This window comes from Apodemus sylvaticus, chromosome 5 (assembly GCF_947179515.1).
Source record: "Apodemus sylvaticus chromosome 5, mApoSyl1.1, whole genome shotgun sequence".
Taxonomy (NCBI): domain Eukaryota; kingdom Metazoa; phylum Chordata; class Mammalia; order Rodentia; family Muridae; genus Apodemus; species Apodemus sylvaticus.
Window position 1 is genome coordinate 70,234,204 of NC_067476.1, and position 72,089 is coordinate 70,306,292.

A 72,089-nucleotide genomic window follows, 5' to 3' on the forward strand; every position below is an offset into this window, starting at 1 on the left:
TTGAAAACTTAGTTGTAATAGATTGAATGAGATGAGCCCTATAAAGGTTGGGAATTTGAAAACATGGTTTTCACTAGTGGCAGATTGCAGAGAATTAGGAGATGTGGATTTGCTGGCTGATGTCACAGGAATATTTTTTTAGATTTCAGAAAACTAATACGCTTTCTAATTAATTAATTAAATTTTAATTAATTAAATAATTAATTTTGGTTTTTCAAAACAGTGCTTCTCTATGTAGCCCTGGCTGTCCTGGAATTCACACTGTAGACCAGCTTGGCCACAAATTCAAAAATCCACCTACCTCTCCATCCAAAAATGCTGGGATTAAAGGCATATACCACCGCTACCCAACAAATTAAGTTTTTAACTGGAATTCACACTGTAGACCAGCTTGGCCACAAATTCAAAAATCCACCTACCTCTGCATCCCAAAATGCTGGGATTAAAGACATATACCACCGCTACCCAACTAATTAAGTTTTTAACACTCCAAATTTTATTCTTCACCCCCGTCCACCCTCTGACTCTTCCATATCTCATACCTCTTCCCCATACCCTGTCTGAACATGCATGTCCCCACTCTGCCCCACCCCTCCTGATCTCTAAACTCCCTGGGGCCTCCAATCTCTTGAGGTTTAGATACATCCTTTTTGAATGAACCCAGACCAGGCAGTCCTCTACTGTATGTGTGTTGGGGGCCTCATATCAACTCATGTGAGCTGCCTGTTTGGTAATCCAGTTTTTGAGAGATCCTGGAGGTTCAGATTAATTGAGACTGCTGGCCCATCTACAGGGCAGCCCTCTTCCTCAGCTTCTTTCAGCCTTTACCTAATTCAACAACAAGGGGTCAGATATTTCTGTCCATTGCTTGGGTGCAAATATCTGCATTTGACTCTCTCAGCTGCTTGTTGGGTTTTCTGAAGTATGGTCATGCTAGGTCCCTTTTTGTGAGTGCTCCATAACCTCAGTAATAGTGTCAGGTCTGAGGTAACTCAGATCCAAAAGGACCTGAATTACAGGGATGAAATTGATAGGAGGGTGAAGAAAAGAAGGTCGAGTGACAGGCCCAAAGTGGATTCCAGCTCAAAGGGAGGTTCCCAAGGCTGACAGTATTACTGAGAAAAGTTTTTAATTTTGAATTATCTCTCTTTTTCATCTTTGCAGTTTAAGATATGTTTCCTCTGCTATCACAGCTATCTGTGGTTTGCTACCTCTTCACACTAACTACTATCGTTGACACTAACTCTCTCCTAACATGTGTCTTCTGCCCCAGTTCTCTTTCTTCTATAAGTTGCATTGGTCACGTTGTTTTATAAAAGCAATAGAGAGTAATGAATATTGTCAAACAAAATCTACATTAATTAATTTTATCCTCTTGTAATCAAAATAAAATGTTGCAAGCAAGTTACCTTTTGGAATATGTGCATGGAGCAATACTATTTTCTAAATTTTGTTGAATTTAAAATGTGTCTTAGGGCCCCAGGGAGTGGGGATGCCTGGTGGGGTAGAGGGGAGTGAGGATATCCTCTGGAAGATGGGGAGGGAGGAGGAGTGTGGGATGTAGAACAATCACAGGGTGGACCAGAAATAGGATAAAGTCTGGACTGTTTTAAAAATATAAAGAATAAAAAAAAAGTTGATGGGGAAACTCAAAAAATGTGTTCAAATTAGAAAAATAAATACACCATAATCATGCCAGGTGAAAATGTGCATGTGACTGACCCATATCCAAATACTTTTTAAACAGATATATGTATGCACAATATAAACATAAATAAAATTTAAGAAGAAAATGTAAAGTACAGGGACACTAATCAGGACAAATAGAAAATCCTATGTATAATGTGTTTGAGGGCCTTAGCAGAATAGTTTTTGTTTTATATTAGAAAAACGCACTTTAAATCATCTAAGAAAAAATTAAAAAGGTATCTTCTTAACCAAAGATCATAAAAATAAAGTTTGAATTATAGATATCTTTACAAAGTCAAAATATAAATTTGTAGACAAAATTAAGTTGTCATGACTCTGCTTTCTGAATTCTGAGATTAACTGGGAAACAAGTATAGAAAAATCAAATATTTTGAGTCAGAATCCAATGTCTTTAAACACATGAAAATTTCTCTGTAGTGTCTACTCCATATGCCTTAGAAAGTATCATAACTAAATACCAAGGTGGGACAGAAAGGAACGCAGAAGCCATAGGCAGATGAAACAGATTGCCATTTTTAAGTTCATATGTAGTGTTTAGGAATCTGTCACTCAGATCCATCTTAGATTGTACTAAAATAAGAGATGTGAATTGGTACTTTGGTATAAAGTCTGGTCTTTGATCTGATTTAAGTGAGGTAGTCATATGACCCAACAGAAACCTAACCATAGGGAAGCTTGCCTAATCACATTTTATCTATAAACAATGTTAATAAATAATTCAGATTGTTTAAAAAGTAGTAATAAACTGAATTTGAATAAAAATAAAACATAACAAAGTTTATGCTGTATTGTTTATCTCTGCAGTCTCTGATGTCTCACAATGCTGCACAGGAGTTTCATCTCACAAGGAATAGTTTCACATATTTTTATCAAGTATTTTTTCAATGAAGATTTTATGAAATATAGTGTGAATGGAAAGCATTCTAATATATTAAAACTCTTACAACACTTCATTAGACTAAAAAAAATGATAATATTGAATTGACTCTATTAGGATCTGAGAATTGCTGAAGGAAGACCCTAGATTCAAATAATATACAAAGAAAAAGACCATATATTCTACAGAAACAGCATGTGGAGGTCAACTATCCATCAGAAATGGGGACCCTAGGAGGCATTCACAGGCCCTTTTTTAAGAAGGGCTAGGGGATTTTACAGAAGGATTAAGTAATCTTTAATGTAAATAGTAGGGACCAAAGCAGTGACAGTATAATTTTGAATGGCTACTATATTAATTCTTTTATATTTGGTGAGACCTTAGATACTAGATTAGATAATCTAAAATTACATTTGTAGGTCCTGAGGAAACTACATGGTTAGATTCTGGTTAGATTGTGCCATGTGATCTGTGGTCTGTATTCCTATGCCAAAAACAGTTAACCACAGAATTATATACCAAAACTGCATAGGGTTGCCCAGCAGAGAAGGCCCATCCTGACAGTAGGATGCAATGGTTGCAGAACTGTTGACTTATGGCCTAGTTCCTGAGGCTGATAACTTTCTTTCTGAAGTTAGAAGAGGGCCTGACTCACTGATAAGTGTATATTAGCCTAGAAACTTTGAATACCCAAGACATAATCAATATATTAAATGATGTCCAAAAAGAATGGAGGAGTGGCCCCTGGTTCTGGAAAGACTCAGTGGAAGAGTATAGGGGAATTCCAGTACAGGGAAGCAGTGGGAAGAGGTAGATGGAGGAACAGGGGGAGGGAAGAGGGCTTATGGGACTTGCGGGGAGTGGGGGACCCAGAAAGGGGGAAATCATTTGAAATGTAAATAAAAAATATATCAATAAAATTAAAAAAGAAGAAGAGGGCCTGAAATGGACTTTATGTTGATCTCTCAACTTATAGAACAATACATTTTGGATGCATATTTAAAATACTAAAACATACCTGGGCTCTAGGTTCTCCTGGCATACCCTGCCCTCTTTCCTGAACTTTCCAGCACAGGGAGTGGAATTCTCCTCCAGAGGCTCTTTCCTATACAATCCAGAAATTTTGTTCTCTAGTCTCCATCTTCCTCCACCCCCTTCTCCTCCATTCTCTCCCTCCCTCTCTCTCTCTCTCCCTACCCCCTCTCTCTCCCCACATACTCTATATTTCTCTCCCCCCTCTTCACTTTCTCTCTCTCCAGGGTATTTTCCCTGGTCTTGTTCCTAAGGACCAGTGAACTTACACAAAACTGGTTACACAATAAACCTACCTCTCTATATACTCCAATCCAGCTTGAATTGGTTAATTTCTGGGGGAGAAATTACATCAATACTGAGTACACAGCAAAAAGCAAATGTGATTTCCAAGTCAAAGATAATAGAGTCAACAATGCATCATTTAATCTATCCCTGGGATATCCATTAACCTCCTTCTGTTCTATAAGATCTTCTTTAAATTTTTATTAGATATATATGAGTGTGTGTGTGTGTGTGTGTGTGTGTGTGTGTGTGTGTATTTCCTTATCAGCCCCAATCTGCAAAGGCATCTCTAAGACAGTCATCATCTCTAACAAATGTGAAATCTCAAAATCATCTTATTCATAATTTGAGTCACAACCCCATTGGAATTCTGTATATGTATCAAAAGCATGATCTGGAACTATTTGATGTTGTTGTAAGTTCCATTTAGGGTTTTCTTGAAGGTTTCCTATTCTGAGTAAAAGAATCCTCTAATCTCTGTTCTATGGTCTCAAATCTAGAATCTAAAATTTTAGTCCTTTTTCAGGTCTGTTTTATTTTGATCTCTTTTATAAAGGATATATAAAATATATAAAATTGTAACTACTATTGACAAAATATTTTTATATTTTATGTTGGTAAATGTAGCAAAATTATATGTACGCCAGATGTCTTGTGACATTGTGCCTCCTTTTTTATTTAAACATATATATACATATATAAATATATTCATCATATATATATGATGAAATTTTATACCCAGTTTAAAAGTTGGGGCTTTTAAGTCTTACTGCAGCTTTGGAAAGAGGTTCCTTATGACTGTAAGCATCTCAGACCAACATATGTAATGGCAGCTAACTCTGCTCCCATAACTGGAGCCATGGTTTGCCCTCTGACACTCCCAACTTTGGGCTTCTACAGTATGGACCCAAATGGGCTATGGCTTAAGAAGGCTATATATGTCTGATATGCCCCTAAGCCACATTTTCCTATTTTCCAAAATTTCCAAACTTTGACACTTCCTTAATAGAACTTTTCACTTTTTTATTCCCCAAAGTATAAATCATAACAATATATTAAGTGTAAACTTAACAATCATGTCAGGATATTGGAAAATAAAAAAGTTTGTTTTTGTTATTGTTGTTTTGTTTGCTTTTTTAATGTCAAACTCTCTTCTACATATTTGTAGTGAGCCACCCTTTGTTCTTCTCTGTTATAAGATGGCACTGGCCACATGTTGTTCTCTGGTAGTAAATCACTGGAACACATGTGCAGTGTGTTGTATTTCTTATCTCACTTACATGCTAATGAAGAACTCACTGAGTTCACCTATGAGAATAAGGCTGGTTATCTCCCTGGGCAAATGAGGCTAGCAAGGGTACTTAAGGTGAGGCTGGAGAGAGCCCGGGGTCGCCAATACAAGAATAAACTTAAGTCAAGGTTTCCCGAATAAACCATTACAGGAAGAAACTCCTTGTGTCGCGTAATCTTTGCTGGCGAAGGTAGACGTGACATAATTGGTGGCCCGTATGGGGAGTCTTCAGAACCTGTTAATGGTCGGGGTTAAAGTTCAGCGCGCTGAACTCCCTGAAGAAAAAGAAGATAAGAAGTTAACTCTTAAACAAGAGAAAAAGCAGGTTTCTAAAAAACAGTTTTTCCATACACAAGACATGGTATTAAAAAAAAGTATAATAATAATAATAATAATAATAATAATTATAATTATAATGGTTAAAAGATAATTTCAAAACTCTCCAAGAAAGAGAAGAAAATGGGAGACGTCCTATCTTCTCTCTGAATCCTAATAGAGATATTCTTAGTTCTGGTTAAAGTATTTAGATCTTTTGGGGACATTAAGTTCCATTTCTGTCTGTTGCCTATTTTTGGTGCACCAAACTTGTCTATATGTGTGTCAATTCATGTTGTCTATTGTTTGAGTGGCTGAATGATTTTTATGTTTATGTTATGTGTTTAAAAGAAAAAATAAAATGGTAAAAAAAGGATGTAATTTGCTGGCAATCCTGCCAGTATACAATTTACACAGAAGAAGATGATTAAAGATGCTTCACATTCTTAACTATGAGTTAAACATAGCTAGAGAAAAAAGCTACTTTTAAGAGGCCAATAGTCTCAAACTTAATGGTTAATTCTCCTGAAAAAATTTCTACCATGGTGATAGTTGGGTTCAAGGTGTTTTATTCCCCTGAAATTACAGCTAGAAAAATATATATATGTGGTTTAAACTAATGAGATTTGTATAATCGCTTTATTTTTATTTCTAATTGGTCTTAAAGGTATAAATGTTTTAAATGCCTTGATTATAGAGTATTGACTCATAAGTTATTAGACATGATTTAAAAGAAAATATAATGGTAACAAAAGGTAAGTTTAAAACTGATAATTTAGGGTTAAAGCTATCTTAAGCAACATGTCGCATGACAGAAGCCAAGAAATACAGGTTTCTAAGATATTTCTAAATTGATATAATGTTTTATGTGATTCTTATCCTAGAATTCAGACTTATAAAAAATAAGATTTAAAATAATGTCTCTTCGATAAGTTACACTGTCGTACAATCAAACACACAAGTTGATAGACAAACTTTACAATATGAAAATAATGTGTTTGCTATTATTTTAAGGAGAAAAGATTATTTAAAACTGGGTTTTGCTTTTAAAAATTATAGTTATGCTTTAATATTACAAGTTCCTTTTGTTATTTGACCTTCATACAATGGAGTCTAGTTACAGGCTATTCCTTACAAGATTGATGGGTGTAGGTCTGGCCTTATCTTACAGGCTTCACATAGATAGTTTTGGCCAAAAGAATATTTTAACAGATTCACACAGATGTGGTTCAAAATAAAGTTTCAAACTTAGATCCATAAAACATTAATAAGGCTATATAGAAATTATAAAGGCATTAAAATTTGGCCTTAGATTCATCCCAAATATTAACACAAGAGGCTAGAGTAGCCTTCAAAAAAATAGAACAAGGGTTACAAGACACAATATTTTTTCACTACAAAGAAAGAGAGAAAATTGCTTTATACATTTTGTCTACATTTTTGCAGCCTACAGGCCTGCTTTGGCAAGAAGGTCCCCTGTTGTGGGTACATCCTAGAGCTTCACCAACAAAATCTATTGATCATTACTCTACTGCAATTGCTCAAGCACTTGAGGCTATTAATCAAGGCGCCTCCCCAGAGATCTGGGTATCCATGTTATAATAATCTTACAAGCATTGGACTGCTTGGCTCTTGCACCCCTAAGGACGGCATAGAATTTGCCCTCTTCTGGTGTGTCTGAAGACAGCTACAATATACTTATCTATAATTTAATCTTTAAAAAGGTGCCTGGACAGGACCCTTTGGGACAAGACACATAAAGTGTGTATCCCAAAGAGGATATATAAAAACATCCAGACATACAAGCACGTTTATTATTCATATCATCAAAAGGTTAATGGCTTAAAAAACAATTTTACATTTTTGTATACATCAAATTATAAAGATTTGTTCTTGATGTACCGCATTATGATGTTGATTCTAAAGGACTTAATTAGCTTTTGCAGATGGTTGATACTCATATTTCTAATTTAAAAAATCAATATATGTACATATAACTATGATTCATCTTAGAACATCATTTTCATAAATGGCTTTTCTGAAGGAAGAGCTAGATATCTTGTTTATAATCAACAGGTGGCTATAAAAACATATGGGCTCAGCTTAGTTAACAGTGCTATATTGTCTAGAATCCAATGACATCCAAGGACGGGCAACTTCTCGACACTTAGATCAACCTAAGACATGGGGCCCGGTGGGCGATAGGGTAACCCTTTGTCGGGTCAGACTACGTGTGACAGAGATGACCCAAGTCAGGGGTCATTGGTCAACAGGATGCCAGTGACCTGATTAGCCCTGACATGGGACGGCTTCTATTAAAACAAAAAAGGGTGATATGTAGTGAGCCACTCTTTGTTCTTCTCTGTTACAAGATGGCGCTGGCCACATGCTGCTCCCTGGTAGTAAATCACTGGAACACATGCGCAGTGTGCTGCATTCCTTATCTCACTTACATGCTAATGAAGAACTCACTGAGTTCACCTATGAGAATACGGCTGGTTATCTCCCTGGGCAAATGAGGCTAGCAAGGGTACTTAAGGTGAGGCTGGAGAGAGCCCGGGGTCGCCAATACAAGAATAAACTTAAGTCAAGGTTTCCTGAATAAACCATTACAGGAAGAAACTCCTTGTGTCGTGTAATCTTTGCTGGTGAAGGTAGACGTGACACATATTCCTGTCTATAACCACAGATTGGTACTGTTGCCAATTGAAGCTTTTTATTGCAAAGGGAGAATGTCAATGGTGTGAGAGGTAACTACTTAATATGCTAAGACCAATGACTTTGGGTGTTCAACAACAGATGGAACACATAGGACAACGCCCCTTAACAAGGCTCAAGGAGTTTCATAGAAAATAATAGAAAACTATAGCATCCAGAGTTAGGGAGTGCTATGAAAGGAGCACTTTGTACATGGCATGGATGCTACACACAAGAACTCAAAAGTGTCTTCGATTACCTATACATGCCTTCATATGAGGAAGAGTGTTACATTTTTCAGCATGGAGAATAGAGGGACTCCCAATGTTCCATCTTTGGCAAGAGTAGTCTAAAGATAGTTGATGGTTATTAAGGAAGAAAAGTCACTTTTGTTGGGGGTGGTGATATTTTCATACATTAAGTGTTAATGATATTATTTCCTATCATTTAGCTCTTTTCAGATATCATACCCCATCTACTTTCATGTACTTTCTTCCAAAAATAAGAAAAAACACTTATTGATAGTTTTAATAAGAAATGTGTCTCTTCCCCCACAACATTAAGCTGGCTGGCAACCCCCACTCTTCCAATGGGTTACCTCCGGCCTTTGTTCCTTGGAACAATAAGGGGCCTTCACCTTAACAACCAACATTGCCTCAAGGCGGTTTCCCCTGAGACCCAGCAGAGACCTCGCCAGACTGGAAGCAGGCGACCCGCTGAGATCTGGAGCCCATGACTTCTCTGCCTGCCCTTTGATGTGACCAGCTTCTGGGAGGGGTTGGGTTATTCCCCTAAGACTATAAATCTTGACATAGAAATATTAAAGTTAGTCTTGACCGGCACTGTCGCCTTGACTCAGTCTCTCCTTTCGCCCCCTTCCCATCACCCTCAGAATTCTCTTCCAGGTAACCCGGTTCCTATGTGGCCGATGGCGGCCTACAGAAATGTACCCTATATTCTCAGGCATTTAAACATTTGGTCCGTGGTTGATAGTGCTGTATATAAAGGTTGTGAAGCCTTATTCAAGAAAGTGTATCATCAGGGGTGTTTGTTGTTTGGAAGTTGGTAGCTTCATGATACGTCACTACTTTGTGCTTATGATTGATGTGTTTATATCTTTTAGTGTCTTTCTCCTGTCATCATGGCTGTCTTTAGCTGCCACACCTCTCTCTCTTGCAAGAAGGAATTTTCGCCCTGTAGGACTTTAAGCAAAATAAACTATGTTTATCCATAAGTACTGGTCCTGATTTTTTGTTCTTTTATCACAGCAAAAGAAAAATAACAAACACTGGAGTGTGTCTATTTATATGTTCACAATATCCAAGCTGCCAAGGAAGAAAACTAATCTATAGTTTTGACCAGTTTTAAAGCATTTAAACCACAAGGACCACATCAGTAACATGTCCCCAGTGGTGTAATCTGGCACTTATATATTGATGTAACTAACATGTCTTTTGTACTTAATGTTTATTCAATATGAGGAAATTCATGCTTGGTACTCTAAACCTAGCAAACTACCTTTTTTTGCAGAGGTCATTGTTCCTAGAAGAGAACCTACTACTATTATTTGCCTAAATCAGCATCGTTTTAAACTATATTTGAAAAGCTGATCTAAATATCTATAAATAAGAATAGCTACCATCATTCAATGATGAAGCTTTTTTTTTGCAGCACAGAAATATATAATAGTTCAAAGGGAAGAGACTGTGGAGTGACCATTTCCATTTGATATGTCATTTACAACAGTGTTATACACTTACATGTTGGGAAAATTGGAAAGAGGGATGGGCAAATTAAAAGATCAGAGGGCCAGGAGAACAAATAGAAATAAATAGTGATGGGGGAAGGGAACTTGGGGAACTACTAGAAATCTCATATTCCAGGGATGCAAGAGGCTTCCAGGAGCCAATAGGGATGGCATAAGCCGAAATACCCAACAGCAGGGAGATAGATCCTGAAGAGCCCACCTCTAGTAGACAGACATGGACCCCAGTGGAGAGATGGGGCCACCAACTGTCTAAAACTTTTTAAGCCAGAATTGTCCCGGTCTAAAGGAAATTCAGGGGAAAAAATGGAGCAGAGACAGAAGAAAAGGCCATCCAAAGATTGCCCTATGTTGAAATCAATTCCAACCACAGACACTAAACCAGGACACTATTGCTGATGCCAAGATGTGCTTGCAGCACAGGACAGGTATGACTGTCCTCTGAGAGGTTTTACCAGCCACTGACTAAGACAGATGCAGATACTCATATCCAACCATTGGACTGAGCCCAGGGACCCTAGTGGAAGAGCTGGGGGAAGGACTGAAGGAGCTGAAGTAGATTGCAAGCTGAAGGAGATTCCTATGCGGATACGATGAACAATATCAATTAACCAAACACCTCTGAGCTCTCTGAGACCAAACTACCAACCAAAGAGTATACACAGGCAGGTCCATGGCTCCTGCTACATATGTAGGAAAGGACTGCCTCACATGGCATCAATGGAAAGGGAGGCCCTTGGTAGTGTAGAAGGTTGATGCCCCAGAGAAAGGGGATGATAGAGAGGTGAGATGGGAGTAGATGGTCGGTAAGGGAGTACCCTCTTAGAGGAAAAGGAGAGAAATTGGAAAGGGGAGTTCATAGAGCAGAGACCGTGAAAGGGGTAGCATTTGAAATATAAACAAATTAAATGATTAATAAACAAAAAACAACAAATGAGAAAGAAAATATTTTTCCCTGCTTTAAAAATGTACATCACATAGGGGACTGGAGAGATGACTCAGTGGTTAAGAGCACAGACTGCTCTTCTGAAGGTCCTGAGTTCAAATCCCAGCAACCACATGGTGGCTCACAACCATCTGTAACAAGATCTTCTGGAGTTTCTGAAGATAGCTACAGTGTACTTACATATAATAAAAAAATAAATCTTAAAAAAAAAAAAAGGCGTGGTGGCGCACGCCTGTAAACCCAGCACTCTGGGAGGCAGAGACAGGCGGATTTCTGAGTTCGAGGCCAGCCTGGTCTACAAAGTAAGTTCCATGACAGCCAGGGCTCTACAGAGAAACCCTGTCTCGAAAAAAACAAATCCAAAAATCCAAAAAAAAAATGTACCTCACAGATATTAACATGTGTCTCGTAACTGGGAGAGAAAAAGAAAAGTAACTCTCCTTGCCCCATGTACCATCAACAGCCAATAGTTTCTCAGATCAATATGAGGTTTCAAGAACCTACCCTCCTAGACCCCAACAGAATATTTCCTCGGTTTGATCTTGTGCACATCTTATATAAGTGAGCAGAGCCACCATGAGTTCATATATGTAATAGGAATGTTGTTTCCGGAAGAGAGCATTTCACAACACCTCTATTGTCTGGTTTTATACTTTTTCTCTTCAATGGTCTTTTATAATTATCTGGATGTATTTTTCACTTGAACACACAAAATTATGAAAATTTAAATTAACAAAAAATAAAATTTTTTAGTCTTTTGAAAACTATTGTTAAATATAGTTTATCTGATTTCCATTCCCTGTGTAAAAGGTGAGAATTGTGTGCTTACTTTGTCTTAGGACCATTGCTTCCAGAAAAGTAATATTCAATATTTTGGTTGAGCTTCAATAGTAGAAGGCAATAGGTATTTCTCTGTGAAATAGGTTACAGAATCCACTGGAATCAGATATCCACAGGAGAAACTCAATCATACTCCAGTTTGTCAAACCACATTTTAAATATTAAGAAATTGAAAAGTAATTAAAACTGCATACAAATGTTAATGGAAGAACTTATTACTAAATTCAAATGATACAAGACACCTATATTCCAGATTCTGTTTATTTCCCTTCTTTGCAATTCTAGGTTCTGACGATCACAATGGCAAGATATTTTCAGTATTTTTTATTTCTATTTTGAAACACTCATATTTTTCAACAAATATTTTGTTAAAGCAGAGATTGAATGGCAAGCATCCTCATAGCTAAATTTCTTCTATTTTATTTGTTTTGTTTTTAGATTTATGTAGTACTAAATTTGAACTGGCTTAATTTTTCATGGACAAGACTTAGAAATCAATTTATAGTGAAAGTATAATCAGTTTTCAACCCTCATTGTTAATACATTTTCTTTTTTTAAATTTTATTTTATTTTATTTGGTATATTTTTTGTTTACATTTCAAATTTGTCCCCTTTCCTGGTTCCCCCTGCCCTGAAAATCCCATAAACCTTATGCAATCAACCCTCCCCCACTTCCCTGTCCTGGTATTCCTCTACAAAACAGCACCAAGTCTTTCCAGGACCAAGGGCCTCTCCTTCCTTTGTTGTCAAACAAGACCGTCTTCTGCTGCTGATGTGTCTGGAGTCATGGGTAACTCTATGTGTACTCCTTTATTGGTGGTTTTGTCCCTGAAAGCTCTGAGAGTACTGCATATCTTATACTGTTTGTCCTGTGGCCGTGCAAACCCCTTCAACTCCTTGGTTCCTTTCTCTAGCTCCCCCATTGGGGACCCTGTGCTCACTTCAATGGCTGTCTGAGAGTGTCCCCCTATGTATTTGTCATGCACTAGGAGAGCCTCCCAGGTGATAGCTATATCTGGCTCCAGTCAGCCAGCACTTGTGGGCATTCACAATAGAGTCTGGGTTTTGTAACTGTATATAGGATATATCCCTGGGTGGGATAGTCTCTGGATGGTCTTTCCCTCAGACTCTGCTCAACCCTTTGTATCCCCTTCTGTGGGTATTTTTGTCCCTTCCTACAAAGGACCCAGGGATCCATACTTTGGTCGTCCTACTTCTTGGGGATCATTTGATATGTAAATTGTGTCTTGGGTATTCCAAGCTTCTAGACATTTTCTATAGAATGGTGCTATCTCCTTCAAAAGAATGAATACATTTTAAAGTAATTAACATAGGGAATATTCACTTCTTTGTTCTTATATATTAACTTGCTCAAAGGTAATTATGCAATTGCCCCATGTGTGTGTGTGTGTGTGTGTGTGTGTGTGCCAGTATGTGTGTGTGTCCACGCATGTGTGTGTCTGTGTGTGCTTGTTTGTATGTGCAGTGGTAGAAGAGAGTGTACATATCCCTGAGCATATGTCCAGAGTCCAAAACAGTGAAATAATCATCTATAAATATTCTCTACTACATTATTTCCTTGATATAAAGTTCTATCTGAACATTCAGAATTTTTTAAAAAATAAAGTCCAGTGAGCCCCTGGAAACTGACTGTGTCCACGTTACCAGTACTATGTTTCAGTTGTGATAACATGTCTGGCTTTTGAATGATGCTAGGAATCTAAAATCAGTTCCTCGTGTTCACACAGGAAGTACCCTTACCCACTGAACCATCTACCAAGTGTAATGGTTTAGTTTTTTAAGATATATCATAATCCAGTATCAACCTCTTCCACATTTTCCTTATGGCACTCTTCATTTCCTTATTCCTGAAAGTGTAGATCATAGGATTGAGCAATGGTGTCAGGATGGTAGCAAATAAAAACATGTTTTTTTCAGAGTAGAAGGCAGATGTAGGTCTTGCATATATTATTATACATGGCACAAAGAACAAAACTACCACCGTAATGTGGGACCCACAGGTTGAGAGAGCTTTATGTCTCCCTTCAGAACTGTGGGTTCTCAAAGTGAACAAGATGACACCATAGGAAATAAGCAACAAAGAAAAAATAATAATGCAGAAAGACCCACTGTTAGCAAACACCAAAATGACAAAAATATGTGTGTCAGTGCAGGCAAGCTTCAGTAAAGGGAACAAGTCACACAAGAAGTGATCGATGACATTGGGGCCACAAAACGGCAGATGCATAATGAATATAATTTGTATGGTAGAATGCAAGAAGCCCCCTGTCCAGGCCATTCCTACCAGAATTCCACAGAGCCTCCTGTTCATGATAGATGAGTAATACAAGGGCTTACAAATGGCCACATAGCGGTCATAGGCCATGGATATCAAGACAATCACCTCTACACCAGTAAAGAAGTGGACAGCAAAAACTTGTGCCATGCAACCTTCAAAAGAAATGGTTCTCCTCTCATAAAGCAAGTCCACAGTTACCTTTGGTGTGATGACAGAGGAAATGCAAGCATCCAGAAAGGACAAGCATGCCAAGAAAAAGTACATGGGGGAGCCCAGAAGTACACGACTACATACAATGGTAACCACAATTATCATGTTGCCCCCAACTGTTGCAATGTAGACAAACAAAAATGCAACAAATACTATTTTCTGAACCTTTGGATTCTGTGAAAGTCCCAAGAGTAAGAACTCAGTGACAAAACTCTGGTTTTTCATGATTCTCAAAAATATTGTCAAAGGAAAATGTGCTCATCTACATCTGTAATTATGAAAAAAAATATACTATAAACACGATTATACTATTACCACTAACCAGCTGGTACATACTTAAATAAAATTCTCCATTTACTTTTTTATCATTAACACAGAATATTAGAAATATTTTAAGGGTAGTGTTTATTATTACATAAAATTGAGGACAAATTTTTGAATACTTGAAAAGCCACATTTTTTAATATTGGAAAAGGAACACATTGAATAGGGTTATAGAATAAAAATCATTCATCACAAAATTGTCAAACTATAATGAATTCTAAAAATAAAATATTGAAAGTCATTTTGATACCATACCCTAATTATAAACCAAAGACCACAATTTATTCTTCTTGCCTTCCTTCTCTATAGAAAGAAGATCAGATGGAAAGTACAAAGCAACTGATCCTAGCCTCCCTTTTTACCAATAGAAGGAAAGGTAAAATGTGTTTTAGGATATATTTGGAAATCCTAGCAACATAGAAACTCTATTTCAAAGTATGAAGTAGACTAGAACTTCAGAAGAATGACTATTTTTTCATAAAACAGAAAAGACTATCGCACTAAATGTGACATATCAGTTTAAGAAGTTGAAATTTCACTTTTAGTACATCATTTTAAAATGTGACCTGAACTTCAGAAATATTATGCTGTTGTCATGACAACTATTTGAAAGAATATATAAAAACTGACTACTCAGAATTCAATCCCCTAGTCAAGAGTTTCAGAAGTTAATGTTGCTATTTTATAGGTATTGGTAAAGGTCATAAGTTTAAAGAAACAACTGAAGCATAATTGGGATTTTAAGAGAGACTGGAACTCTTCTAAGTATCAACATGGACAAGAAAAACATTTTTCTCAAAAAGGACATATTATTAGGGATAACCTTGCAACAGGGTCCCTTTATCTATTATGGTACCACATTATATTACTTTGTCCATATGCTAATGTCACATCCTGATTAAAGTAATTGAGTAAATGATGGAGAATCAGAAGAGACTGAAGTCACCACCAACATACAATTGTAGAAAACCACATAACTGAAGAAAAGAAATAATTCACTGATTATAATTTATAGCCTTGAGACTTATTTATTAGATATTTATACAATCCCACCTCATTTGAATACATTTAAATTGATAAAGTATATGGTTTGAAATCATACATATCTACTAAAACTTACCTGATAATTTTTAAGGATTACAAAGAAGGTCAAATGTCACAAAGTTCTTCATGGTAGCATTTCATTTTAGTAGTAGGCATAATTAAGTCATTTGAAAGTACAGCTGCATTACAAACAGAAGGAGCTTTCATGAATCATTTAGATAAATATTAGTCTTGGATTGTCGCAGGCATCTTCTGTAGACACAATCAAAATGTATCAATAAAATGTAATTTTATATATGAATATGTACACATATACATGTATAGTTATATAAGTGAATATTTACATTGCTTATTAAATTCTGTGAATTGGGGTTGGGAATTTAGCTCAGTGGTAGAGAGCTTGCCTAGCAAGCACAAGGCCCTGGGTTCGGTCCTTAGCTCTGGAAAAATAAAATAAAATAAAATCTGTGAGTAAAACACTTAAAGGCATTTACACAGATATAAGTACAGGGCAGATTTATTGTTTTCTAAATAAAATGAACAGAATTCTACATCTTAAATTTTATCACAAGAATATGCATGGGTTTATTGTAAAAGAGCATTTTACCCCCAATGGTCTGATCTCCTTAAGTCCCAAAGCTGCTTGCTGTTCCCCTCACATGGGCCCTGACACATCAGTAACTCAGAAGTTCAGTGTGTTTTTTTTTGTTGTTGTTGTTGTTGTTTTGTAAAATAGCATTTATCTTGATATTCTTAAGCCATTTCTTTCATCAGCATGTGAATTCCTTAACAGCACACAAACGAAAGACAAGTATAATGAATAGCATCCTCAACAAACAGCAGTATAAAATGGACCATGTAGGGTCACTAAACAATCATCATTTACAACACACTAAGAAGAAGATCACTATATAATTATATAAAACTATATAATATAATTCTCCAGTTGTTATTCAAAGCTAAATCAGGATAGATCAAGAACTTCCATAAGGAGATAACATCAACCATGAATAAACTGTCAAATTGAAACTAAGCATTTCTCACAATGACTCTAGTTTAATAGAATTCTATAAGGTCTTAGGTGGTAGGACTGAATGGAATGCAGGGAGGGAAAACTGTTATCAACATGTGTTATAAGGGAGAATAAATTTTTAAAAGATAGGATGATTTCTATGTACAATAATTTTTAATGTTTATAATATATGAGAATAATAAATATAAGGTTTCCCATATAAAAATAATAATCACTGGTATAGTATGAAGTCTCTCATTTACATTGTCAGGTTCTCATAAATCAGATGGTTTGTGTACAAAGAAAACCAAACTGAACAGGATTTTCCAAGGAAAATAGACCTTACGTTAATTTTAAAAATTAAGTAACTCTTAGCTTCATTGTCTTGTTCTACTTAGCATGGCCATTAATGCTAAACAAAATGGCAGTATTATTCTCCCAATAAAGCTATTTCTGAATTTACAGTGAGACATCCATAGTGAAAAGGGTACAATGTAGTTACTGTTTATGATCACATAGTTATGGTGTTAATTAGATATAATTAGATGTTAATTGATATAACACAAACTGTAGTATAAACATAATCACAATTGTTAATGCAGTATGTGGATGTGATTTTAAAAGTTAATATCTAGTCAAAATGTAGAAAACAACTCACTGTCACATATTCAATTCAGCCTGGTAATATGTACAATATAATAAGCTGTAATATAAAATAATACAACTCATAGACCCAAGACTCAGTGAACACTGCAGAGAGTGGAGCAGAAAATTTGTATTAGCCAGAGGTCAAGGACATCTATTAGGAGGAATTACATTCTGAATAGTTGAAAGCTCAGACAAATTGAATAGAATTTGTTATGTAGCTAAAATTAACATATCTATAGTGAATTAATAATCCTTACTAATGCACGCATAGTAAAGCAGCAGACAATATTAAGAAACTATATGTGAAAAGCCCTACAACTTCCTATAATGTCTTAAGTGTGTGAATTTAAATGTAGACCAAATACATTGTGAAACAATCACCTTCAACTTCTTAGTGAATCTAGATCTAGTATGAGGGTGAGACCAACAGGAAGATATGACCAGAATATATTGTATACATACATGAAAATCTCTAACTGGTATATACTTAATAAAAGTTAGCAAAACAGCTTTATGTATAATAGGAATAGGAGCAAAATGTTATACATGAAGCTTGTTGGTCCATTTAAGACGAGATGTTAGGTGACTATTCTGGTGAGGGATTGACAACATCTGTTATAGCTCCACCTAGACTCAAACTCTTCAAGTAACCTAGAATGACTGTGAACTGCAAATCTTACTCTTCACCTCCAAGTGCTGGGATTCCAAACTTATGCTACCACAACTAATCAAATCCCCATTTTTATAAACATATTAAACAAATTCTAAATAAAAAGTAATGAGTATTAATGTCAGTGCATTTTTTAAAACAGTGTTTGCATACACAAACTAAGATGAAAATTTGAATCATTTAAAAGATTTTTCTTTTTAAAAGAAAAATCTTAAAATCATACACTAAGATGTCACTTTTAATGAGACTTACAAATTTTATCAATTTAATAAAAGGCTTGATTCAATACATTTAATATATGTGTAAACCTTTTTTTCTTTATTTTTCAAATTCTTAAGTCAATATCTTAAATATATAAACAATTATAGATATATAAACTCCAGTCATAAATTTTGAATTAATTAAAATAAATTTTAGAATTAAAATGTAATTGAGGAAATAAAATCATATAAGAAAGTTTACCTTAAAATATGTCAAAAACATTAAAAATCTAGCTTGAATATTTTTCTTAAGGAGTAAGAGCACTTTTTCCTCTTCTAGAGGACCTGGGTTTGTCTCCTAGGACCTTTATAGTGACTAAGGATGATATCTAACTCCAATTCCTGGAGTCCTCTCATTATCTTCTTGAGTACCAGACATGGACCTGGTACACATATGTGTCCCATGCACTCAAATAAAATAAAAATAAACCAATCCTTAAAGGTACTAGAAACTTAGAAATATCTAAAATATTAACAATGAGCATGATTATGTAAAACTATTATAAATTACTTTCAGATGATACTGTATTAAAACACTGGAAATATGAAAACAGCAAAGAAGGTATTTTAATATTATATTTATTAAGAAGAAAATTAAGCATTCATTTATACATATTTTAAACACATTTTATAATTTAGAAAGGAACATATGAAATAATAGGCACTTAAGAATGTATTTTGGCTAAAAGAGACCACATTAGCACAGGCACCAGTAAAGGGATGGGGCCACATATGCATTCCAAAAATTTTAATCCAGAAATGTTCCTGTCCAAAGGAAAGATAGGGACAAACATGGAACTGAACTCAAGGGAAGAACATCCAGAGGCTACCGACCTAGGAATTCATCACATCTGTAGACACCAAACCCTCACTCTTGCTGATGTCAAGAAGTGCTTGTTGAGAGGAGCCTGATATGGCTGTTCCCTGAGAGGTTCTACCAGCCCCAGACCAATACAGATGCAGATACTTACAGCAATCCATTGTACTGATCCCTGCGACCCTAATGGAAGAACTAGGAAAAGGACTGATGGAGCTAAAGGAGATTGCAACCAAAGAAGAAGAACAATATCAACTAACTGGACCACCCAGAACTCCAAGGGACTAAACCACCAACCAAACAGTGTAAATGGAGGGATCCGGGACACCAAAACACATGCACCAGAGAATAGCCTTATCTGACATCATGAGGAGGAGAGGGAGGCTTGATGCCCCAGCATAAGGGGATGCTAGAGGGATGAGGTGGGAGTGAGTGAATGGGTGGAGAAACACCTCATAGAAGGCAAAGGAGGGGGGGAAGGAGGGCTGGGTTGATGGTTGGTGGAGGGGTAACCAGGAAGGGGGATATCATTTAAAGTATAAACGAATAAATGGATTAATAAAAAAATAGATTGACTCTAAGCATATAAATCTACTGAGGTAAGAAATTTGAGCAAAAGAGTTTATATGACTTTTTGAGGTGGGAAGATGAGATGAGGGGTTTGCGGAGGGGCTGCATCTAAAATGCAAATAAATAAATTAACCAATAAATTGTAAAATAGAAAAAAAACACATTTGTAAAGCAAATGATTTATAGTTTCCTGACCATGACATCCAAATGTTGTCACTTTATTACAATTTAAAATCATCTATGAAGGTGAAAATTATACCTTCTATGCTTTCCCATGGATCAGTTGTATGAAAACTTTGATGAGAGCCATCTTCTAATCTCGTTTGCAGAATGCATATTCAGTGGTGACCAAAACTTCTCTGCTGGCAGTCTACTTCTTAGAGAATTAAGAACAGGGCTAGCAATGAGAATAGGCAATACTATGTCTGCTGCACAAGGAGTGAATTCATCATGATTTCCAAGTAATAGAAAAATTAATATATCAAAGTTCCTCCTTCACTCCTACAGGAATATAAAGATGCTTCCATAAGATATCATGACTTTATGAGATTGTTTATGAATATCCCGAGGGTTTGAAAATTTTCTACCCCCATGAGATTCCAAGTTATATTTCTATATACCTTTCACTTCTTTCACTAGTTAATTATACTTATAAGCACCTCCAAAGTTAGGTTGTACTTTTAAATTTTTTCTATGAATTCTATTTAATAATATTTGGCTCAGGAAAAAAATCCTGCTTGATAACATATGAAATATGGTGTTTATGTGCAGATTTTAAGCAAATTTTCTTCTGTCACAAGGAATTTTTCAATAAATCTACAAGTTAAGCATGTATTATTTTGGGAAAATCTAGAAAGGACATTTTCTGTTTAAATATATAAAGAGATATATTAATAGGGACATTATGTATTTCCTATGAGAATTCCTTGTTTTTATATACTTTTAGACAAGTTCACATATGTACTCATAAAATTATTACACTATTGACCACTAATACCTCTCTCTTATACACCTCCCACTAGTGCTGACCCTATTTCTCTTCCAATTTTTCAAAGAACCACACCCATAACTTTAAAAATGAGCTTTTAATTGGAGTTACTTGACTGGAAATGAAGAGGAAGTTATTTATTGGAGTAAGGGAAACTTACTGGTAAAAACAATGGCACTCTTTTACCAGCAATAAATACCTATGTATATCATTCCAACAAGAGGTGGGTCCTCACAAGTGCCTCCACAAGCTAAGATGGAATGTTGAATGGCCCAGACTTATACAGGTATACACAGGTAATGTCTTCATTTTGTCAATAGTTTACACATATTCAGAACAAAATATATCATAGCACTCCTGCCTACCATGCAGGTCCTATAATTTTATCTATCTATGATATTCACAAGCCTTAGGGGTGGTCATATAAATCTGCTCCATTTAGTGATAAGCATCAAACAATCTTCTCAATCTTTTCAAGAGTTGCATATCTCTGCAATAACACCTCTTTACTGCAAAAAGAAGCTTCTCTATCCAAGATTAAGAGGTGTAGTATTTAATATGCATAAATAGAAATATTAGGTGGCAGTTTGATGCCTTGTCTATTTAGCAAAACAGTTGCAGCATATTCCTACCAAGGCCTGTGACTTCACAAGCCATAGGCTTTCAGCATGCTTACATCACCAATATGTATTCCCTCCTATGCAACACGCCTCAGTTCCATTCTAAAGATTGTTTGTTACCTCGTATTCAATCAGCCATGCCATTATATTACATCAGTGGGTAAATTTTATAATTTGTTTCATTTTTCTAGAATGCAAATCTGATATCTAAACAACAGCTTTGAGGATTTTTTTTCAAAGGCCTGTAAGGCATTCTGAGTTATAAACAGTAGCCATTAGAGAAGAGTGTTCTCAGGAACTCATAATGTGAGTTCTCATAAAATAAAAAAAAAAGATGTTACATATTTTGCAAATACAAGGCACAAAATTAGCATTACCATTCTAAAATGAAGGGTTGGTGTGATAGTCAGGAATAAGAAGAATGAAGCAAAGCCCAAACTGAACAAGGCAAATAGTGACATGGTTTGCTTTTTTGAACATAATTGTAGTCATTTTGTATTTAATCTCCATTTCACTCATTAAGTGAGATGAAGTTCTTCTACTTCCCACAATTAATCATTGTAGCTGACACTAAAAGGTTCTGCTAGTATGCCAAAATATTTTAGTTGTATTACGCATCCTCTGCTTTTTTGATATTCTGGAAATTTACTGTCCACAACTCCATTTATCTTTTTCAGCACCAAACAGCTTGTAAGTTAGTTGATAATACTTCATATAGTTTGTCAAATGTAATACTGCTTCCCTTCTTGCCTTTTGAACTCTTGACCCATAAAAAGCCTGCTCTAAGAACAGAGGAACACCACAGTCTGGCTACAAAGTCTACTTTGTGGTCCTGTCCAATTGGCCTGTATTAAGTTGATCAGTTCATCAATAAACTGTCATCATATCTGAGATTGGTGGTCAGTGCAAGGCTATTCGTAAATCACAACAATAATAAACTTACAGTTTCTTGTTTTCTGTCATGTGATGACTCATCAGAGATCTAAAACAGAGATAGTGGCCCCCACCATCCATCTCTGCTACCAACAGAACAAGGAGACTCTCTTTACCCAGCTATACTCCCTGCCTGCTAGTGTCATCAGTGTGTCCCAGGTTGTTGCCATCTTCTACCACCCTGGGGTTTCCACTAAAGCTTGGGCTTCACTTTCACAGATTCAAGAAAATAGCCCTACAGAATCTTTTTCAGTGATCCTGGTACTTGTATTGTGTGGCCTTGGCTTCTCTCAAAAACCATGAAACAGGAGCTATAGAGATGGCTCAGCAGTTAAGAGCACTGACCACTCTTCCAGAGATCCTGATTTCAACTCCCAGCAACAACATGGTGGCTCACAACCATCTGTAATAGGATCTGATGCCCTCTCTGGTGTGTCTGAAGACAGCTATAGTATACTCATATACAGAAAATAAATAAATAAACCTTAAAAAAACCAACATGAAACAACACTACATAACCCTTAATGTCTTATAACTTTCATGCCTAGAAAACCATTATCATGTACATAATGTTGCCTAGGTTTCCTGAAGCTTGAGATGAGGCCTGTCACCCTAAGGACTACAAATACATCAATTTCTGTGAGATCTTGCACTTAGGGAAGATATTGTATTAGTCCAGTTCAGACCTGGACATTTTTCTTTAAAACTTCTAGTCTTGCTAACATGCCACTTGAAGCAAATTTTAAGCTTCCAGAGATCCTTCTTCTAAGATCTCTATTATTTTTTATATCTTTTTTTGGCCCATTTGCTTTTTTAATGTAGAAATAGATAAATTATAAAAAATATATTGATAGTGCTGGAGAAATGTCTCAGTGATGAATAGCACTCACTATATTTGCAGAAGACTGGTGTCTACTTTTCAGCAACTACTTTGAGGCTCACAAGTATATTAGTCAGGGGACTCTAGACAAATGATACACACACACACACACACGCACACACACACACACACACACACACAAACTGGAATTGATTAGAGTTTGTGTTCAAGCGAGTCCAACAATGGCTGTCAACTAAAAGAAAATCCAAGCATCCAGTAGTTAGTTCTTCAGTTGAAGAGGCTGAATGTCTCAGCAGGTCTTCAGTATAAGTTGGTACACCACCCCATATAGATTCTATAGATTGTATGGATTCCAATGAAAAAACTAATTTGTCAGAGAGTAAAAGTAAACAGACAAAGAACAAGTATTTCCTTCTTTCATTTCATGATTTTTATAGAAGTGTCTACCAGAAAGTGTAGCCCAAACTAAAATCAGATCTTCCTACCTTAGAACATATGGATTAATGGTGGGCCTTTTCACTTAAAATGATTTAATTAACAAAGTCTGTCGCCCACATGTGTCCTCAGCCACTTGTGATTTAGTTAATTCCAGATGCAGTCAAGTTGAAGAAAAACAATAACCATCACATAGCCATTTGTAACCCCAGTTTCAAGGTCCTTAACACCTGACCTCAGTGAGCACTAAACACATAGCATCCATACACACAAGCAGAATAAACAGTAATACACATAATGTAATTACATGTAAAAGGTTTTAATGTATTCATGTCACTGACTGAATCTCTCCTATCCTGAAAGTTTCTCCATCTAGTGAATTATTCTATTATGTTTGAGTACTAATTATTATTGTTCTCAGAACATGATTATGATACCTATTCTTAGTTGTCAAATTGACTATATATAGAATTAAGTAAAGCTCAAGAAGGTGGGTATACCTTTGAGTGATTTTCCTTAATTAAATCACTTGATGTGGGAAGACCCACCTTAATTCTGGGCCACACCTAATAACTAATGCAAAGGTAAATATACAAAATAATGCTGAAAAGCCAGTGTGCAAATGGTCCCTATTATAGTTCTTGACAGAATCTTTCTAAACCTATGAAACTTCATAACAACTGTTACCTAATTAAGGAAATGCTTCAAGTGCTTCATAGTTCAGTGATACAGTTCTTCAGAGTGGGAGGTCATGACAATAGGTAGGAGATAATATTGAATCCATAATCCAGAAGCAAAATTTTATATATATATATATATATATATATATATATATATATATATATATATATGTATGTGTGTGTGTGTGTGTGTGTGTGTGTGTGTGTTTGATATTCAAACTCAGAGAGTAGGATTACCCACTTTTCAAGTGACTCTTACATGTCAAAAATCAAGATAAATCTGTAGCTATTTTTTTGCTACTTTGTGGGTTTTTCTTTTTCTCACTCCCAATTTCACCCACAATCACCAGATAGGAGAAAAAGAAGAGAGGGGAGAGAGAGAGAGAGAGAGAGAGAGAGAGAGAGAGAGAGAGAGAGAGAGAGAGAGAGAGAGAGAGAGAGAGAGAGAGATTCCTGGATCTAACTTTGTTCCTTTTGCTTTTTTTTTTCTTTGACCAAGACTACTTATAAACCACAACCTCCTTAAAAAGTTCCCAGACTCACCTCACTTCCAGAAGATCCTGCTATACCACTCCTGGGCATATACCCAGAAGACTCCCCACCATGTAATAAGGATACATGTTCTACTATGTTCATAGCAGCCCTATTTATAATTGCCAGATGCTGGAAAGAACCCAGGTATCCCTCAACAGAAGAGTGGATGCAAAAAATGTGGTATATCTACACAATGGAGTACTATTCAGCCATTAGAAACAACGAATTCATGAAATTCTTAGGCAAATGGATGGAGCTAGAGAATATCATACTCAGTGAGGTAACCCAGACTCAAAAGGTGAATCATGGTATGCACTCACTAATAAGTGGATATTAACCTAGAAAACTGGAATACCCAAAACATAATCCACACATCAAATGAGGTATAAGAAGAAAGGAGGAGTGGCCCCTGGTTCTGGAAAGACTCAGTGAAACAGTATTCAGCAAAACCAGAACGGGGAAGTGGGAAGGGGTGGATGGGAGGACAGGGGAAGAGAAGGGGGCATACGGGACTTTCGGGGAGTGGGGGGGCTAGAAAAGGGGAAATCATTTGAAATGTAAATAAATTATATCGAATAAAAAATAATTAAAAAAAAAACAAACTCAGGAGACAGCAAGTGTTGGCAAGGATGTGAAGAAAGAAAAAAAAAACAGTTCCCAGAATTCCAAATGTCACATAATTACAGGAATATCTACAGCTAACAAAACCACACATCTGCTAGAACACAGCACAAATCATAGCTTAGCTGCTGACAATAGTATAGAAGCAGGCCCACATCCCCACACTTGAGTTTAAAACAAAAGCACATTCTTATATGTCTGTGGTGGTTTTTTTTCTCTTCATGTAGAATTTTTTTTAATATTTTTATTTTCTATATTCTTTGTTTACATTCCAAATGATTTCCCCTTTCCCAGATCCCCCCTCCCCATATGTCCCATAAATCTTCTTCTCTCCCCCTTTCTCCAATCACCTCTCTCCTTTTTCTCTGTCCTTATATTCCCCTCCAACACTAGATCAATCCTTTCTGGGATCAGGACCCTCTCCATACTTCTTCACGGGAGTCATTTGTTATGTGATTTGTGCCTTCGGTATTCAGACCTTCTGAGCTAATTAATATCCACTTATCAGAGATTGCATTCCATGTGTATTCTTTTGTGACTGGGTTACCTCACTTATGATGATATTTTCCAGATCAAACCATTTGCCTAAAAATTTTGTGAATTCATTGTTTCTAATTGCTGAGTAGTATTCTATTGTATAAATATACCACCTTTTCTGTATCCATTCCTCCTTTAAGGGACATCTGGGTTTTTTCCAGCTTCTGGCTATTATAGATAAGGCTGCTATGAACATAATGGAGCATGTGTCTTTATTGCATGTCTGGGAATCCTTTGGGTATATGTCCAGGAAAGGTACAGCAGGGTCCTCTGGAAGTGTCATGACAAGTTTTTTGAGGAACTGCCAGACTGATTTCCAAAGTGGTTGTACCATATTACAGCCCCACCAGCAGTGGAGGAGTGTTCCTCTTTCTCCACATCCTCGCCAACACCTGCTATCTCCTGAGTTTTTGACCTTAGCCATTCTGACTGGTATAAGATGAAATCTCAGGGTTGTTTTGATTTGCATTTCCCTAATGACTAATGATGTTGAGCATTTCTTAAGGTGCCTCTCGGCCATCTGAATTTCTTGAGGTGAAAATTCTTTGTTTAGATCTGTACCCCATATTTTAATAGGGTTATTTGGTTCCCTGGCATCTAACTTCTTGAGTTCTTTGTATATATTGGATATTAGCCCTCTATCAGATGTAGGGGTGGTGAATATCCTTTCCCAATTTGTTGTTTGCCATTTTGTACTTTTAACAGTGTCCTTTGCCTTACAGAAACTTTTATGAGGTCCCATTTGTCAATTCTCGATCTTAGAGCATAAGCTATTGGTGTTCTGTTCAGGAACTTTTCCCTTGTGCCCATGTCCTCAAGGATTTTCCCCAGTTTCTTTTCTATTAGTTTCAGTGTGTCTGGTTTTACATGGCAGTCCTTGATCCACTTGGAGTGGAGTTTAGTACATTGTGTTTTTTTTAATTAATCATTTCACTTGTTTACATTTCAAATGATATCCTCCTTCCTAGTTTCCCATCCAAAACCCTCCATAACATCTCTCCATCCCTTCTCCCCTTTGTTTCTATAAGGTTGTTCTTCAACCCATTTACCCACTCCAGCCTCACTGCTATAGCAACCCCCTATGCTCACCCATCAAGCCTTCACAGGACCAAGGAGCTCCCCCCTCCCATTAATGCAAGATGAGGCCATCCTCTGCTACATGTATGTATCTGAATACATGGATTGCTTTGTGTATACTCTTTGGTTAGTGGTTTAGTCCCTGGGAGATCTGGTTGGTCCAGTCAGTTGATATTGTCTTTCTATGGGTTTATAATCTCCTTCAGCTCCTTCAATCATTCCTCTAGCTATGCCATTAGGATGCCCAGGCTCAGACCGATGGTTGGCTGTGAGCATCCATATCTCTTTTGGTCAGGCTCTAGCAGAGCCTCTCAGAGAGCGGCCATACCAGGCTCCTGTCAGCAAGTGTTTCTTGGCATCAGCAATAAATTCTCAAAACTTGTCACTACATAAACCTAATAGAGGTAAATCCTCACATGCATGCTGAAAGCTTAAACTAATAAAAAATTCCCTTACATGTGTATCTGGATGCTTATCAACTTGCTGGTTCCATGTTCTGTCACTAACTGTCCATACAATATTTCTTTATTTCCTTGAGTTACCTTACTATATTAAATAGCAATAGAGAGAATAGGAATGCTTGTCTTTTTCCTGAATTTAATTGCAATACTGGGAGCTTTTCTCCCTTTATAGGTCTTGTTCTGAAGAATACATAGCTCTAGTCAGGTGGTGGTGGCACATGCCTTTAATCCCAGCACTCAGGAGGCAGAGGCAGGTGGATTTCTGAGTTCAAGGCCTGTCTGGTCTACAGAGTGAGTTCCAGAACACCCAGAGTTACACAGAAAAACCTTGTCTTGGAAAAACCAAACGAGAGAGAGAGAGAGAGAGAGAGAGAGAGAGAGAGAGAGAGAGAGAGAGAGAGAGAGAGAGAGAGAGAGAGAGAGAGAGAGAGAGAGAATGAGAAAGAATACATAACTCTCTTGATTTTTAAGAAATTCCCCACTCTTTAGACATGCTAGCCTGGTACTTGAATCAATTTCAATCATCTAATATTCTCAATAGTGGAATTAAATAACAAGGGAGTGCACCAAGCTTGAGTCAAAAGTTTTAAAACTGAAAATAAAGTCTAAAGAGTGAAAGAAATTTTCTTTCTATGTATTGGATAGATGATATTAAAGAATATTCAATATGAGAGGACAGAGCATTGAGGTGACAACTTAAGATAAATCTTGAACTTTCACAGTTTGGTACATTTAATAGATTTAAAGCATGGTTTATGTATTTTTAATTGATTAACCTAACTCAGTAAATGCATAACTTAAATGATTCATAAAATAAACAGAAACAGCAGCAAAAAAAATCTTACAAATACTAACTCTTGAGAATGAATGTGTTCAAGACACACGGATTATTTTCTGTTAATTTAAATTTTATTCCAGTGTTGTAATGCAAAATAATTATATAACATGAATTATATAAAGTATCTGGTAATATTTACTATGTAATGGTAAGCAATCAAACACTAACATTTCTGTATCTGTGATTATAATTTTAAACAAATTTTAGCATTTTCATGCCCACTTTACTAAGTTATTTATTGAATATTTCTAATAGAAACAATATTGAATAGCAAGTTAACAACAATTGGTGAAAATGCAGAGGAAAGAGAGTATAACATGCAGTTTTAAATAGTTTTAAAAGTAGTGAGGTGAATATAGTTGGGTCTATATAGCCAGCTAGGGATATAGAGTGAGCTTCTATATGAAAAAGAAATCTTGTCTTCACATATTAATTTTAACAATTAATATAATGTTTGCAATTATTTTTCTTTTTCTGAAATTCTAGTTTACATTTTGCAATGTTACTAAAAATCTATATTGCTTGGAAATATGGGAAATAATGGAAATATGATAACATAATTTCAGTTTCTTTCTTCTTCCAATTTCAAGACACGGTTATTTCATCAACCAATTTCAATACACATTCTAATATCTAAATTTCTTTCAAAATTATTGGATTTATGAGAGTATATTCCTCACTTGCCTTTACCCTTTTATTTTCTTTAAAACTTTATTGTAAAAATATTTGCAAATAAAAGTATTCCACTCCAAATTTAATTAGACTCCAAAATCTATACAACTAATGAGTTTTACAAAAGGATATATAGTTCTGTACATTTTTACTTCTAATTATGTTACAGAATTTTTTATTTTACTGTTGTATAAGTGTATAACAAATATATGATAGTGAAACTATAAAATTTAATGTGAACCTTCACAGCATCTTTCCCAAAGCCAGTTCAAATTGTATATATGTTCATTGAAATGGACTTTAAGTTTTATATGACAATTTGACTATTTAATCATATTGTGTAAGTGTAATCTCATGAATGAATTTCTCACATACAGTGTTAATGCATTATCTATAGAATTGTTTCATGTACTTCTTTATAAGGTGTAATCATGGAGGACTTTTACAAAGTAAATATGATTTTACTTTGTTGATTAAATTAAGTTGTATACATTAAGTATGCACTAGTATTAATTATTTGATTTGTGTGTGTGTGTGTGTGTGTGTGTGTATGTGAACATGAAGGAAATGATGGAACTTATGCATGTGCCAGAAGAATATGAGGAGGCATTGAATAACCTTGTCTATCTTTCTCTACGTCATTTCCTTGAGAAAAGATCTGTGACTGACTGAGTCTTGAGCTAGCTGAGCTATTCAGGGATTAGTTGTCCAATTTAAACCTGGACCTGCCTGGTTCTGTTTCACCCACAGTCAGTTAAAAATGATCAGCCATAATTGGCTTTGGATATTAGTGGTAAGGATCCAAATAATCCTCATTCCTAAACAGCAAGTACATGTGTCCATTTCAGTTTTAATATTTATCCGTTACCATTATCAATCTCTTCCACATTTTCCTGATGGCATTTATCATTTCCTTATTTCTGAAAGTGTAAACCATAGGATTGAGCAGGGGTGTCAAGACATCTGTAAACACAAAAACATTTTTCTCAAAAGAAAATGCAGATGTAGGTCGTGCATATATTAGTATACAGGGAACAAAGAAAAAAACTACAACAGTAATATGAGATCCACAGGTAGAGAGAGCCTTAAGACGACCTTCAGAGCTGTGGGCTCTCAGAGAGAACAATATAACACCATAAGAAACAAGCAAAAAGGAGAATATAATTATGCAGATAGACCCACTGTTGGCAAACACCAAAATCGTAAAAATGTGTATGTCAGTGCAGGCAAGTTTCAACAATGGAAACAAGTCACATATGAAATGATCAATGACATTGGGTCCACAGAATGGCAATTGCAAAGTAAAGGCAATTTGTATGATAGAATGCAAGAATCCTCCAGCCCAAGCTACCCCCACCAGAATGCCACAGAGCCTCCGATTCATGATGAAAGAGTAGTGCAAGGGCTTACAAATGGCCACATAGCGGTCATAGGCCATGGCTGCAAGAACAATGACCTCCACAGCAGTAAGAAAGTGCACAGCAAAGACCTGTGTCATGCAACATTCAAAAGAGATGATCTTCCTCTCATAAACCATGTCCATGATCATCTTTGGTGTGACAACAGAGGAGACACAAGCATCCAGGAAGGACAGAAATGCCAAAAAGAAGTACATAGGGGAGCCCAGTAGTGCAGGACTGTAGACAATGGTCACCACAATCATCATGTTGCCCACAAGAGTTGCAAGATAGACCAATAAAAATATAACAAATGATATTTTCTCAGTTTGGGGGTTTTGTGAAAGCCCCAGGAGTATGAACTCATTGACAAAGCTCTGGTTATGCATGATTCTCCAAAAGACTTTAAAAGAATAGGGTATTTATGAAACTCTGCAATTATAAGAAAAACATGCATCATACAAATCTAGAGTATCAGCATTAATAATATGGTGCATCTTTATGCAAAATATATCATAATTGATTTTATTACTATTCCAAATGGAGTATTTTTGAAATATGTGGTTAGATGTCACACATAATTGAGATAGAAAATATTATATAATTTAAAATAGCCACAATTTTTAATATATGGCTTGTGTTAGAAAAAGAATCATGTTTTAAATTTCAGCTTTCCTCATTCTCTAAATGTTTTCTGTAGTAACTATTGAAAGGCATTAGAAACCATACCTGAATAATAAACCGAAGGCTACACTTTATTAAGCATGTCTACCATTTTCATGGGACTAGGCAGGGCTGAGTTGTTTACAGTAATGAACTGAAGCTTCATCTACCAAAATAAAAAGAGATAAAATGGACTTTGAAAACCTTGACATTTTAAATTTTCTTTCAAAGCATGATGTGCATTAGAATTCAAATCAAGTAATTAGTCCTTCATAACATAGAAAGTTCAGTACAGCAATACCTACCATTAACATAATGGTAATGAAGAAAAATTCTGAAAATTTACTTTACTTCATCAATTTATATTGTGGTCAGATCTCTGTAAAAATAATGCTGTTGTCAGGAAATGCAACCACATAGGATTCAGCTTCTTTATCAACAATATATGACAAGTGAAAACTGTTAACAAAAATTTTAAGTTCAAAGAAACAAGATGGTTAAACTTGGATTCAAGATCTTCTAGCTCCACCATCCGTTACCTCTCCTGACCATCAGCAAGGCAGAGTGAGATTTTAAAAAAAATGGGACTATCATAGTAGAGGCTGCCTTTGTGCAGGCTCCATCTGTCTATAAAGGAACTACATGTTATTGCATTGTTCATGTGTGATTGGGTATCTCCATAAAAACAACAAGGTAAAGAAAGAATGGAGAATCAAGACATGATGACCAACCAACTCTATGAAAATTGGTAAAAAAAATACATAGCTGAAGAAGAAAACTAATCAATGAATATCATTAAGAATTCTGAGATTTAATTATTTGCCAGATATTTATACAATAAGATTTTGTTTATAAAAATATGACTTTGCAAAACTATTGTTTAAATATTTAATATAAAAGCATGTTCCTAAACAGATTACTTCTGTATCTCCAAGGACTATTGGAATAAATTTGAAAATGTTAAAATATTACTTATTGCATTGCCCTTACACTCACTTGTAAATCCAGGTACTTCATGTGGATTATTTAGTCAAATATAGCAGCTCTGGAACTAAATTTCACACACAAAAAAATGATAGAGTGAAATGTATTTCTATCTTCTGGGTATATGTGAAATGTTTTATTAAGCATATTTTGGTGTAAGTATCTTTATTAATGAATACACATGAATTTGTGTGTGTATATATGTGTGTGCATGTGTGTGTGTGTATATATATATATGTGTGTGTGTGTGTATGTGTGTGTGTGTATGTATGTGTGTGTGTATGTGTGTGTGTATGTGTGTGTGTATGTGTGTGTGTGTGTGCTATTACAGATCTTTGAGTAAAGTTCTAATGTATTTTTCCACAGTAGAGAAAGGTAGTGATTTTAATGACTGGCTTTTACATAGAGCATATATACAATTTCAGTTGAAGATGGCAGATGAAGAAGAAAAGGAAGGAGGAAGAAGAGATGCATACATTTCAACAACCACTTCCATGATGTTCCTAGGGCAATTGTTCAATACTTTCTATAATCTAATCACTATTTACAATGACATATAAAACAACAACACACTACATAATAATCAATGGGCCACTAGATCTGGCAGTAAGCATTTAAGATAGATTATGTGTTCACCACATAATTTAACAGTTATTCTGTGCTAAGTCAGGATGAACAAAAATGAGCACTGAGTAAGACCATAGGGCATGGTGTTCATGCATGACATATTTTAATGAAAACTAACATTTCTTTCTTTCTTTTTTTTTTTTTTTTTTTTTTTTTTTTTTTTTTTTTTTTTTGAGACAGGGTTTTTCTGTGTAGCCCTGGCTGTCCTGGAACTCACTCTCTAGACCAGACTGGCCTTGAACTAAGAAATCCCCCTGCCTCTGCCTCCCAAGTGCTGGGATTAAAGGTGTGTACCACCACTGCCCAGCTGAAAATTAACATTTCTTACAATGACAAAATATGGGAATAAAAAAGAAACTGCTTCGGATTCTTGAGAGTTATTTCTCAGATCTCGTCTTTTACCATTTTTAATAGAATAGATGTGGAACTAGATGTTCCCAAAATTTAAAAATCCTGGGGACATTCAAAGTTTGTTTCTTTAAATCTTATCTAAATAATGATGGGAGCAGAAATATTGGAGGAGATATTGAATGTTAAGGAAAAAGTGATCTGAGACAATGATTCAAAGCAGAAAAGAATATTGTATATTAAATTTTTGCTTTTACCATAGCCAAAGTTGTTAGTGTTTTTATGTATGTATTTTTACAAGGTAAAATGCTTGATTTTATGGGCTATTGTAAAACATGATAATTTCAATGCATAGCATGGTCTAACAGTCTTAATCAGTGGTGAAATGGGGAAGCATCTGTCCTCACTCACAGATATTCAGGTTTTAATAGTCAGCTTTTAGGGCAAACAAACAAAAAATCAGGCAGTCAAAGTGAGTGAAAGTGTCTAAGGGAAACAAAACCTAATGTTAACTTAAAATTAAGTAAATGTTAGCTGAATTTTCTATGTTTACTTAAGATTCTCATTAGTGTTGATTTAAACTGACAATGTTATTTGCCAGAAAACAGTTTTCTAAATTATGTATGAAGTCAATAATGGCCAGTATAGCATAGTCACTAAGGTTTGTGATCATGAGTTATGATTTTTTATAATTTATGAGATGATAAGCCTAAACAGTAGTTGTAGCCTAGATATAGTTCTTTAAAATAAAACTATTAATAGTTGAAAAGTAAGCTAAATATACATAAAACCTCTTATTTAGTTAAAACTAACATATTTTTGTTTATTTTACAATCACAGAAAATAAACTCTTATTAAAGCACTGGGGCAATATCAAGTAAAACTCATTAAGTTGTAGCTCAAAACCTTCTGTTCTGTCTTTTCTTTTAACAACATAAATTTAAAATGTATTGGAAAAGTGAAAGAACCCAGGGTAGTTGGAACATTTTTTTCTAAGAAGCAAAACATTGGGAATTAAGTTCCAGAGTTAATTTAAAGCAGAGATAATGTAGACATCAAAATGTAGAGTATATCATAAATTTTTAAGCTGGGTAGAAGTAGACAGAAACATACTTACGTGGAGTCAAAAGGTCTTTGCTCTTCAAAGGAGAATGAAAAAGACATGAAAACCAGTTAGATCAAATATAAAACAACTGCCTTTCATATATTGTTTCTGAGCCTAATCATTGGTCCTAATGTCTACATAGGACTGTTTAATAGTCTTGTAAAATTACAATTACTAACATTATCACCCTATAATACTACTCCTAATGTCTTTACTACTCAAAGGAAAAAATGGCTACACATTTATGACAAAACTTGCAGTAAATACATTCATTCATACATGCAAAGAGGAAAATCAGCTATTGCTTCAGCCATAATTTTCTACCCATTGGAATACTTCCTGGGGAATGATTGCACTCATTCCTTGGTATTTCCAGATTTCCAATGTTTTCTTAAAAGCACCTCCCTCCTTCCCAAGCCATCACCATAGACAATGGGCTGTTCTCCACATTTCCCCTCAGAACTTTATTTTTATGTCATCTATTACTTAATAATTTATCTCAGGTATTTCTTGTTATACCTGACATTCAGGGAAACAGTCATTTTTACCTTTTAATTTTTCACTGAGATATTTTATTATTTTCTTTGCAAAATAGTTAACAGAACAGCTTTATTTGTAAATAGTCATATGATAGAACAAACTACAAAATCTCAGGTTTTGTGGCCCAGTTGGATACTACTTTACCCTGTCTTGGCATGACTTAGGTCCTGAGACTCCAGCTTCCTTCTGGGGTCATAGTGTTACAATTTTGTGCCACTACACCCAGCCAAATTCACTGTTTTTAAGTGTCATATAAAAATAACTTGTCAATTTTGATGTCACCATTATTTTAAGCAGTGCCTACCTAGCCACACTGTGCTGAAATTTCGAATCAGTCAAAAGAAAAATACTTTTCTTTTGATCACATTATGAAGTGTTATTTTTATTAAGAAAGAAACAGTAAATATTATACACTTCATTGATAACAATTACTTTAATACTATCAAATTACTTAAAATGAAACACCAATTAAAGGCCCACAAAGAGTTATATTTTAATTTTAAATAATAGATCAATACCATAACCTAGACTCATTTCTGAAAAATGAAGATGTTCCCTCTGAGTCTTACCATATGTCAGTTCTACAAAAGCTATGTAGGTATATGTCTCCTATTCTCTATGATACGGTGACCATCAGTGTTGGCCAAGACTCTTCACTTGTTTCCAGGACTTTCTTCCACTTCTAAGAGGCAGCAGGAGAGTAGCTCTGGCAGTGAGGGTAGAGGATGCAATATCTGCTTTTAAAGTGCTGTATTTATATGGTTATTACAGTAAAATAATGAGGAATCCAAAATTCCTCCTTCACTCTAACCAGACATCGTGAATGTGAGAATGATTGTCTGACCCCTTGGGCTTTTAAAAAATGCCTGTCCTCATGAGATTCTAAGACAAACTTTACTGCATGTTTGTAAGTATAAAAGTATTGATGCTTTTTGACCATCCAAACTTACGTTATGAGTTTAAAAAAATTACATTAGGGTTGTTTGCTAACACTCTCGTGTACTGTCTCTTTCAAATAACAAACACAATTCTATGATGGATGGAGTTCAATGTCTCTGTGCAGTATTTGACAAAATTTCTTTTTCTCACAAGGAATTTTTAAAATCAATATCAGAAAAATATTCATCATTTTGGGAAATATTATCAAAGATTTTTCTTTAAAGAAAAAAGTCTAATATATCTATATATGTATATATAGGTATATATATACATATATATGTGTGTATATATATATATTACTAATAGAAATACTTTTATTTCTTGTAAGAATTTGGCTTTTTTTACTAACTTTGAATATTCATATATGTACACGATTTATTATGATCATATCGACTATATAATTGTCAGTTCCTATTGTCATATAGAGGTACTTTTCAAGTACCTCTTTTTATATTTACATCTTTTTATTGACCAGTGAGCTTAATTATATTTGTTCATATGAACATGGATAGAAAGTTATGACTGAACCACTGAAAACTTACTGGTAGCTACACTCCAACAACCATTAAATTCAAGATTGGTAGAAGCTCCTCAGTGCTTCCCCTATTCATAACAGAATATTGAAAAAAATCTTATTCCAGTGTTGGGTGGGTATCCACAACCTGATGCTGCTTGCTCATGATTAAAATGGCCATATCACAAAAGCAGACACTGTATCAGAGTATATCTACCAAACCCATAGAGCTTATATTCTATATTTCTCTATTTTGAGCAATTTCTCTCTGAAAGGTTTATATAGGTGTCCCATTTAGTTAGGAGCATTTAACATTTACTCATTCCCAACATGTAACTAAAAATTTATGCATTAATGCCCACACACTGCAAAGAGAACCAAATAGTTGAGAAATATAAATATAGATATTTAAAAGGTATTATTCATTTTGGAGAATAGTAGTAGGTTCTCCATAAAGACCTATGATGTCACAATTCATAGGCATTTGACCAACTTTATGGTACCAACTATGTATTACCTCCTGTAGCACACGATTTAAATATAATCTGGCAGTGAATAATTACCCTTCAAGCAGATATAACATTATTGAACCAATAGGTATAGCATTCCTGAAACCTTGATGTTCTAGACCATAAACTCCACAGCTAAGAATGACATTTGATGTCTCTGCTCCTACATAGCACATTCTGCCAGGATTATTAACCAAGAAAAATGACTTTTCTCAGGAGCTCTCAAATGTGAGTTCCTTTAAAATACACACACACTACAAATACAAAGTCAGAGGATAAAGAGTAAATATAATAATACCCTAAACAATAGCCAGCAAGGAAGAAACACTCAGGAGAACAGAGGGAGAACAATCAGACTGTGAGGATGAGTTAAGATCCTATCCATGGTAGAAATAAGAATTAGGAGATAGAAGAGTGTTGAGTAGAGATGAGAGTGGCCAGTTTTCATTATGTATATGTGTGAAATTTTCAAACAAATAGACAAGGCTGCTCCCATCTCTCCATATCTTTTCAATATAGTTCTTGAAGTTCTAGCTAGAGCAATTAGACAACATAAGGAGGTGAAAGGGATACAAATTGGAAAGGAAGAAGTCAAACTATCACTATTTGCAGATGATATGATAGTATACTTAAGTGACCCCACAAACTCTACCAGAGAACTCCTACAGCTGATAAACAACTTCATCAAAGTGACTGGTTACAAAATCAACTCAAGCAAATCAGTAGCCGTTCTATACTCAAAGGATAAGCAGACTGAGAAAGAAATTAGGGAAATGACACTCTTCACAATATCCACAAAGAGCATAAAGTATCTTGGGGTGACTCTAACCAAACAAGTGAAAGACCTGTACGACAAGAACTTCAGATCTCTGAAGAAGGAAATCAAAGAAGACCTCAGAAAATGGAAAAATCTTCCATGCTTATGGATTGGCAGGATTAATATAGTTAAAGTGGCCATCTTGCCAAAAGCAATCTACAGATTCAATGCAATCCCCATCAAAATCCCAACTCAGTTTTTCATAGAGCTAGAAAGAGCAATTCTCAAATTCATCTGGAATAACAAAAAACCCAGGATAGATAAAACTATTCTCAACAGTAAAAGAACTTCTGGGGGAATCAGTATCCCAGACCTCAAACATTACTACAGAACAATCGTGATAAAAACTGCATGGTATTGGTACAATGTCAGGCACATGGATAAATAGAATAGGATTGAAGACCCACAAATGAACCCACACACCTATGGTCACTTGATCTTCGACAAAGGAGCTGAAAACATCCAGTGGAAAAAAGATAGCCTTTTCAACATATGGTGCTGGTTCAATTGGAGGTCAGCATGCAGTAGAATGTGAATTGATACATTCTTATCTTCTTGTACTAAGCTCAACTCCAAATGGATCAAGGACCTCCACATAAAAACACTGAAACTAATAGAAAAGAAACTGGGGAAGACCCTTGAGGACATGGGCACAGGGGAAAAGTTCCTGAACAGAACACCAATAGCTTATGTTCTAAGATCAAGAATTGACAAATGGGACCTCATAAAATTACAAAGTTTCTGTAAGGCAAAGGACACTGTTAAAAGGACAAAATATCAACCAACAGATCGGGAAAGGATCTTCACCAATCCAAAATCTGACAGAGGGCTAATATCTAATATATACAAAGAACTCAAGAAGGTAGACCCCATAGAACCAAATAACCCTATTAAAAAGTGGGGTATGGAGCTAAACAAAGAATTTTCACATGAAGAACTTCGGATGGCTGAGAAGCACCTTAAGAAATGTCCAACATCATTAGTCATTAGGGAAATTCAAATCAAAATAACCCTGAGATTTCACCTCACACCAGTCAGAATGGCTAAGGTTAAAAACTCAGGAGACAGGAGGTGTTGGTGATGATGTGGAGAAAGGGGAACACTCCTCTACTGTTGTTGGAATTGAAAGATGGTACAACCACGTTGGAAATCAGTCTGGCGGTTCCTCAGAAATCTGGGCATGTTGCTTCCAGAGGATCCTGCTACACCTCTCTTGGCATATACCCAGAGGATTACCTGGCATGCAATAAGGACACATGCTTTACTATGTTCATAGCAGCCATGTTTGTAATAGCCAGAAGCTGGAAAGAACCCAGGTGTCCCTCAATGGAGGAATAGATACAAAAAATGTGGTATATTTACACAATGGCATACTATTCAGCCATTTGAAACTATGAATTCATGAAATTCTTAGACAAATGGATGGAGCTGGAGAACATCATACTAAGTGAAGCAACCCAGTCTCGAAAGGTCAATCATGGTATGCACTCACTGATAAGTGGATATTAGCCTAGAAACGTGGAATACACAAGATATAATCCACATATTAAATGATGTCCAAGAGGAATGGAGGAGTTGCCCCTGGTTCTGGAAAGACTCAGTGCGGCAGTATAGGGGAATACCAGAACAGGGAAGTGGGAAGGGGTTGATGGAGGAATATGGGAATGGAAGAGGGCTTATGGGAGTTTCAGGGAGTGGGGAGCCAGATAAGGGAAAATCATTTGAAATGTAAATAAAAAATATATTGTATAAAAAATATATAATAAAAAAAGAAAAAGAAAATGACAAAATGATTTTTGAGCAAATGAGTATTTTAATCTGATGTAGATCTCAGTATTTTTGAATCATTTCATTTCTTTTGTTGTTTTTGTTGAAGTGTAAGCTTGATTTTATACTATTTGATAATTTTATACATGCATATTATTTGATAAAATATGTGCCCTTTCATTTCTACTTTATCTCCCACCACCTGCATCTTTCATATGCCTTCATATGTTCTTGTTATCAACACAGTGAGTACATTTAGTGTTGTAGATGTGTGCATGTGTATGACTATCTTCTGAGGACATACTTAGCATTTGAGAAGCCACATCCCCAAAGAAAGCCGACTCCCTCACAAACAGATATGACATTATTGAACCAATAGGCATAGCCTATTATATTCAATTGTAGTTTTTGTCAATAGCAGCCCAGTTAAACTTGGAAACTCATGAACATCTCCTTTAGCATGCTTGGAGACTGAGTGACTGGCTTGAATATGTGTGTAACCATAGCTTTGAGTTTATGTTTGCAACAGCTCTGTTATACCTTATACATAATTTCACCACAAATATTCAGTATAAGGTAACTCCACTTAAATCCTTTTATAAGTATGTTTTAAAAATCTTCTACAGAGTTAGAATTCTCTATTTTCTTCAAAGGTTTGAAGTGTTAGTTATCTTTTCTAATATGCCTTCCTTTTTTGGTTTATTTGTTTGCTTGTTTGTTTGTTTTTGATAGTATGTATCTTGATAGTATTTATTGTGACATATTTGCTGTGGTTATCCTTCTCTTTTGATTAAAGTATTCCTTTCAACATTCTGTACTTAGAGATCATAACTTTTGATCTATTTTATCATGAAATGTCTTGATTTTTACCTCAGTTTTAGTAGATAGTTTTTCTAAATAGGGTGCTCCATATTGACAGCTGTGATCTTTTAGAACTTCAAATGAATCCTTCACACCCTGATAACTTTGCAGGTTTCTGTTGAATTGTCAAGTTTTATCAAGAGTACATTAACAATATGAATTTTATCTCTTGCAACTTTTAATCCTCTTGCATAAGAGAGTGTCTTTAATTTTTGGCTATAATGTGTTATGCAGCGTTTCAATACTGTTCCTATTTGGTGTTTTGTAGGCCCTTTATACCTGGATGGGCATCTCTTTATGTTTGAGAAACAGTTTTCTATAAATTCATTGAAAATATTCTATATGCCTTCACAATGGTATTCCTTTACTGTCATAAATTGAAGTTAGTACATCTCATTATTTCTAGACATTTTCTTCATTCTTCTATAGTTTACTTATATTTTTGCTTACTTCTAATCTATTTATTATTGACATTTACTTAGTGATTCAAATCTATTATTCTATCTTCAAGCTCTGCAGCTGTTTTTCACCTGAACTAAAGATTCTTGAAACATATATATAGGGATTTAAATGGAGTTACCCTATACCAAGAATCTGTGGTAAGAGTATGTATAAAGAGAATATGTATTAGTGAAGTTTCACGCTAAAGCTTTTTTTTGGCATTTGAGTTTTTATTTTTCAGCATCAAATTAGTTTTTCTTCGGTACTTCTATCTATTGAACTATATTTTCATATTTTGGATTGTCTTTTGCTTTTTGACCAACTTTTTGTTTTTGTTCTCTTGAACTATATTCATACTCTCATTAAGTAGTTTTAATATAGTTAAAATCATGCTTGTAATTCATTTTCTGCATGATTTTCCAGATCATTCTCTTTATGGCTAATTAGTATAGGGTTAGTAACTTTGGAAAAGTTGAGATTTGCTGTCTTGTAATTTTTTTGCACATCTTTTCTGTCCTGAGACTTGTACTTCTGAAGGGTTTATAGTTGGCAACTGACATTGAGGGCTTCAAGACATATCCCTACTATTTGGGTTGGGGGAACTTTATTTTGTTTTACAATTCTAGATTATGGTTCATCACTGCAAGGAAGTCACAGTGGTGGAAGATTGAGACATTTGGTCACACGACATCCACTACCAGGGAGAGGATTAATGCAGGCATGCTACTTGCCTGTATGCTTACGTCCATATCAATTTCTCTATACTTAGAAAGTTTAGGATCCTCTGCCTAAAGAATGGTGCTACTCACAATGGGCTGGGTCTTCCTACATCAATTAATTTGACAAGCCCACAAGCCAACACAAAAGAGATAATACCTCTTTGAGAGTTTCTTCCTGATGAGTCTAGAATTTGACAAGATGACAATTAAAACTTTTACTTGTCTTTTAAAGTTTTTAAATTTTTCTTTTAAAATTTTCCTTCTGTCAGTGTGTACAGACACTATCCAAGAAAGAACATATGGCTTGTAGGAATTCTGTGTTGCTGGGATGGTTCCCAAAATCTGGCTTCTCTATCTTGAGTAAGGTTTATTTGATAGGTCATTGGGAACCAGAGTCCTTGAGAAGCAGAGTATAGAACTGCTTATGAATTCTGGGGTCAGGTTTCAATTTGGGGCAGTAAGACATGTGTTCCTAGAGAAACAGATGGCACATACATTTTAGAAGGATATACCTAATTTAAGGACTGGAGAGAGAGAATTCTAGCAGCACTAGGATGTACTGTAGCTGAGGAGGCCTATGAACTAAGTTGTAATGTTTGCACAGTTAATTAGAGAAGTGAAATGTGTTACATATGGGGAAAGAAGAACAGAGCCTACTGATATTCTGAAAATAGAGACCGTAGAAAAGATGAATATACTTAGCTTGTAGTATTTACAATGAGTCTTAAAAGAGCATAGTGAGCCTTTTCATTCTTTAAAGTAAATGCCAATTTTGCCTCCTATAAGATACCTAGACTCAGAGCAATTCCCATCTTTCCCTAATGATGCTTCTAAAAGTTCATTTTTCAATTATTCTTTTAAGAATCTTATTCAAAGAGTTTTGAATATATCTATCTTCATTTTTTTCTACACTTCCAGTCTCCATTCCACTTTCCACACAATTTTTTATTTCTCCCCAATCCTTCTAAAACAATTTCTGCTACACACATATTTTTGGATATATAACTATCTACTAGAACATGGTCAGCTCATAAGCTGCTCAACTTTAAAAAAATAAATACTAACCCTTCCTTCCCTAGCAATCAAAGTTTGCTAATAGCTCCTTGGATAGGCCTGGTACTCCATTTCAAACTTCTTTGTCCACACTGGTGTTTAGTCTGGCTTACACAGATCTGGTACATACTGACATAGACATGCTCATTTAATATATAGAGTTATCACACTGTATCCAAAGATACTGTTCTTTTTTAGTCATCCAGAATCTCTGGCTTTTATAATCTTCCTGGTTTGTTCTTCCACAATGACTACTGAGCCTTTGGAGGGAGGGTTGTGGTAAATATTTCCTTTAGAACTGATTTTTTTCAGTTACTTATTCTATGCAGTTGGCTAGTCGTGGGTCTATATGTTGATCACTGTCTACTTTTTGTAAATGCTACTCTACAGTTGAGTGGTACCTTAGCCTATGTGTATAAGAGTAAGTCATTAGAAGTCAGTTTAATATTGTGTCACTTTAGTAGAATAAATGAATTAGGTTCTTTTCTAGGTCCTCTGAACTGTTTAACCATAGACTCTTTGCCTGATAACCTAAATGGCAAATCATATTTTATCTATCAAAAAGTTCAAAATGTGACTCAATTTGTACATTAAATAAATGGATCTACATTTTTAAATGGATATTTTATTTATTTACTTTATTTATTTATTATTTTAAATGTTATATCCTTTCCCAGTTTCCCCTCTGCAAACCACCTATCCCATGCCCCCTTACTCTGCTACTATGAGGGTACTTCCACACCCCTACTCACAAACCTGCCTCACTGCCCTAGCATTCCTCTACACTGGGGTATCAAGCCTTCACAGGACCAAGGGCCTCAGTTCCATTGATGCTAGATAAGGCTCCTTCATCTCCTTAAGAAATGTGAAATGTGTTACATATGGGGAAATAAGAAAAAAGCCTACTGATATTCTGAAAAATGGAGATCATAGAAAAGAGGGCCAGTGAGATAAGATGAACCTACTTAGCTTGTAGTATTTACAATGAGTCTTGAAATAGCATAGTGAGTCTTTTTTCTTTAAAGTAAAAGTCAATATTGCCTCCTATAAGATTCCTAGACAAAGAACAATTTCCATCTTTACCTTATTCTCTACTTCCCTTGATTATTTTGTTCTCCCTTCTAAGTAGACTGAAGCATCAACATTTTGGTCTTCCTTCCACCTGAGCTTCATGTGGTCTATGAGTTGCATCCTGGGTATACCATGTTTTTTGCCTAATATCCACTTACCAGTGAGTATAAACCATGTGTGTCCTTTGGTGACTAGGTTACTTCACTCAAGATGATATTTTCTAGATCTATCCATTTGCCTATGAATTTCATGAAATCATTGTTTTTAATAGATGAGTAGAATTCCATTGTGTAAATGTATCACATTTTCTGTATCCATTCCTGTGCTGAGGGATATCTGGTTCTATCCAGCTTTTGGCTATTATAAATAAGGCTACTGTGAATGTAGTAGAGCATGTGTCCCTATTACGTATTGGAGCAGCTTCTGGGTATATGCCCAGGAGTGGTAAAGCTGGGTTATCACCTAGTACTATGTCCAATTTTATGAGAAACTACCAGACTAATTTCCAGAGTGGAAGTAACAGCTTGCAATCCCACCCTCAATGGAGAAGGGTTCTTTCTCCACATCCTCTCCAGCATCTGCTGTCCCGTGAGATTTTTGATCTTAGCCATTCTGACTGTTCTGAGGTGGAATCTCAGGGTCATTTTGATATGCATTTCCCTGATGACTAAGGATGTTGAATATTTCTTTGGGTGTTTCTTAGCCACTCAATTTTCCTGAGTTGGGAATTCTCTGTTTAGTTCTGTTCCCCATTTTTTTGAAGTATTTTTTTGTTTATTGATATATATTTTTTATTTACATTTCAAATGATTTCCCCTTTTCTGGGTCCCCACTCCCTGCAAGTCCCATAAGCCCTCTTCCCTCCCCCTGTTAATAGGGTTATTTGGATCTCTGGAGTCTAACTTATTGAGTTCTTTGTATATATTGGATATTAGTCCTCTACTGGATGTGAAATTAGTAAAGAGCTTTTCCCAATCTGTTGGTTGCTGTTTTGTCCTATTGATAGTGTCCTTTGCCTTACAGAAGGTTTGCAATTTTATGAGGTCCCGTTTATCAATTCTTGATCTTAGAACATAAGCCATAGGTGTTCTGTTTAGAAATTTTGCCCTGTGCCCAAGTGTTTGAGACTTTTCTGTACTTTCTTTTCTATTAGATTTAATGTATATGGTTTAATGTGGTAGTCTTTGATCCAATTGAACTTGAGTTTTATACAGGGAGATAAGAATGGATCAATTTGCATTGTTCTACATGTTGACTTCCAGTTGAACTAGCACCATCTGTTAAAAATGTTGCCTTTCTTCTACTGGATGATTTTATCTTCTTTGTCAAAGATCAAGTGACCATAGGTGTGTGTGTTCATTTCTTGGTCTTCGATTGACCTTCCATTTCTATTCCATTGACCTACCTGTCTGCCTCTGTACCAATACCATGCAGTTTTTATCACTACTGCTCTGTAATACTACTTGAAGTCTGAGATAGTCATTTTCTCAGATGGTCTCTTTTTGTTGAGAATAGTTTTCCCTATCTTGGGTAATTTTTATTCCAAATAAATTTGAGAATTGCTCTTTCTAACTCAATGACAAATCGAGTTGAAATTTTGATGGGGATTACATTGAATCTGTGTGTTGCTTTAGGCAAGATGGCCATTTTTACCATATTAATTCTGCCAATCCATGAGCATGGAAGATCTTTCCATCTTCTGAGATCTTCGATTTCTTTCTTCAGAGACTCGAAGTTCTTATCATACAGATCTTTCTCTTGTTTGGTTAGAATCACATCAAGATATTTTATATTGTTGGTAATTACTATATTGTTGTGTCATTTCCCAAATTTCTTTCTCAATCTGTTTATTTTTGAGTACAGAAAAGCTACTGATTTGTTTGAGCTAATTTTATAACCCAGCACTTTGCTGTAGTTGTTTATCAGCTGTGGTAGTTCTCTGGTCAAATTTTCGGGTCACAAGTATACTATCCTATCATCTGAAAATAGTGATATTTTGATTTCTTCCTTTGTAATTTGTATCCCTTTGAACTCCTTTTGTTGTCTAATTTTTCTACCTAGAACTTCAAGCACTATATTGAACAGGTATGGAGAGAATGGGCACCCTTTTCTAGTCCCTAATTTTAGCGGGATTGCTTCAAATTTCTCTCTATTTAGTTTGTTGTTAGCTACTGGTTTGCTATATAATGCTTTTACTATTTTTATGTATGGGTCTTGTGTTACTGATATTTCCTAGACTTTTAACATGAAAGGATGGTGAATTTTGTCAAATGCTGTTTCAACATCTAATGAAAAAACAAAGTCAAATGACAGAGCAACAGCTATATTTCAGGTTCTATGTATACATCTTTCTTTATATTTCTCTGTTCTGAAATCTCACAAGTAAAAATTCAATAATTATTACTTGGTTTTGTTTACGTATTTTTCCATAATTTTAAATACAAACTTGCTGACATTTTAGTAAACAATCTGAATAGAAAACATTCTAATATCTTATAATATTTCATTATAATTATCAGTATAAAATGTAAACATTTTTTTGATTTTCATATAGCAATAATGAACAGTCAATTCACAAGAAATGTGAACTCAAAACAAATATTTTAATCTTCATATTAACTCAGTCTCTTAAAATAAAATAAATTATATAGGAGTAAATTCTAAAGAGCAGTCTAAATAAATATTGTTTTTATTCATTTTTAAATTTAGTTTTGAGAATTTTATACATGGGTAACTCATTTATGTCATTTTCTCAATCAAATTCTTCCTCCCTCTCCATCTCATGTTCATGACCACTTATATCTTTTTCAATTCTTCTTTTAATTCATTAGTAATTTATATATGTATAAATATGTATATATATATAAATTATATATACATATACATATACGTATATATATATATATATATATATATGTATAATGAGTTTGTTAAGTGTTCTCCACTTGTCCATAAATTCATGTATTAAAACTGAACTTTGGGTTTAGATAGCCTACAAAACAGTTTGTTCCTGGAAAAGAATATTTTTGTATTCTCAGCAGACAATGATTGACTGTGACATTTCATCTAGAAGTATAACCTTGTGATGTTGCCCCTCTCCACATTGATATAATAAGTAAATCAACTCGTGTTGTCATTATTCAAAGGTCTTTTAATCAACCCCTATGGCTATACCTACCAGTCATGCTGAGAAGAGAAAATCTAGCAGCAAGTGTGCATTTAGACTTTTATAATATAATCTTTCTGTATACTTTTTATAGTATATCTAAATATTTTTGGCTTCTTTGCTTGTGTGCTTATGCATATTTGTTCTCTGTCCCTGTCTCTGTCTCTTGACTTTCTGTCTCATTCCTCTGCCTGTATGTCTCTGTCTCTGTCTCTGTGTGTGTGTGTGTGTATGCAATGAATGCACTGCCAGTGCCCATTAATTTTCATGCAGACCAAGAAAAGGGACTTGAGTATCTTGATCTGTTTAACATTGTCTTCGTTTTTAGAAACAAGGTCTGTGGATAGACCTAGAACTTGCTAGATCTATGATAGATTAGCTGTCCAAAGTTCAACTGCATCTCACCTGTCTCAGAAATACCAGCACTAGGTTAAAAACACACTGCAATACTTAACTGTAGTCATAGGCAAAGGGGATGCAGAGATATATTTATACAGTACAGACTTTGTTTCTTCCACAGAACTATCTCCCTAGCCTACGACATTTATTATTTTAGTATGTGTCAGGAGCCACTAATAAACTTCTCCACATTTTCCTGATGGCATTTTTCATTTCCTTATTCCTAAAAGTATAAACCATGGGATTGAGTAATGGTGTCAAAACAACAGCTAATATAAACACATTTTTCTCCAAAGAGAATGGAGATGTAGGTCGTGCATATATTAATATGCATGGAACAAAGAACAAAAGCACAACAGTAATGTGGGACCCACAGGTAGAGAGAGCTTTACGTCTCCCTTCAGAACTGTGGGTTCTCAGAGAGAACAAGATGACAACATAGGAAACAAGTAAAAAGGAGAAGATAATGATGCAGATAGACCCACTGTTAGCAAACACTAAAATGACAAATATGTGTGTATCAGTGCAGGCAAGCTTGAGTAATGGGAACAAGTCACATATGAAATGATCAATAAAGTTAGGGCCACAGAAAGGCAACTGCAAAGTGAATATAATTTGTATGATAGAATGCAAAAATCCCCCTGCCCAGGCTACCCCCACCAGGATGCCACAGAGCCTCTTGTTCATAAGGGAAGAGTAGTGCAAGGGCTTACAAATGGCCACATAGCGGTCATAAGCCATAGCTGCCAGAATGATCAACTCCACAGCACTGAAGAAGTGGACAGAAAACACTTGTGTCATGCAACATTCAAAGGAGATGGTCTTTCTCTTATAAAATAAATCTATAATCATCTTGGGTGTGACAATAGAGGAGACACATGCATCCAATAAAGACAAGAATGCCAAAAAGAAGTACATAGGGGAACCCAGCAATGCAGGGCTCCAAGCAATAGTCACCACAATTGTCATGTTGCCCCCAATTGTTGCAAGATAGAGCAACAAAAATATAACAAATAGGAGCTTCTCAACTTTTGGGTTTTGAGAAAGTCCCAGGAGTATGAACTCAGTGACAACAGTCTGGTTTTGCATCATTCATAAGAAGAGAGTAGAAGTAAAATCTGTTCAAATAAATCTGCAATAAAGAAAACATGTTGTTTCATATAGTGTGTATTATCAGCATCAACAAAAACGTGCCTCTTTTGGCAGAATTATCTTCACTGACTTTTATTACCTTTGAAACAGAATACTAGAATATTTTAAAGAGTGGAGTTCCATATCTGGTCAAAGAGATACAAATTATTTAATACTTTATCACAGTTCAAATATTGTAGCAGAACATCTCCATATGTGCTAGAAAATAAAAATAGTTTATCTTTGAAGGTTTAAATTTCATAATACTCAAGGGAGTTTTTGAAAAGCAGCACTGAAAGGCATTTAAAATCATATTCCTGTAATATAAAATGCCATAATTTTTTAATTGTGTCTCTCATCAACATTTAATGAAGCAGTGCCAGAGAACACACAAAAACTAAAATGAGCAGAGAATCTTATTTACCAAAGGAAGAGGAAACACATGTACCTTAGGGTACACTGAAAAATGCAGCTTGTTTTTAATTGTGTTTAAAACTATGAAGTTGAATTGAACTTAAAATGAATCAATCTAAACTTCATGAAAGAAAATGTGATGTGGAGCAATGTTTGCTATTACACATGCTACAACTATTAAGGAGACAAAGCTCTACTTATATTTCACCACTTTAGAAAAATTATGTTGTCATGACACCTACGAGAAACTAATTTAAAGACAGTAACTGCTCAGACCAGAGTCCTAGTGAATGATAGGGGGCTTAGTCTATTGTTACAATTTTTAATGAAAAATTATGAATAGAAGTGGAAAGTTCAAACAACAAAAGATGTTTAACATGTATTTTGTTCTATTTTGTGTTTTATTGTCTTGTTTTTTCAGTGAGAACTTCAGTTGGTCTTTTTGTAGTCTTGATCTCTCTTTAAAACTTAGAGAACCTTCTTCCTTTGCTCAGGTGTGAACAAGGCATATTAAAAACAGCAACAGAGTAAAAGATGGACCAAATAGCAGATTATGAAAATTACTAAAAACCATATAGCTGAAGTGAAAAACTAATTCACATTTCTCCTAAGAAGTTCAATTTTCATACCACCATGAAAAAAAAAACTACTTGTATATAATTTATCCTCTTGAGACTTAGTCATTTGTCAATTTTGAAAACTTGTTTGGGAGTGGAGAAGTACTTGAAGAGAATACCTCAAGTACTTGAAGCTATTCCAGAAGACCTAGGTAACTTCCCAGCATACACGTGGTGGCTTAAATCCAAAGAGAACCATAATCCTCTACTGAACTTTGTTTACCAAGCAGAGACTAGTAGATATGTATGCACACAGACAGACATTTAAAATAAAAATAAATAAATAAATTTATTTAAAATAAATAAAAATGCCACCTTGCCTTGTAAATGCCATCTTGAGGAAAAATGGCTAGTGATTTAATATGAATTTACTATAAAACATATTCATTAATGGATTAAACGCTTGTAAACAATGTTTATGAGAATTCAAGCAGGCTAGGCAAAGGACTACACAAAATAAAAAGTCATAAGTCATAGTATACTTGCTTGCAAATGTTGCAATGAAACTCCAAAGGGATGAAGCGTGGCTTCACAGCATGGGGTTGTGAGCAAGAAGATAGGAGGACTTGAAGGAAGAAAAAGAGAAGAAATGGTGTAAATATACTTCTACAGAATATTTCAAAGGCATAAATGAACCAAGAAAAGAAATACAAAATACAAGGGAGTGTATAAAAACTTACTTTAAATTCCTCAGACTTGTGCTTAAGTCCAGACACTCCCCTTTTACTGTGTCATGAATTATGTTATGTAATATTCCCCCAATTCTCTACACCTCAGGTTCAACATCTGTAAATGCTCCTAATAGGAAGGAGCATCAATAGGGCTTATGGGGAAGCACAGTTGCTTCAGGTAGCCTTCCTCCAGGGAGCACCAAGTAGAGTAGGAAATTGTAAAGTAGACAAATTCTATGTTCATCTAAAAGTTAGTGATTGTTAGCTTCTGTCATGTTCTATTTAATCTAATCACTGGTAACAGACAAAATAGTACTATCATATTTTCTTATGTATTTAGAATACATAAGTTTCTAAACTTTGTCTTAAAACATCCACCGGAGTAAATACAGGGTCATATATTACTATTAAAAGGGTTATAGGTTATAAACCATTTAGAAAATGATTGATCTGTAACAAGAGCTATTCTGAATTGAAACCATTAACACTACGAGAACGTTGATTGGAAATTAAGCAACATATAAAAAAAACTGTTGTTTAGATTAGGCAAATATATTTATGTTCATAATTTTGACTACCACATGGAGTATAAAGCTGTGTAATAAAATCTTATGAATCTATGTGAGTGATATGATGGATTTTCCTTTTTGATCTTGTGTTAATACAAATTTAGATAAAACCAAGAAGTGCTGAGGATAAGAGAATATGATCACTACTCCATGGGGCAATTATATTTACCTGCACCACAATACCAGTGCTCAGAGAACAATATGGAAGAGAATGAGGAAAATGTTATAGCTGGGGTATGGAAAGGAGTGCTGTAAAATACCTTCTGGACTTGATGCAGCTATTAGCTTCGTGAGCTCAATGTAGCTGCAATTATCTACAAAATATCAGGAAAACCATAAATCCCAGCATGAATGTGGAAAATAATTTCAACACCTCCTAATTCTGAGGAGATAGTCACATTTAATATGTGCTAAGGATGGGCAACTATTCTTTACTGAGGATTTCGGTAACGTTTGGTTCCTCATGTTTCACTGTGTAAAATTAGGAATCTTATGTCTGGGAAAAAGTAATGGTACAGTGAGTTATCAAAAATAGGAGAATTATTTTGTTGTGAAAAGTGTGTTGCATTTGACTTGGGAGGATTATAAGAGGGGAATGAAGGCAGGTAGCATCATGTTTAGTTGTAGACATGTATCAACATTATAAATATACAGAAAAACTAAAAGTATATTAAAATTGGGCCAAATATAATGGTAAGTAGAAAGAAAATTAAATTACTCAATTCTCAAATAGGCAAAAAGAAAAACAAACAATTTCTGTATAATATGAACTTGTCACAGAAAAAAATAACAAACTGCAAGCTTTGACTAAATGAAAGATAAATTGAAAGTTCTTCACTTTGATAGAAAATTGAGAATGTCTATTGTAGACACAGCTGGGCTCAAACTCACCATTTAGCTTATGGTAGCCTTAAGTGTCATATACTCTCTCCATCCATCTTCAAATTCTATTAAAACATTGTGCATTTACACTCAGACAAATACATAATTTTGTACCAAGATATCCTGCAAACTATAAATTAAAGGAACGTATGAGTATTGATTTCAGCATTATTTTAAACAACTGCAATATATACTATATAAAACTAAATTACTCAAAGAACAAGTATATTTTCAAAATGAAATCATTTATAATAGAATTGGTTCATTCCATTAATAATTTCAAAAAACATATCTCCAAATAACGATTTTGTTTATAATTTTTATACTAGTAAACTCAGTCTTCAATTAAATAAAATGATGATACAGTGTCAGGCTGGAACACAGAAATTCCTAAAATTCTCATAACAGGGTTGATTGGTAAATAACAAAATTGTAAGTCACCATCACATCACACTATTTATAAAATACAACTAACATGAAAACCTGAAAATCATTTTCAGAGTAAGTTAAGGCATCAATATAGTGGCCTACCAGAAGAGGGAGAACTATCATTTTGCCTAAGGATGAGTGAATCAGCTCAGTTTGGAAATGGAGTAGGCAGAAACTCTAATCCTGATAATATTAAGTCAGAAATTCAAAGAAATAGTTGTTTAGTGATATTGTTACTATATTTTATAAAGTAGATGTGAATTATGAAATTATATACATTTTGTAATATATATGTTGTGACTAATTTAAAAATATTTAAAATTAACCATCAAAAAAACTCACCAAACTAATAGTGTTGGAAATTCTGAAAAAGTTAGGAAATTTGCAGGTCATTCACTATCATAGTGAGCTCATAGTCTGACAGAATATAATCACAAATTAATGTTTTAAGAAATTATGTTAGCTTAAATTGCCATAATATTGAGAAAACCCACTCACACCTTCATATTTTTTGGATTTCACATCTAGTTTTTAATGTAAGGACCAACTGACACTGCCAACATTCCTAATGAATCATCTTTAGCTGTTTTCACCACTAAAAGTCATGTAGTTAAATATCCAAAGGCTTATTTCATTGTTTCTATTACTTTCACAAAAGGACTTGTGGTCGCTGTACCACCTCCATGATGGTTAACACTGGGCAGTGCTCCCTTTGTTCAGCTATGCACACTGTCCCACTCTTCCCTACTCATCCATGATAGCAACAAAGCTAATTGACATGCCAATCTGTATATATGAGTACCATGCACCAAACAACTGCACCACTAGATAACTTCTAATCAATACATAAATAACAAGATTTCCTTGTTAATGTAAAGTGTGAATAACATTCAAAGCTACCTAAAGGATGGGGGGAAATGATATGCTAATCTAAGTAGTTGACTCATGCATTTCATACAAATGAAAATATTTTGATCACCAATGATAATAAATTAATTTTATGATTAATTTCAAAAACCAATCATATTTTTATTTCATATTTTTAGGTACCAATGAAATATTGCTTGCTTCTATGTGTACCCATAGAAATTCCTTTCAGCTGGTCTCCAAGAACTACTTTTTTTCAGGTCTCTATCTATCTATCTATCTATCTATCTATCTATCTATCTATCTATCTATCTATCTATCTATCTCCCCTAGTTTGCTCAGCTGGGTTATCTAAGTGTCTCAGCTTTCCTTTCCATGCTATTTCTGAAACGTTCAGAAAAGGACTTTTTCCTGATTACCAACACCATCTTCATAATGGATTATGGATCTTTTCTTTTGATGTCTTGGTGATTTGGAAATATCTAAGCAATCATGCCATGACTAAAAGCACTAACAGATCCTATCTTCATCTAAGATTGTCCTGAGGCATAAATATAATTGATAGTTGGCATTTGGTGTACTTAATTCACAGCATTCAGTCTGCAACCTTATTTTGATCATACTTCCCTTTTCTTAACTATGAGTTGTCACAAAAAAGTGTAAGACAAGCATTTTATATTTGTTTGCAATATTGCATAGAGTTTAATAGCATGTCAATGTACCTTGATTTTCCAGTATACTTTAAATAATATCAAGAAATATCACATTTATATCCAAACATAGGAAAAGTGACTTTACTCCCAATAGTAGATTATATACTTAGAAAGCAAACAAAGTATTATTACAAAGATAATATAAAGCCAAAGTTGATGTTGTCTACACTGCTTGATTTTTACTTGAAGATGAAAACTGAAATATGCTTAATTGCATTCAACATGAAGAAAATAAACATCATAGAGAAGGAAGATGAAGAATTATTGAGCAAGAAAGCAAGCAAGAGGCATTATTGGAAGGACAGAGGAAGAAAGGAACATAGAAACAAGGAAGAAAGGAAGGAGGAAGGGAGGCAGAAAGGAAGAGAGGTAAGTAAGGGAAATGGGAGATAGAGGTAAATAAGGAAAGTCTTTACTTTTTAACAACTGCTGATTTGGGTACTTAGACAGTTACTATTATTAAGTGTTATTTTCTGTTTTAGTGTATCATTTTAATAGCTTCTGTATGTCTTGATTTGGATCATATAATCTGAAATACACATAAGGTATATGTATATAATGCCTTCAAGAACACAGTTACGAGTTAAAAATCTCAACACTTTCATTAAACATATGATGTCCTGGACACAAACTAAATTAAAGTACCTTTGGATAATTAAACATGTCACTGAAAATGAATGTTTATGAGTCTTACCATATAATAGTTTGTTGAAATATCTAGAGATGTCCAGTTCTTATTCTTTGTGAAGAATAGTCTATTCGGTGGTAATAAAAAGGCAATATTTATAGATAATTTTTCTTACAATCTACCAGCGAAGGTAAAGAGTGTTCCCAATTTTGCTTTCTTACAATCTTAATCACGTTGTGAGGATAAAGGAAAAAAAACAGAGCTAAATTCTCTCCCTAATTGCTAGTGGAATTTAATGTGGTATTCCTGAGAGAGGTTCTACCTCTGAGACTTTTCTTAAACTCCCACGTGATTTGAAAAATGTCTTGCTGTTGAGTAGCTGAAATACAATATTTATACTTTTTCAATAGCTAAGGTGTTCACACTTTTATTACATTCAAAATATGATTAAAAATACTTTTGGAGGCTCTATTGATGATCCTTTTATAACACCTTGTCAGGTAAATGACAGTTAAAAAATGGATGGGACACTGTCACTATGAAGAATTTAAGTGAAATTGCTGATTACCAATGTAACAAATGTGTTTTGTCATAAAGTGTCTATAAATCTTTAAGAATAATATGATGTTTTCTGGGAAAACATTACCAATGAAAGTATGCAGTAATAGCAGTATTTCTTTTTTTAATTGAATATTTCATTTATTTACATTTCCACATGTAAACCCCCTATCCCATCCCCCCTCCCCTGCTTCTCTGAAGGTACTCCTCTACCTAGCAACCCACACCCACCTCACCTCCCTGCCATTCCCCCACACTGAGGCATCTAGCCTTCACAGAACCCAAGTCCTCTCTTCCCACTAATGGACGCTAAGGCCATCCTCTGCTACATACCCAGCTGGAGCCATGGAAACCTCTATGTGTAGTTTTTGGTTGGTGGTTTAGTCCCTGGGAGCTCTGTGGGGTCTGGTTGTTTGATGTTGTTTTTCCTATGGGGTTGAAAACCCTTTCAGCTCCATCAGTCCTTTCACTAACTCCTTCATTGTGGTCCCCATGCTCAGTAGAATAGTTGGCTATGAGCATCCACATTTGTATTTGTCAGGCTCTGTCAGAGCCTATCAGGAGACAGCTGTATTAGGCTCCTGTCAGCAAGAATGTCTTGGCATCATCAATAGTGTCTGAGTTTGGTGTCTATATATGGGATGGATCCCTAGGTAGGGCAGTTTCTATACGACCTTTCCTTCAGTCTCTGCTTCATACTTTGTCCCTGTATTTCCTTCAGAAAGGAGCAATTTTGGGTTAAAATCTTGGAAATGAGTGGGTGGCCTCATTCCTCAACTGGGGGTCTTGCCAAACCTCTGAGTATGGTTCTACAAACTCTTCAATCCCTGTGTTGGGTATTTCAGATAATCTCATCCCCTTTGAGTCCTCAGAGTCTCCTGCTTTTGTAGTATCTGGGATTTAGTGGTGGCTACCCCCATTCCCATTCCCCATTGCTACACACCTCTCTGGTCAATTTCCTGACCCTTTGTATATCATCCCTGTCTCCTGCCATACCTGATCCTTCCCCCCTTTTTTTTCTCTCCCCCCCATGCTCTCTTACTCTCAAGTCTCTCCCGTTCTCTACCTCTGGTGAGTATTTTGTTGCTTTTTCTAAGAAGGACTGAGGCATTCACAATGTGTTCTTTCTTCTTCTTGAGCTTCATATGGCCTGTGAGCTGTATCATGGGTATTCCAAGCTTTTTTTCTAATACCTACTTATAAGTGAATAGATACCATGTGTGTTCTTTTGTTACTAGGTTGCCTCAGTCAGTATGATATTTTCTAGTTCCATTCATTTGGCTACAAATTTCACGAAGCCATTGTTTTTAATATCTAAGTAATACTCCATTGTGTAAATGTACCACATTTTCTGTATCCATTCCTTTGTTGAGGGACATCTGGATGCTTTCCAGCTTCTGGCTATTATAAATAAGGTAGTTATGAACATAGTGGAGCATGTGACTTTGTTATATGTTAAAGCATCTTTGGGATATATGCCAAAGGGTGGTATAGCTGGGTCCTCTGGTAGTATTATATCCAATATTCTGAGAAACTGTCAGACTGATTTCCAGAGTGGTTGTACCAGCTTGCAATCCCACCAGCAATGGAGGAGTGTTCCTCTTTCTCCACATCCTTGCCAGTATCCACTCTCACCTGAGTTCTTGATCTTAGCCATATTGACTGGTGTGAGATGGAATCTCAGGGTCATTTTGATTTGCATTTCCCTGATGACTAAAGTTGTCGAACATTTCTTCTCAGCTATTCTATATTCCTCAGTTGAGAATTCCTTGTATAGATCTGTACCCCATTTTAAATTGGGTTATTTGTTTCTCTGAAGTCTAACTTTGGGTCAAAATAAACTTGGGGAAGTTGTAGCTTATTTGACTTCCACTTTCATGTTATTGTCTATCATTGTAGGATGTTGAAGCAGGAATTCAAGCAGAAATTAGGAGTCTGGAAGTTAAAGAGATACCATGGGGGAACATTATTTATAGATATGTACACTTGGTTTACTCAATTTGCTTTCTTATATACATCAAGATCACCTGCTTCATAATAGACCCTTCTATACCAATTATCAACCAAGAGGAAATCATGAAAGGCTTGCCTAAAGACCATTATCATGTGTGCATTTTCTAAATTAACATTTCCTCTGCTCATACTACTCTATCTTTTGTCCAGTTGACAAAAATGACCTAATGTCATTTAATTTTATTGAAAATATATTTCACGTCTTTAGTAAGATTTATGCTAGCATATACTATTAGGCTATTTTCATACTAGTCAGTCCTTGATTTCTTTATTTCTAGGATTGTTGTTTCTGTAAAGATAAGTTACTGATTATTTTTTTAACAAGGTGGAGTTTTTTGGGTCACTTAAGAATAATATCATGTCATCTGCAAATAGTGATAGCTTGACTTCTTCCTTTCTAATTTGTATCCCTTTGACATCTTTATGTTGTCTAGTTGCTCTAGCTAGAACTTCAATTACTATATTGAAAAGATATGGAGAAGGGGAGCAGCCTTGTCAAGTCCCTGATTTTAATGTTATTGCTTCAAGTTTCTCTCCATTTAGTTTGATGTTGGCTACCTGTTTGCTGTATATTGCTTTTACTATGTTTAGGTATGGGCCTTGAATTCCTGTTCTTTCCAAGACTTTTAGCATGAAAGGATGCAGAATTTTGTAAAAAGCTTTTTCAGCAACTAATGAACTGACCATGTTGTTTTTATCTTTGAGTTTGTTGATGTAGTAGATAACATTGATGGATTTCCTTATATTGAAACATCCCTGCATCCCTGGGATGAGGCCTACTTATACATGGTGAATGATCATTTTGATGTGTTCTTGGGTTCGGCTGGCAAGAATTTTATTGAGTATTTTTGCATCGATATTCATTAGGGAAATTGGTCTGAAATTCTCTTGTTTGTTGGATCTTTGTGTGGTTTGGTATCAACGTAATTGTGGCTTCATAGAACGAGTTGAGTAGTGTTCCTTTTGTTTCTATTTTATGGAATAATTTGAAGAGTATTGGTGTTAGGTCTTTTTTGAAGGTCTGATAGAATTCTGCACTAAAACTATCTGGTCCTGAGCTTTTTTTTGGTTGGAAGAATTTCTATGACCACTTTTATTTCTTTAGGGGTTATGGGAGTGTTTAGATGATCTATTTGATCCTGATTTAATTTTGGTATTTGGTATCTGTCTAGGAAATTATCCATTTCCTCTAGATTCTCCAGTTTTGTTGAATATAGGTTTTTGTAGTAGGATCTGATGATTTCTTGAATTTCCTCAGTTTCTGTTGCTATATCTCCCTTTTCATTTCTAATTTTGTTAATTTGGATACTGTCCCTGTGCCCACTGATTAGTTTGGTTAAGGGTTTATCAATCTTGTTGATTTTTTCAAAGAACCAGCTCCTGGTTTTGTTGATTCTTTGTATGGTTCTCTTTGTTTCTACTTGATTGATTTCAGCCCTGAGTTTGATGATTTCCTGTCTTCTACTCCTCTTGGGTGAATTAGCTCCTTTTTGTTTCAGGGCTTTCAAGTGTGCTGTTAAGCTACTAGTATATGCTCTCTCAAGTTTCTTTTGTAGGCACTCAGGGCTATGAGTTTTCCTCTTAGCACTGCTTTCATTGTGTCCCATGAATTTGGGTATATTGTTCCTTCATTTTCATTAAATTCTAGAAAGTCTTTGATATCTTTATTTCCTTCTTGACCAAGATATCATTGAGTAGAGTATTGTTTTGCTTCCATGTGTATGTGAGCTTTCTGTTGTTTTTGTTGCTATTGAAGACCACTTTTATTCCATAGTGATCTGATAGGAGGCATGTGATTAGTTCAGTCTTCTTATGTTTGTTGATGTCTGTCTTGTGACCAATTATATGGTCAATTTTGGAGAAGGTACCATGAGGTGCTGAGAAAAAGTTATATTCCTTTGCTTTAGGAAGAAATGTATTATATATATATATATATATATATATATATATATATATATATATATATATATATATATATATATAGATGTAGATGTAGATGTAGATGTAGATAGAGATAGAGATAGAGATAGAGATAGAGATAGAGATAGAGATAGAGATAGAGATAGAGATAGATAGAGATAGAGATAGAGATAGATAGATAGAAAGAAAGAAAGAAAGATAGATAGATAGATAGATAGATAGATAGATAGATAGATAGATAGATAGATAGATAGATATCAGCTAAATGCAATTGTTCCAAAGCTTCAATTAGTTTCACTGTGTCTCTGTTTAGTTTCTGCTTTCCTGATCAGTCCATTGAGGAGACTGGAGTATTGAAGTTACCCACAATTACTGTGTTAGGTGCAAAGTGTGCTTTGAGCTTTAGTAAAGTTTCTTTTATGAATGATGGTGCCCTTGCATTTGGAGCATACCTGTTTAGATTGAGAGTTCTTCTTGGTGGATTTTTCCTTTGAGCAGTAAGAAGTGTCCTTCTGTGTCCATTTTGATGACTTTTGTTTGAAAGTCAATATTATCTGATATTAGAATGCCTACTCTGCCTTGGTTCCTGAGAACATTTGCTTGTAAAATTGTTTTCCAGCCTTTTACTCTGAGGTAGTGTTTGTCTTTGGCACTGAGGTATGTTTCCTGTATGCAGCAAAATGTAGGGTTCTGTTTATACATCCAGTCTGTTAGTTTTTATTGGGGAATTGAGTCCTTTGATGTTAAGAGATATTAATGAATAGTGACTAATACTTCCTATTGTTTTTTATTTTATTTTTATTTTTGAGCAGTTATCTTCTTTTGGGTATGATGAAAAAAGGTTACTATCTTGCTTTTTCTAGGGTGTAGTTTCCCTCCTTGTATTTGTGTTTTCCACCTATTATCCTTTGTCAGACTGGGTTTGTGGGAAGATATTGTGTATATTTGGTTTTATCATGCAATATCTTGGTTTTTCCATCTATGGTGATTGAGAATTTTGCTGGGCATAATAGTCTTGACTGACATTTGTGCTCTCTTAGAGTCTGTGTGAGATCTGCCCAGGATCTTCTAGCTTTCATTGTCTCTGGTGAGAAGTCTAGTATAATTCTGATAGGTCTTCTTTTATATGTTGCTTAGCCTTTTTCTCTTGCTGCCTTTAATATTGTTTGTTTAGTACATTTTGGGGTTTTGATTATTATGTGACGGGAGGTAGTTCTGTTCTGGTCCAGTCTGTTTGGAATTCTGTAGGCTTCTTGTATATTCAGGGCATCCCTCTCTTTAGCTTAGGGAAGTTTTCTTCCATAATTTTATTGAAGATGTTTACTGGCCCTTTAAGTTGTAAATCTTCACTCTTATCTATACCTATAATCCTTAGGTTTTGTCTTCTCATTGTGTCCTGAATTTCCTGGATGTTTTGGGTTACTAGATTTTTTTTTTTGCATTTTTCATTTTGCATTTTTCATTTTCTTTGACTGTTGAGTCAAAGCTTTCTATGGTATCTTTGGCATCTGAGATTCTTTCTTCTATCTCTTGTATTTTGTTGTTGATATTTGCATCTATGACGCTTGATTTCTTCTCAAGGTTTTCTATCTCCAAAATTGTCTCCCTTTGTGATTTCTTAGTTGTTTCTACTTCTGTTTTTAGATCCTGCATTGCAGTAATTCTTTAAGAGATTTTTGTGTTTCCTCTTTTATGACTTCTGTCTGTTGACCCAAATTCTCTTGTATTTCTTTAAGTGATTTTTACATTTTCTCTTTATTGGCTTCTATCTGTTTAGCTATATTCTCCTGAATTTCTTTAAATGATTTTTGTGTTTCCCTTGTAAGGGCTTCTACCTTTTGATTCATTTTCTCCTGAATTTCTTTAAGAGATTTATTTATGGCCTTATTGTGTTCCTCTAACAGCACCATGACCAGTGATTTTAAATCCAAATCTTGTTTTTCTGGTGTGTTGGCGTATCCAGGACTTGCTCTTGTCAGAGAATTGGGTTTGGATGCTGCCATATTGCCTCGATTTCTGTTAGTAGCATTCCTAAGTTTGCTTTTTGCCATCTTGTTATCTCTGATGTTAGTTGGTCCTGTTGTCACTGTCTGGTGCTTGAACCTCCTGTAAGCCTCTAAGGCTATTTCTGCTCCTCCGGATGGCTAGGTTTCCCCTGGCACAGATTGCTGATGGGCTGCCCTACTCTTGGGTGCAGTTGGAACCCTAGTGTGCCTTGCCCTCAAACAATGTTATACTCTGGTTTGTCTCTGTGTACCTGGTGCTGTCTGTCCTGTCTGTCTGGGAGTGAAGATGACAGCAGGGAGCCCCTGCAAGTGCTGAGTACTTTGCAGGGCAAATGGCCCATGACAGGGCCAGCACACAGATGACCCACAGATCTGCCCAGGTCTTGGGCACAGGCAGAAGCCTGGTAGTCTGTGTCCCAAGTAATGTTAAACTCAGGATATCTCTGTGTATCTGGTGCTGCCTATCCTGTCTGTCTGGGTTCAGTTACTGATGTTTTTGTGTGTCTGTGTTATACCCTGCTACGTTGATGAGAGTTTTTAACCGGCGCAGAAAATTCTGGTTAATTTTGTTTTTGTTTTTTTGTTGTGCATGTATCAAATAGTATCATCTGAAAATAAAAATACAATGTCTGTGATATGATATATATTTTCTGAAAGTATCAAACATGTTGAAAAGAGGCTTATTCAAATCAATTCCCATAAATGTTATAAAGTCATATTTTTAGTATGATAACATAAGTATGCATTTTTGAACAATCTTCTGGATCATATGGACCACATAACTTAATTTTTTAGTGTAAAATCTATTAAAGTTTGTTATAAAAATGTGGTTCATTTACACAATGGAGTACTACACAGATATTAAGAACAAAGACATCTTGATTTTTGTAGGCAAATAGGTGGAACTAGAAAATATCATCCTGAGTGATATAACTCAGACCCAAAATGTCATTCATGGTATGTACTCACTAGTAAGTGGCTCTTAGCCAAAAAAAAAAAAATACAGAGAACAAAGAAATCAAAATGATCAACAAGCTGAAGGGCCCAAATGAGGACTCCTCAAGCCCACTTGGGAAGGAGAAGAAAGCAATCACAATAGGGGAGGGAGAGAAGAAACTGGGAGGGATAGTGGACTTTGAGGGGGTATGTGTTGGCAAAGAGGAGAACATGATCTGATATTGTGTGAGAGAAAAAGACTTAAATCCCTGAGGGCCAACAGAAAGAATGGAAACCTCAGGAAGTAAGAGGTTGGGGGGACCCTACCAGAGACCTGGGAGATGAGAGACTCTCAGGACTCCAAGGGGGGGACCTTAGATGAAATTCCCTACAGTGGGCAGAGGGAACTTGTAGAGCCTGCCTCCAGCAGAAAGACAAGTCTTCTAGTTAAGGATGGTGTTGTCATCCCACTGTAGAAACTCTGACCCATAATTGTTCCTGTCTGAAAGAACTGCAGGAATGAAAATGAAGAGAGGCCTGAAGAATAAATGGTCCAGTGACCAGCCTAAAGTGGAATCCAGCTGAAGAGGAGATCCCAAGGCCTGACACTATTACTGAGGCTATGGAGCACTCACACAAAGGGACCTATCGTGGCTGCCCTCTGAAAGACCTAACAAGCAGCTGAAATAGTCCAATGCAGTCATTTGCAACAATAAAATAGAAGCTCCTGACCTCTGTGGTTGAATTAGGGAAAAGCTGGAAGAAGCTGAGGAGGAGAGCAACCCTGTAGGAAGACCAGCAGTCTTAGTTAATCTGGATGCCCAAGATCTCTCAGACACTGTATCACCAACCCTCATACACTAACTGTTATGGGGAGCCCAATGCATACACATCAGAGGACTGCAGGGTCTGGACTCAGTCAGAGAAGATACATGTAGCCCTCAAGAAACTAGAGGTCCCAGGAAGTTTAAAGGTCTGGTGGGGTGGGACTGGGAGAGAGGGGACATCCTCGTGGATAGACAGCCTCATGGATGGACAGAGGGCTATGGAATGTGAAACAGTTGGAGGGTGGACCGTGAGGGGAATAATATCTGGAGTGTACATTAATTAATTAATTAATTAATTAATTAATTAATTAACATTTTAAAAAGACTCTCTTTCCAAAACCACATATTCTTTGCTTTTGAGTGTACACAAAGCAATTACCTTTGTCTCAGGAACCATACACAGAGGCGTCTAGCTCAGATATGGAAATGAAATATGTAGAACACATGAGACAGAACTAAGAACAGACAGATCAGAAACACACAACAGACAGCAGACACAACAGTCACCAAAAACTACAGACAGGCAGAAAAACAGGGAGAGACATAAATAATTAAATTATAGGCTCACTTTTTATCAAACTAATGCAAGAAAAAGTTTATGTCTCTGCTTTTTAATGTGACATCTACAGATTTTGTTATTTCCTCTGTGGTTTCTGTACTTTTTCCCCAATGGAAAGTCTCATGTGTCTTCTTTAGCTCCATGGATATTGTCTTTGACAATTAACACAAATGAAAAACAAATACTTTTGTTATTCAGCAAAATTTTTTATCATAAAATTCAGTTGCTGGCCAGCGTTCTTGATTCTGAATAGAAGGTGTTTAACAGTAAGTTAATTTTCCATATATTCCTCTTGATAATGAACATAAATGTAACCATGACATTGATAAATTGATAAATATAAATATGTAACTATTATTTGTACATACCAAGTTATGAATAATACCATCACATAATACATTGAAATTAATTGACATTTTGGAAACTAATTTTAAATCTGCCTATTCTGGCTTGTAATCTTTCTTGTAAAGGGTATGATGTATTCATTATCTCCTTATCTTTGCTCTGTTATAGCTGGGAAACTAATGTCTGCAAACATTATTTTGTGGTATTGTAAAAGGAAGATTACATGGGCATTTCTGTATGGAATCAACTCCCAAGCTCACTGGAGTAGGATAGTCACACTATCCAAGAGAAATTCCAGCTGGTCTCCTGTATTTTATCTGTCATGAAATTGAGGAAGCAATTCATGTTTTCTAGCAGATATGAATGTGTTCACCTTAAAATGAAGTCAGATGATGCAGGAACACTAAAACTCAGGTTCACGGTTTCTCCCTCTGCATCTATAGGTTATAAGGTCTCAATGTATCACAGAGAAACTTGTTTTCTCTTAGAATAACTTTAGTACTTTTCTTATACAAATACACACTTATTTTGTCAACCACATTTTTAAACAAAACATAGGGTTATCAGAAGGAATTCAAAGAATTAAAACATTTCAAATATACAATAAAATAAATCAGATAAAATTGAATTGCATTTAATTTTATATAACAACGATGAGTAGTCAAACCAGAGTGTAAATATGAATACAGAAACATAACCAATACCCCACTATTAAGGTGCTCTATATCAAATTTTCTTATATCATTATAAAATCACTGTTTTATTTTTCCAATGAAATACTAGGTTCCTTATTCTTTAGATTTAGAGGTATATTTTTGTGTGCTTAGATTGGTGTGGTGTGCATGTGTGTGTGTGTGTGTGTGTGTGTGTGTGTGTGTTTCTGTTTTACATGTTAGTACACATGGTGTTTGTATCTGCGAAAATGCATACAAAGGGAAAAGAAGGGACTGATTGTGCGCATTCTATGTTATTTTTTTTTAAGCAACACTCCATTGAAATTTAAACTCACTGTTTGTCAAATATGTCCATGATGAAGTAAAACCCTGGAATCTGCAAATCTCTTATGCACTAGTACTAGGGCAAATTGTGCTTTACTGCTTATATTGTGACATGAGTTATAAAACATAAAACTCATATATACATTTTGACATAGCAAGTATCTTTACCCACTGATTAATTTCCCAAACAGTATAAAAGCAATACTAATATCTAACAAAAATCACTATTAGCCTCTTCCACATCTTTCTGATGGCATTTATCATTTCCTTATTCCTGAAAGTGTAAACCATAGGATTGAGCAATGGTGTCAGGACATTGACAAATATAAGTGTGTCTTTCTCAAAGGAAAATGGAGATGTATCTCGTGCATATATTAATATACATGGAACAAGGAACAAAACCACAACAGTAATGTGGGCTCCACAGGTTGAAAGAGCTTTCCATCGACCTTCAGAACTCTGGGCTCTCAGAGAGAACAAAATGACACCATAGGAAACAAGCAACAAGGAGAAAATTATGATGCAGATAGCACCACTGTTTGCAAAAACCAAAAGAACAAATATATGAGTGTCAGTGCAGGCAAGTTTCAGCAACGGAAACAAGTCACACATATAATGATCAATGACATTGGGGCCACATAAAGGTAACTGCAATGTGAATATAATTTGTATGATCGCATGCAAGAAGCCACCTGCCCAGGATATTGCTACTAAGATACTACAGAGCCTCCGGGTAAGGATGGAAGTATAATGCAAGGGCTTGCAAATAGCCACATAGCGGTCATAAGCCATGGCTGCTAGGACAATCATTTCTGCTCCTGAAAAGAAATGGACTGAAAACAGCTGTGTCATGCAGCAGCCAAAGGAGATGGTCTTCTTCTCATGTAAGAAGTCTATAATCATTTTGGGTGTCACAGTAGTAGAGACACATGCATCCAGGAAGGACAGGAATGCCAAGAAGAAATACATGGTGGAACCCAGCAGTGCAGGGCTGTACATGATGGTCACCACAATAACCATGTTACCCCCTACAGTTGCTATATAGACCAATAGAAATATAACAAACAATATTTTTTCAACTTTTGGGTTTTGAGAAAGACCCAAGATTATAAACTCAGTAACAGAACTCTGGTTTTGCATAATTCTCAAGAAGGCAAATAAACTTTTTTACATAAAACTTCATTAATGAAAAAAGGTTCCTTATATGTTTATAATATTTCTATCAACAAGATAATATATCCTTATACAAGTAGATATATTTGCATTAAGGAGTCTATTGCAATTTAAAATGAAATATTAAAAAATGAAGAATATACTTGAGGAACATGAATTGAGTGAATGTTAAATTACTGTATATTTCTAAGAAACTATGTATTAAATTTTGATTATGAACACATCCACTTGTATGAATGGAATAAAATACTGTAAATTTGTATCATCACTTCTTATAAATCATTTTGGCTTCTTGAAATGAAAATTAAAGGACAATTTAAAACTATAACCGTGATGTGTACAACAGACAAAGTTGATTCTTCTCCAGTGTCTTGTTGGAACACTATATACAATAGGGGCACTAATAATATTTATATATTTATATAAATTTATAAAAATTCCAAGAATATTTTAAATTTATTTAAAAGTTAGAAACATATTGAAACCTCAAATAAATTATTTATCACAAAATAAAATTTTGTAGGATCTTTATAGTCGAGTATCATACATGATATATATATATATACGAGACTATATATACATATATTGAAAGAGTTAATGTTTCACTTTAAAGTGTGACCATAACCTAGAGTAACCCTGTTGTCACCAAAATTAAGAGTAATATAAAAAAATACCTCCTTTTGTGTTTTCAAGCTCCTGTTCAACAGTATATGACATTTTTACTATTTAATTTGTCTGATGCTCAAATCCAAGTACAAGACCAAAGAAACAAGGAATAATTAATGTTGGATTTTAAGAGACTGATGTTCCAAGAACCATGAGTCTTCCATGGAATCAAATAGATGAACACTGAGATTGTTTATCTTGCTTTTTGGAGCACTAGGAGTTGTTCTCTCCAGTTCCTTCTCTGATTTAACACAAAAGCATCTTCTTACTTTGACTCAATGTGAATAAGAGATCTTGACAAAGGAAATAGTAAATGACGAAGGTTCAGAAGATGATGGACCAAAACCTCACATATGAAAATTGGTGATATCACACAACTGAAATGGAGAAATTATTTATCTAATTAATTTTACAGACATGAGATGCAATTAGTTTACCATGCTATGTTAATGTGTTAAGAAAGTATTTAGTAAGACATGTGGTTGGAAACATTATTTTAAAAATCTGTGAATAAAAATAGTGTAATTGTATCAAAAAGAAAGATTGGGGTAGTCTAAATGACAATAATGAGACTAGAATGCAGACTATTTTATTTCTAAAGCCTACACAATTAATTTAAGTTGGAGAAGTTGAGTCAGTGCCTACCTAAAGCTTTCACCCCTATGTTTCAGCATCTTTTTAGAGTAACATACGTGCACAATGTGTAGAGACCAACATGGACATCAAGCCAGCCTCATACCCTATAATAGCAAGATATATGTTTTACATGACCTGAGAGCCTCCTCTCAGGAGTACTGATTTTCATTCCACCAGGAGTTGTTTTTCAGTCTGCAAGGTGAGTGCCAAACAAATCATACTCCACTATGATGCCTATGAATCTCAATTATCAATATGGCAAGATATATCTAAAGCATTAAAGAGGCACTCCTATTTCAGCAGTAACCAGCAGTTTTGGAATTGAACTTAAGGGTTAGATGTGACAGGAGGAAAACTATGCCCATCATTATCCAGCTAGTTTAGTGTAGCCATGGGTCTCAGAGGAAAGTCTTTTACCACCTTTTTACTAGATCATCCCAACCCCTAACTGAATACAAAAATTTGTCCTTAAATCCATGGATAAGTTTAGATCTCACCCCTTGAACAATAAGTTATTCTTTGTAGCAAATGGAGACCATTAAAGAAAACTGATCAAAATACAGAGACACTAATTATGAGGAACCCTATCCTAACAGAAACAGCTGCCACACATTTCAACAACAAAGTTACACCTATGTTATCTAAGAAAGTGGCTGCCTGAACAAGGAGACATGCTAATGTGGGAAAGGAATTCTCATGGGCCCCACCACAGGAGAAAGATTTTTTATCCAGAGCAGTAAATAGTCTTTATGCTAGTGGTAATGGAAAAGTCATAGTTAGCCTAGGGTGGGCACAAACTCTCCATGTCTTTGAATTCTTGGTCTTGTTGCCTCCACTTCCAACTTCTGGGATTACAAGCATGTGTGTTCACAAACAACAGAATGCATATATTTTAATATATTCTGCAAATTGTATGTCAAAAAGAATGTGAATATTGATGTTAAGTTTCTTTAAAACGTGCTCTATTCCAAAAAAATGAAATGAAACATTGAATCGGTAAGAAAAAGTCTTTTTAAAAATAATTCTTTAAAATGAAGACTATAAGGTTATTTTATTAATGCAATAAATGTAAAACACATACTAGGTATTATTTCAGAACTTTAAGAAGGTGTTAATCCTTGAAACAATCTTCCAGCCCACACATTTATTCTAAATATTAAATGATTGAGAAACTTGTACATTGAATGTAATGGAATATGTGTAATATTGAAAAATGAGAAAAATATAAAACTATCATAAGAGCTCCACAATTAATACTATTACAAATTACTATCACATGATACTAAAATAAAAACCTAAGTATGGCATAAAAGAAAGGGCATTTTACAACTTTGTTAAGTGAAAATGAGTATATGAGAGGAATGTGAACAATTCATTTACTGATATAAATAAATAAGATGTTATATTCTAGGAGGGGACCTAATATTTGTGGAAAATATGCTGTTTTATAATTAAAATACTGGAAATCAAACACTAAAATGATACTCACAAAATTTTATTCCCTCTCAAATTCTGAAAATAATTTGATATTTTAAAATTCATCTAATCATCAAGAGTTCAAGTAATAAATGAATGTAACTGGACATGTTAATGTGAATTATTTATATTATAGTTTTTCCACTAACAAACATATATTGCACCAGAATTTTTCCCAACTCATTGTTCTTTAGTTTCAAAGCCATATTCTCATTTAGGAAAAACTCATTTATTTACATTATTATCTAAAAATATGGTATATAACACCTATTATATTATCCTAAAAAAAGATCCTATGATCTTTTCCATAGCAGGTATGCATTGTGAAATAACTTTAAGGATAAAATGTTGCTGATGGGTACAAAACAAACTGGAGTTCCTGGGTCATTTCCTAAGTATATGTAATATCCTTACCTTGCTTGACCAAGTGTCACTTCTGTGAAAAATCCAAAGACACCTATCCTTTCCATTCAGTCCTAACTAAGATTCTTTGTTGTTTTCATCTCTTTGTTATAAATCTAAGGGACAGAAGGAGAGAAGTTCTGGTGGAGAATGCTACCTCTGCTTCTTCAGTGTTGTGTTCATCACAGTTGCTGAACAGCATAAATGGAGAATTCAACTGTTTCCTTCCTCATTGCATCTGGCATTTTAAAAGGTTTCTCTGAGGCATCAGGAATCTGTGAGACTAATTCTTATTTCCCCAAGGTTTTTAAATTTTTGGGTCCCAGGAGATTCCGTGACATAATTTTGTGCAACTTTCAACTACTTTCAAAGGTTATAATATTTTCACATCTGTCTAAAGTTATGCTGTGTGGTTTTACAATTTGGGAAGGGTTCTATTGAAAATAATTCTGTATGCTTCATTTGAAGAAGAATAGACGGCTCTGTGCATTAATGGGCAGCATGTTGTGTCTTTGTGCAGACCCTAAGGGAAACGCCTTGTATCAGGAGAAATATTTCAATTCATCAGTAAGGAAAATGTCCATTGTATTGTTAAACACTGTTAAAAACTGCTCAGGAAAGAAAAAATTTTTCATAGAAATATATGTGAGGTACATAATAATTGAAATATATTTTTGCTTTAAAGACTGTTAGTATTTTATGTTCTCCTATTTTCACAATCCCATACATTTGCATAGTCTCTTCTCATCACACTGTCTACCAGCTTCTCTTCTTTCTCCACTTCCCACCCATCCTATCCTCTTTTTATTATCAATATGCCCCTGCTATAACCATGTCTTTTTTTACTGACCACTGAATTTATTCAGGTTGCATTATACATATATGGATGGGACTTATTTCCAGAACCATGGGCCACTTATCTGTGGCTTCATAGGTGAAGAAAATACTATCCATTTGGCATATTACTTGAATTGGCAATGCTTTTCAAGGAAGAGTAGAGCTTCATGAGACCATGTTAAATAACTGATGGTATGTTACAAAATCTAAACTTAAGTTTGTCATATGTTGAGACCTACTGTTTGTTAATGGCTACAATGTCATTCCATTCATACCAGGCAACATATAGTAGCATACTATTCCATCATCCAGGAGTAAGTTGCAGGAATAAGGAATAGGTTACAGAGTAAAGTATACTTGCATGAAAATATTGCAATTAAAAGCCAGAGGTATTAAAGTCAAGTAACATGAGTGGAAATGGTGGGAGAGAGCACATGAGGTGTTAGAGGAAGGAAAGAAAAGAAAAATAAATACTTACATTTAAATAAAAATGATTAAAAGTGCAAAGAATGAGAGACAATGTAGTCAGTATTATATGGGACAATTATGTACCCACTGGCACACACTCTATTACTAATGCTCAGAGAACAATATGGAAGGGGGTTATGTAATAATTAGGGAATGGGAAGGGTACTCTAAAATATTCTCTGGACATGATGAAGCTACTACCTTCATGAACTGTGAAACTGGAAATCTATAGCAGAAGTAACTGCTGTTTACTATATTTTCCCTCAATGGAGTACTCTTGTTGAGTGCTATAAACAATTTTTAAAAACGAACAAGAATATACCAGAGGGAATATGACTAAAAATCACCTACCAAAATAAGTCAAGCACATCTGTTTTCAAATATCTGAAAAGAAAGTTACTCTACATCTTTAAGACTCAGTTCACAGGGCTAGAGTAATGGCTGAGCAAGTAAGACTGATCTCTCTTTGAGGTCCTAAGTTCAATCGCCAACAACCACCTATAATGGCATCCAATGTCCTCTTCTGGTATGTCTTAAGGGAGTGACAGTGTACTCACATATATCAAATAGGGTTTTGTTTTGGTTTTTGGTTTTTGTTTGTTTGTTTGTTTGTTTTTTGTTTTTTGTTTGTTAACAAAACAGCAACCTATAGATTAGGAAACAATCTTTACTTGCCTTACATCTGATAGAGGACTAATATCAAAAATATATAAAGAACTCAAGAAACTAGACTCCAGAAAAACAAATAACCCACTTAAATATAGGGTACAGAGCTAAACAGAAATTTCTCAACTGAGGAATCTCGAATGGCCAAGAAGTACCTAATGAAATGTTCAACAAGTATGTTATCAGGGCAATATAAATTAAAATGACCCCGAGATTCTACTTAAAGTCAATCAGAATGACTAAGATAAAAAAAATCAGGTGACAGCAGATGCTGTTGGGGATATGGTGTGATTACTGGTGCGATTTCAAGCTGATACAACCACTTTAAGCTAATCTGGTGGTTCCTCAGAAAATGGGAAATAGTTCTACCTAAATACCCAGTGATAACACTTCGCATAAAACCAAAAGATGATCCACTGTAACACAAGGACAAGAGCTCCATTATTTTTATTGCAGTCTTATTTGTAATAGCCAGAAGCTGGAAACAACCAAGAAGTCCCTCAGAATGGATACAGCAAATATGGTCTATTTCCACAGTGGAATACAATCCAGCTACTAAAAATGAGGACTTCGTAAACATTGCAGGCAAATGGATGGAACTACAAAATACCATCCTGAGTGTGGTAATCCAGACCCAAACAGAAATATATGTTATGTGTTGACTGATAAAGTAGATACTAGCCAAAAAGTATAGGAAGCCCACGCTAAAATTCATAGACCATATGAAGCTTAGCAAGAAGAACGCTGACGTGTGGATGACTCAATCCCACTTAAAAGAGGAAACAAAATAATCACAGGAGCAGAGAGAGGAAGGGACTTGGGTAGGAAAGGGGAGGAGGAGGAGAAAAGGCAAGGCAGGATCAGGTATGTGAGGAGGCACAAGAGAAGCCCAGAAGGCAGGGAGAATGAACAGAAATATATAGAGTTTGGGGTGTGGAGCAGGGTGGTGGTAGGAACGCTAAATACCTAGGGATGTGGGAGGGATCCCAGAACAAATGGGGATAACATTATCCAAAATGCCCAACAGAGGGGAGATTGAACCTGAAGAGATCACCTCCAGTAGATAGGCATGGCCCCCGAGTGGAGGAATGGGGCCGCCCACCCATCTCTTAACCCAGAATTGTTCCTGTATAAAGGAAATGCAGGGACAAAAAAATGAATGGAGCAGAGACTGAAGGAAAGGCAGTCTAAAGACTGCCCCACCTTGGGATCCATTCCAGGTGCAGACACAAAACCTTCACACTTGCTGATGCCAAGATGTGTTTTCAGACAGGAACCTGGCATGGCTGTCCTCTGAGAGGGTTTGTCAGCATCTAAGACAGATGCAGATACTTACAGCTTACACCCAATGTTTGAATTGAGAACAGTGACCCCAATGGAATAGTTAGTGGAAAGATTCAAGGAGCTGAAGGGGATTGCAATCCTATAGGAAGAAAAACAGTATCAACTGATTGGACCCCCTCAGAGCTCCTAGGGACAAAGCCACCAACCAAAGAGTACATAAGAGCTGGTGGAAGGTCCGGGTACAGATTTAACAGGGGACTGCCTTGTCAGGTCTCAATAGAAGGGGGTGTACTTTGTCCTGTGGAGGGGGAAAAGCACCCTCTTAGAGGCAAAGGAGAGGTGGAAGTGGGTCAGTGTGGAGGGCTCATGCGGGGGAGAGCAGAAGGAGAACAGCATTTGAAATGTAAATAAGCAAAGCATTTTAAGAATAACAAAGATTTTCTCAAAAAACCAGCTCCTGATTTGGTTGATTTTTTTTTATTTTTATACAGTACATCTTGTTTCTATTTGGTTGATTTCAGCCCTGAGATTATTTCATCCTCTTGGATATGTTTGCTTCATTTTGCTCTAAGCTTTCAGTTGTGCTGTCAAGCAACTACTGTATGTTCTCTCAAGATTCTTTTTGGAGG

The 72,089-nt window shown here is 35.3% G+C and overlaps 4 protein-coding genes across 4 annotated transcripts; all 4 read right to left on the minus strand.

Moving 5' to 3' along the window:
- Positions 1 to 13,556: 13,556 nt before the first annotated feature.
- On the minus strand, positions 13,557 to 14,495 carry LOC127684379 (olfactory receptor 4C15-like). The gene has a single exon (XM_052181315.1). It carries the CDS (start codon positions 14,490 to 14,492, stop codon positions 13,557 to 13,559), a length of 936 nt encoding a protein of 311 aa, XP_052037275.1. The 5' UTR covers positions 14,493 to 14,495.
- Positions 14,496 to 29,699: 15,204 nt separating this feature from the next.
- LOC127684380 (olfactory receptor 4C15-like) lies at positions 29,700 to 30,635 on the minus strand. The gene has a single exon (XM_052181316.1). It carries the CDS (start codon positions 30,633 to 30,635, stop codon positions 29,700 to 29,702), a length of 936 nt encoding a protein of 311 aa, XP_052037276.1.
- Positions 30,636 to 46,922: 16,287 nt separating this feature from the next.
- On the minus strand, positions 46,923 to 51,319 carry LOC127684381 (olfactory receptor 4C15-like). The gene is made up of 2 exons (XM_052181317.1): positions 51,300 to 51,319; positions 46,923 to 47,874 (listed from the first exon to the last, which is right to left on the minus strand). The coding sequence occupies exon 2, from the start codon at positions 47,859 to 47,861 to the stop codon at positions 46,923 to 46,925; it is 939 nt and encodes a 312-aa protein (XP_052037277.1). The 5' UTR covers positions 47,862 to 47,874; positions 51,300 to 51,319.
- Positions 51,320 to 64,056: 12,737 nt separating this feature from the next.
- LOC127684382 (olfactory receptor 4C15-like) lies at positions 64,057 to 64,995 on the minus strand. The gene has a single exon (XM_052181318.1). The coding sequence runs from the start codon at positions 64,990 to 64,992 to the stop codon at positions 64,057 to 64,059; it is 936 nt and encodes a 311-aa protein (XP_052037278.1). The 5' UTR covers positions 64,993 to 64,995.
- Positions 64,996 to 72,089: the final 7,094 nt, after the last annotated feature.

Coding starts and splice junctions, on each gene's coding strand:
- LOC127684380 (XM_052181316.1), bottom strand. CDS start 30,635: ATGCATAACCAGAGCTTTGTCAATGAGTTCATACTCCTGGGGCTTTCA.
- LOC127684381 (XM_052181317.1), bottom strand. CDS start 47,861: ATGATGCAAAACCAGACTGTTGTCACTGAGTTCATACTCCTGGGACTT.
- LOC127684379 (XM_052181315.1), bottom strand. CDS start 14,492: ATGAAAAACCAGAGTTTTGTCACTGAGTTCTTACTCTTGGGACTTTCA.
- LOC127684382 (XM_052181318.1), bottom strand. CDS start 64,992: ATGCAAAACCAGAGTTCTGTTACTGAGTTTATAATCTTGGGTCTTTCT.